This window comes from Panthera onca, chromosome B2, assembly GCF_046562875.1.
Source record: "Panthera onca isolate mPanOnc1 chromosome B2, mPanOnc1 haplotype 2, whole genome shotgun sequence".
NCBI lineage: Eukaryota > Metazoa > Chordata > Mammalia > Carnivora > Felidae > Panthera > Panthera onca.
In genome coordinates, this window is record NC_138343.1 from 20,073,327 (window position 1) to 20,145,415 (window position 72,089).

Genomic DNA, 72,089 nt, shown 5'->3' on the forward strand with positions numbered 1-72,089 from the left:
TCCACGTCCCTCCAGAAGGGAGAATTGGAACGTCTTCCGAAACTCCCGGCCCGTGGTCCTCCTGTGCGTCCACTTAGACCTTGTCGGGCACTACCAGAATTCCAGAAATGAGCTCACACAGAAAAGACAGAACAAACAGACAGACACTAACCGTGGCCAGTCAGGCTCTCCAGGTCAGGGGTCCCTCGGGGGTCTTGGGGATCCCGGATGAGCCCCCAAATGTTATGCCCAGAATTCATCATCCCCAAAGACCACTAGGGAGCCGAGTCCGATGCAAAAGCAAAAGAGCCTTTATTCGAGCTAGCTCGAGCTCAATCCCCTACCTGCACCGACAAAGCGGTGAGATACCAGGGAGAGAGAGCGAGTTTCAAAAGCACAAAGGTTTTATAGGAGTCTAGGGGCAGTTGGTGAGGTAATGGCTATGGCCTCAGCCGATTGGCTGGGGAAGGGTCGGAGTCCTGTTACGCAGGTTGCTGGGCGTGTTTTGATCAGGAAGTTTGAACGGGTGAGCGGGAGGTTACTCAAGGGGAGGAGGTGCGGTCTGAGGTTTCTGCGATTTTCCCGGAAAAGGGGTCATGTCAGGGACATAGTCACTCAAGGTGGAGGACACAGAACAAGATGGAGTCAGCCAGCGTAGGCCCGCCCTTTCAATCATAACCTGAGCCAAAGTCCAACACTCAACTGATTTGAGCCACCCAGGCACCCCAGAGCTAGACATTTTAACTAAATGGTTCACTATATTTTCTAATGTCTTTTGTTTCTGGAAGTAATAAATACACTAGCTGTAGTTTTTATTCCTATATTTAATTAATCATTTAAACATTGTATAAAGGAAAACAATATTCTTTAGTTTAGGCTCTCAATGGGTGAATAATGCAGTAGATCCCTACACTAGAATATTATTCAGCAATAAAAAGAAATGAGCTATCAATCCATGAAAAGACATGGAGGAAACTTAAATTAAACATGTTATTCAGTGAAAGAAGACAATCTGAAAAGGCCACATACTAGTATGATTCTAATTATATGACATTCTGGAAAAAGCCAAAGTTTAGTGAGGGAGGTAAAGAGGAATGATTAAGTGGCACACAGGGAATTGTTCAGGCAATGACACTCTTCTGTATGATATTGTAATGGTGGATACATGACGTGTCATTACACATGGGTCCCAAGTCCATGGACACCAAGAGCAAATCCTAATGCAAACTATGGACATTACTTAATGATAATGTATCAATATTGCCTCATCAACAGTAATAAATATATCACTCTATACAGGAGGTTAATAATAAGGGAAACTGTGGGAGAGGTATATAGGAACTCATTGTATGTATGCAAAAAATACAAAGTATATAATGTATAGCACACATATTATACACTATATATAATATATATTATATATCATATATCATATATTATATATTATATATTATATATTATATATATTATATATTATAATAATATTATATAAATAATATAAATACTAAATATTATTATATAAAATATTATATAATTATTATATTATATATTATTATAAGGATATATTCTATATATTGAATAACAAAAGATTGTAATAATTTAGTGTAAATTCTATGGCATTAAGTATTAAGGTATCTAAAGACAGAGAAGGGAACAGACAGAGACAATGAGGTATACAAAAGCAGACCCCAAATGTGAAAAATTGTACAACTTGGAAGAAAATTGATAAAAAGGACACAGTGTCAGCCGGTGAAGCAAAACAAATGAAGATTTAGAAGGAGAGAGGCGCCTGGGTGGTTCAGTCAGTTGAGTATCTGACTTTGGTTCAGGTCATGATCTCACAGTTTGTGGGTTCAAGCCCTACATCAGATTCTGTGCTGACAGCTCAGAGCCTGGAGCCTGCTTCGGATTCTGTGTGTCCTTCTCTCTCTGCTCCGCCCCCCCACCGCTTGCAATCTGTCTCTCAAAAATGAATAAACATTAAAAAACTTCATGGGGGGGGCACCTGGGCAGCTCAGTTGGTTAAGCAACTGACTGTTGGTTGATGCTCAGGTCATGATCTCACAGTTTGTGAGTTTGAGCTCCATATCGGGCTCTGCACTGACAGCTCAGAGCCTGCTTGGGATTCTTTCTCTCTCCGTTTCTCTCTGCCCCTCCCCTGCGTGCTCTCTCTCTCTCTTTCTCAAAATAAATTTTAAAAAATTTTAATAAAATTTAAAAAATTTTAAAAAGGAGAAACACTATTAGGGGTGCACTCCTACTGATAGTAAACATTGTAAACATTCATGGAGGATGGTGAAGAAATTGGCTTTGACTGAGCTTGTGATTTATTGATGTATTCAACAAATATTTATTTGAGCACCACTGTGATAGGATGCTACAGAATTTCCAGATGTATTAGACATCAACTCTGCTCTCAAGAAGCTTGCTGCAAAGTGAGAATTACAGGATTTTATAACCTAAAACTAGATCAGGAAACTAGTCTGCCCTGTTTTCCTACTCACTGTATGGGCACTAAGATTGGCATATACAGCCAAGTGCTTTTAATGGGGAAAATTATGTCCACATGGACTGTCCCTTTCAGCACAGAAATGGTTCTGTTTGGGTCTGAAATGTTTCTTACATTTTTCTATCATTTTTAACACAAAGGACATCCCCGTCCTTTTTCTATTATACTTATCTGTTAGTATGTAAGAAATCTGTAACCATTACCTCTGCCCACAATTGTGAGCTGTTGTTGGCATTGTTGATCTGTCGGTATGGCTCCTTCTACAGGGACATGCGTGACCCAAAAGGAGCAGTCTTAGCCATGGAGCAGCCCCAAGGGCTTGGCACTCTCAGGAGCACTGCTCTGGAAGGCAGCATGTCAGGGCTGGGAACTCCCGTGTATAATACAGTGATCCCTTGTATAAAATCATCCCAGAAAAAGGCCATTCCAGTCCCTGTTGTGCATTGCATGAGACAACCCATTTCATTTTGGAATGAGAAATGATGCATTCTATCTCTTAGTTCTAGGACTGCCTTCCAGAGCCACGTAAGCCTAATTCCTCTTTCTGTAACAGACTTTTAATGATCTGAGGACGATAACTGAGTGCCCATTTATTTCAATGAGTCTGCTTTATGTCACAGTTTCTACACCTTCGTCCACATCATAGTCCCTCTCTTCTTCATCAAAATTTTTGTTGAAGCCCAAAGTTTAAGCTTCTAAAATGCCCTCAGACGCTTGTCCCCTCCCTTCTTCCTCCCACAATCAGTTTGAAAAGAAAAGTTGGTGATGGGCCTGGGTGGCTCAGTCAGTTAAGCATCCAACTTCAGCTCAGGTCGTGATCTCACAGTTCATGGGTTTGAGCCCCGCGTCGGGCTCTGTGCTGACAGCTCAGAGCCTGGAGCCTGCGTCGGATTCTGTGTCTTTCTCTCTCTGCCCCTCCCCCACTCACACTCTGTCTCTCTCTCTCTAAAAAATAAACAGTAAAAAAATAATAAATAAATTAATAAAAGAACACTTGGTCATACGGAACATGTCATGATTAAGTACATGATGACTGGATAGACCTAAAATTACAGGTAATGTAAATATGCATGAATAAAACATAAGTGTAAGAACAACAGATATAAAAAAATAAATATACACAAATAGACAAAAAAAAAAAACAAGTTATATGTTTTATATATCCTGTGCCCCCATTTTGGTTGCACCTAGGGAACCTCTAAGATATCACGGGTGAAAAAAGCCAGGTGCATAAAATATATATGATACTGCCATCTTAAGTTTCATAAAGGAAAAATTATGCATGTGTGTATACTTATTCTGTATAATATAGCTGGAAGCATATTAAGATACTGGTGGCCTTGGTTGCCTTAGGAGAGGGAACTAAGTGAACGAGACCCATGGCGTGTGATCAACTTTTCACTACATTATGCTTTTGCAACTTTTGAATTGTTAACTCTATGGATATATTATACAGACATAAATAACATTAAAACTTAAAGAAGGCAATAAGTAAAGAAATATTTAAATAAAGAATCCCAAAGCGGCACGCCTGGGTGGCTCAGTTGGTTAAGCACCCAACTTCTGTTCAGACGCTTCTGCTTCATGATCTCACGATTCGGGAGTTCGAGCCCCATATCGGGATCTGTGCTGACAGCCTGGAGCCTGCTTCGGATTCTGTGTCTCCCTCTCTCTCTGCCCCTCCTCTGCTCATGTTCTGTCTCTCTTTCAAAAATAAATAAACATTAAAAAACATTTTAAGAATCCCATGAATGTCGGAATAAAACATGCCTGGGGCATTTTCCCTGACAAATAGTCTGAAGCCTTGCCTAGTAATGAACCACAAGGGAAAATGAAATAATCCCAGAGTTTAGTTCAATCCCCAAATTGCTGACTCTTTTCCAAGATTCCCTACATATACATGGAAACATAGGAGTAAAGTAATCCTTTTGCTTGATACTCAAAATCACATTTCTATATTAAATATCATTACCTTTACATTTTTGTGTCTTTGTATATTTCAATCACCCAGAATTACATTGTGCAGGTATGTCCTGGTTGGAGGTTTCAAGAAAATTTAAAACTGTGGCATTGCTGCCCATTTCAGCAATGTCAGTAACTAATGTGTTCAATAATCTAATGAGATTAACAATGAGATATACATGTTTAAAGGCATGGCAAAATAATCTTCAGATTGTACTGTCTCATAAACCAGCTATAAAATAATTTCTTCCATTGTTGAGGTTCAGAATGTGACTGAATGACTATGAAATATTCCAATTGCTCTTAGGAAGTCATAAACCAATGAATAATGCACTTCAGATGTCCATGGCCAACCCAGCCAATCCAGAAGTTTGTAATCTGAAATAATTCAATAATAGGTTTGGGAAGCATTCACTCAACTACATGTATTACAGACCAATCATATAAAGAATCGTGCCAGCTACATATCAAGTTATACACGGAAGCATTAGAAGTCATTAACATTAAACATACTCTATCCAAACTTCCTCATATACAAATCTGTTAATTTAGCACATATTCATTGAATGCCACTATAAGGCAAGCACTGTAATAGGCAGAGACGAAAAATACACGTTAAATAATACACGCTATGGTCACTGCCTTCTAAAAGCTCACAACTCAGTAAGGAATGGGGGGCGGGAGGAAGAGAGAGAGACAGAGAGAGAGAAGGAGAGAGAGAGAGACAAGCACAAAAACTGCAAAACACTATGATTTCTGCTCTACTAGAAACCAACAGATGTGATTCATAAGAATTGCAGTGGCCCAAGACAGGGAAATGTTCATCTACTTGGCAAAGAGAGGAAGGGTGAGAGATCTTTAGAGGATCTACTTCTCGCTGTTACAGAGCATGGGAATGGCAGAGCCTTCAATCAAATTCAAATCTCTGGAGGGGAGCCTGGGTGGCTCCGCTGGTTAAGCATCTGACTCGATTTCAGCTCAGGTCATGATCTCATGGTTTCATGAATTTGAGCCCCACGTCAGGCTCTGCCTGACAGTGCAGAGTCTGTTTGGAGCCCTCCCTCTCTCCCTCTCTTTCTCTATCTCTCTCTCTCTAAATAAATAAATAAGTCACTTTTTAAAAAAAATTATCCCTGTATTTCCAATAGTATTCATTTTCCACACTGTCCCTAACAGGATGACCAAAGATCACCAATACTTACAGCTGTAGCACACACACACAGGAGTGAGATTTAATACATTAAATACATTAAATACATTAAAGCCATGTTTTCAAGCTGTGTCTTGCTAAAAATTACCTGCTTCACAGAATTAAAAAAGATCTTTTGAACAACTCAAACCTTTTACCAAAAGCGTTTATGACTTACACACGTGCATTGTGTGATATAATGCACATGCAGTTTCACATAAAAGTTAACAGATACGCATAGCTAGCATTAAGTGTTATTTCAAACCACAAGTCCAATTCAGCTTATTTATAATCACTTTGGTGCTGAAAGCTTATTAACTAACCAGCTGTCAGGCAGGGTTGCTACAAAACTCTTATCCCAGCAGGACGTGTAGATTGGAAACAAGGACGAATCTTTTCATTATTGCTGTGTCTCTTATTTAATGGAATGTGTTTCAGAGGGATTATCTGGTTTAATGGAGCTAATTCAATATAAAACTGAGTTGGCTACTTGGAATGTCCAAATAGCCTGTTCTTGTCAAATGTGTGCAAAGCAGTGAAAACCTCTGTTACGTTTGACAAGAGGTGAAGTATAATAATAACACTGTATTCATGTGTCGGAGGCATTAGTAATAATAATGGATGAGGGTCAGTGAATATTGTCACCCATGGTAATGAGAAGGTGAAGCTTGTACACGGCTGTTGGTCTTCTCAAAGCTCCCATCAAGAATGGCCTTTAAAGACAAATACCATATGATTTCTCTTCTATGTGGAATTCGAGAAACAAAACAGATGACTATAGAGGAAGGAAAAAAAGAGAGAGTGAGGGAGGCAAATCGTAAGAGACTCTTAACTACAGAGAACAAACTGAGGGTTGATGGAGGGAGGTGGGTGACTAGACGGGTGATGGGCATTAAGAGGGGCACTTGTTGGGATGAGCACTGGGTGTTGTATACAAGAGATAAATCACTAATTTCTACTCCCCAAACCAATGTTACCACATATCTTAACTAATTAGAATTTAAATAAAACCTTGGGGGGGGGGGGGAAGAATGGCTTTTAAGAACATTGAAGTATTATTTGTTAAAGTGATGTCCGTGCATCTTCCCAGAATCAGGTATTCGTTACAGAGGTTCTATTCAGCAGCGTACCCTTGGAAATGGGCTTGTGTGTAATGTTTAAGCACATCATGGCGCTAACAAGGTTCATTTCATTCCCCAGTTCCTCAGCCTTTTATGCTGTCACACATGCGGATGAAACTTCTTCTGTCATCTCATGAGCCTGATTTTATTCCATCATCTTTAGGAAACTTAAGGCAAACATCAGAACAACAGTAAGGAAGAACACCACATTCTACATCACAGTGTGCTAAAGTACAATAAGCCAAAATGCAACAATTTTTCTCCAAGCTGTGTTGGCCCCCAGGCTTTTTTATTTGGTGGACCCAATAGACTATGGTCACAAGAAGCTGTTTAAGTAAATTTCTCTTTTCATATTCGTTCAATTGCAGATAATACTACAAGTCTAAATGAATGAAAGTTGGCCATTTTATTTCTAAAAGAATTTATATTGCTAAGACCCAAATCACATTAAAATAATCATACACAGTGTAAGCAGACAAACAGAAATATACACATAGAATACATATGAAATGAAAATTTAGTTCATGAATAATTATTGTGATGAAATCAAACTCAAAGCCACTGAATCACACATAACTTAGTTGTGATGAAAATTAATTGCGGGAGCCTGAGTGTCTCAGTTGGTTAAGCATCCAACTTTGACTCAGGTCATGATCTTGAGGTTCGTGAGTTCAAGCCCCACATTGGTCTCTGTACTGACAGCTCCAAGCCTGGAGCCTGCTTCAGATTCTGTGTCTCCCTCTCTCTCTGCCCCTCCCCCACTCACACTCTGTCTCACTCAAAAATAAACATTAAAAATTAAAAAAAAAAGAATAACAAGAAATCGTATGAATATCTTAAGCAGATACCTATGTAGACCATGATGTTTTCAATACAAAATGAAAATAAGGGGACTCAGTCATTATTAACACACGTGACATAAAAAAGGGACTAATATTTTTCTAAGGTTATAAATTTATCATTTTTTTGGACTGCTTTTCTGGTCATTGATTATGAAATTTCATTTAAGCTTTTAATCCAAAAGAAGTAATTATTTCTTTAAATCTTATGTACAATATCTTAATATACTAAGGAAAATAGTCATGTCACATACGTCTCCAGACTTCATTTAATTATATTTATTTAACTGTAGAAACCTCTTCTCCAGAGTACAGAGAAAATAAAAGTAAGTAAAAATGTATCTCTCTGTCATGAATTGGTCCAATTAATACTAGTCATAAACAGAAATAGTATAGAATAGAAAAAGTTCCCCCTAGCTCTATGATTCTTTGTTTCTTTGAACTGCAAAAATGCAGTGTATTTAGAAAGTACTTTTTATGTCAATTATACATGGGTATTATTTCATATATTATAATATTAAATATATCTGTATATTATACTATTAGTTTCTTGGCAGACCTTCGGAATGCATTTTGCATGCTGATTTAAGATTTTTACTTATTTCTAAGTATTAAAGGTAACAAATTGCCTCAAACCACAATTACAATTAGCCAAATATTAGCGTGACTTCCACAAATCAGGCTAGAATAATAAAATCTTTCAACTTATTTATTACAGAAGTCAGTAGAAAAAAAATCTAAAATAACAAACCATAATAGAATTTATAGACAAATCAAGGCTTTGATACGAACTATAAACTTTTACTTATTCAATTGTATCAGTGAATCAAAACATCATTTCCATAAAGCATCTAGGGAAAAAATTGTTGATAAATATTTCCTTTTAATAGTTCTCCCCTTGATATGGGTACAAGACTAATTTGTCCGGCACTAGATTTTGCCAAGTAGCAACTGTTTTAACCCTGCTGGAATACTGTCTCCTAAAACAGCAACATAGGAGGCTCCTGAGTTACACAATGTACAGTTGCACATATCCAAAATTCAAAGTTCTTTATATCTCATGAGAACCATTTCTACTGAATTCATTTGAAAATAGAAAGCAATCGCTTTAAGCCAGGAATTTAAGTTTACCTTGTTTGAAAATAATGTATCTCTAGTTGTTGAATGGTCACGATCTGTGTCCAGAAAACATAGATGCAATAAAAACAAAACTCCACAAGAATAACACCTATCTTTGGTGTGTGGAATTACAAATTAGATACTTCATTTGTTTTTTTATTTAAAAATGTTTTTTATGCTTATTTATTTTTGAGACAGAGAGAAACAGAGCATGAGTGGGGGAGGGGCAGAAAGAGAGGCAGACACAGAATCCGAAGAAGGCTCCAGGCTCTGAGCTGTCAGCACAGAGCCCCACACGGGGCTCGAACTCATGAACCACAAGATCATGACCTGAGCCAAAGTCGGACACTTAACCGAATGAGCCACCCAGGCACCCCTAGATACTTCATTTGTAACTAATTCCTTCCAATGAGGTATCTATGTTGTTCCCATAGCCCCTTCTTAGCCAGATCATCCTCTCTTCTCTCTCCTTCCTCCCTTCAGCTCCTGAATTTTCTCTAGCACTTTAAACTCCGTTTCCCCTCCAAATATACCATCAGAATTAATTAAAATGCTCTAAAACTACTCTAATACAGTAGCCAACAGTCATGTGCTACCTGAAATGCAGCTAGTCTGAACTGAGATGTGCTGGAAGTATAAAATTGACACTCAGCTTTCAAGACTTTATGTAGAAAATATAATGTCCACCTAATCAGACCCCCTCCACCTCCTCCTAAGGGAAGGTGACCTTCTCTGAAAAGATCCTTTCTTTTGTTTTGCTAATAATTTCCTGGCCTGACCCTTCTTCCTATAAAAACCTTCTATTTTGTACAACTCCTCCAGGAGTTCCCTTCCAGGTGCTGCATGGGATGCTGCACAATTCATGAATGGCTTAATAAAGCCAATTAGATATTCAAATTTGAAAATTCAAATTCAAATTTGAATTTCTGCTGAGTTGAATTTTGTTTAACAATATTGATTACATGTTGAAATGACACTCTCTTGTCTATATTGGGTTAAAGGAAACATTATTAAAATTAATTTCACTTTTTCCATTTTACCTTTTTAGTGTAACTAGCAGGAAATTTAAAATTGCATATGTAGGGGTGCCCGGGTGGCTCAGTCCATTAAATGTCCAACTTCGGGTCAGGTCATGATCTCATGGTCAGTGAGTTCAAGCCCTGCATTGGGCTCTGTTGACAGCTCAGAGCCTGGAGCCTTCTTCGGATTCTGTGTCTCCCTCTCTCTCTGCCCCTCCCCCACTCACACTCTGTCTCTCTGTCTCTCTCTCTCTCTCAAAAATACATAAACATTAAAAAAAATAATAAATAAATAAATAAATAAATAATAAAATGCATATGTAGTGTACGTTGTATTTCTAGTGGCACTGCTCTAAGAAGTAAAAGAAACTGAATATTAAAAAGATCAACCCTCTAGGGGTGTCAGGGTAGCTTAGTTGGTTGAGCCCCTTCTGACTCTTGATGTCGGCTCAGTTCTTGATCTCAGGGTTGTGAGCGGAAGCCCCACACTGGCCCCCCACACTGGGTGTGACGCATACTTAAAAAAAAAAAAAACAAAACAAAAAACAGACCAACCCACCATAGAAAGCATTTTAGGAATAATCTTGTAAGGGGCTTATCAAATTACTTATTACAAAAAAAAAAAAACAACAACAACAACAACAACAACAACAACAACTTTGTCCATAAAGGGATTCGCAAACTAGGGGCTGAACAAGTAAAATATTTCTCCATCCCATTACACGTGCAAATACTTCATGTACTTCATGTACAAATTACTAATGCTGAGAAAGAAAGGGTATGGGGGCCAATGTCCACAAGTGGCCCAGCTCTGCAAACCTCTGTGCATTTGGGAAAGAGCAGAGCAAACCTTGTAGCCCTGGAAGTCAACCATCCTCCAGGGGAATCGAATGCATAACCAGAGCCTTATTAACATAGCCTACAGTTCCCATCACACCCTATAGCTAATTTTCTTATCATTAATACTAATCACACTGTAATTACTTGTGCAAGTAACTATCTCCAGCACAAGACTATGAGCTTTGTGAGAGCAAGAATCCACATCTGTCTTCCTCATGGACATGTCCACAATGCCCAGCAGCATGTATAATTGAATCAAGCAGTTTTTCTGTTCAGTGCACTGGAAGCCACATATCTACCAATGAGTGGCCTAGCTTGAAAATGCTATCAAAGCTTCTCTTTATGGCAGAGATAGAAAAGAGGCAACTGATAATACAGAAATGATGATATAGTGCAGGCAGCTAGCTAGGTATGTGCAGAGAACTGGTTTCTCTGACCATGAAAAAGACAGAAATCACCAACTACCTCCTCACTGAAGTCAGGGAAAACCTGGGGGAGCTCACATGAGCTCTTCCCTATAATCGCTGCCCTAAAGTAACCAATAACTTCATTGTAATACATTTGCAATGAGGTTTTGACCCTCCCTGCAGGGGATGACTGCTGTGACAATTCCAACAAGGACCATGAAGGGGCCAAAATCTCACCCTCCCAACTAGTAGGAGAGATCTCTTAGATGACTGGAGGCAACCTCAGTCAGAGACTGCCCTAATTTGTACCCATAACCCATACGTGTATAAAAAATAAGACAACCCTGGGCCTGCCCAATCGCCCACTTTGAGAGTGCACTTTCACTCTGGCCACTATTAAAGGATTGCTTGCTTGTGAGTTTGGCTCTGAATTCTTTCTTGGCCAAACTCAGGAACCAAGTCCAGAGAACAGGACTCACCAGTAACTCACCAGCCAACTCTTGATTTTGGCTCAGGACATGATCTCAGGGTCATGGGATCAAGCATCGAGCTCCATATTGAGCATGGAGTCTGCTTGGGATCCTCTCTCTCTCTCCCACTGCCCTTCTCCCCCAGTCACTCTCTCTCTCTCTAAATAAAAAAGTTAATAATAATAATAATAAAGCTAACATTTACTGAGGGCTTACCAGATGATACCCATTGTGCTAACCATTTGGCAACATTTAATCCTTTTTCACTTAACACTACAACTAACCAGATGAGTACTATTATCATCATTTTACACACTGGAAGACTGGAATTTAGAAGATTTAAGTAATTTGCCCAAAGATACCCAACAAGCAAGTACTAGTAAAAGGATATAAATTTAGTCTGATTCTAGAACTTAAGTCTTAACACTATGCAAGATGATTCCCCAGGACATTTGAGAATCTGAGAAGCAAAACGCCTCCCAAAATTGTCCTGAGGGATAGAATGCAGGAGTATCTATCCATAGGTGTCCATCCCCCAATGGAGGGTCATTGCTCTGTCAGGCCTCTGCCGCATCAGAAAAACAGAAAGCAAAAAACACAACGTAAGCTTGAGGCCAGACACTGGCAGCAATAAGTGATCAGGTGAGATTGAGAAGACAGATGCATCTCTACAGAATATCTAATTCCCAAGGCTTAGTAGAATCAGCGAGAGAACCCGCTGCAGCAACTTATGCTGAGGCCATAGTTGACAGCCATCTTCTTCTTCTTCCAACTTTCATTCTAGATATATTTCACCCTTGGCCAGCACCACAGCTGACTGCTTACCTAGTGGGGTGACTGAGACATTTGAGCCCTTAGTTGCTTTGCCCTCATGAGGCTATTATTGCTGTAGTTGCCTTCACCAATTTGACTGGGCATGGAAACACCAAGAAACACCTCAATGAATCCCCTAGCTTTGTAGACATAGATTCTCCTTGTCCTCACTAAATAGAGTAGCATTTGTAATGAACAGGTCTGAGAAGAATCCAGGTCTCTTCTCCACCTGTTCGCCCCACTAGTATGAGGTACCCAACTAATCAAGCTGTAGTTATAACTTCAGTTTCAGTGGCTCCTATTATGGTCTCTGGTAGGAGAGTTCTTCCGTGGAGATTAGAACCTCTAGTAGAAGAACAGGAAGCAGAAATTCTGCAGTTAAGTCACTGGGAGTCAGTGTGAGAAAGGCCAATATTATTTCCACTTCTTGGTTCCCAGACTCATATATTCTAGCTCTTTGGGGGCACAAGATTGTATCTATCAGCTGTTTTTGTTTTGTGCATGTAAGTATCCGGGATGATGGCCTTCCAATTCGATCAGGATGCCTGAGTGGGACATATGATGGACCATGCCAATGTCCTATTAGGCCAGCTGCCTCCAGGGGATGCAATATACAGTAGGACCCATAGAACCCATGGTTGTGTACCCATTGTGACACCTCTTTACCATAAAGTCGGTCCCTTACTCAAAGGCAATGTGTGAGAAAATCAGGTATCTTGTAAGTCCATCAGATTGTAGTGCTGTCAGAGGCATTGGGAACAGGACCAATCCATAACAAGGAAGGTGTCAATTCTTAAAGGATAAATCCCTTCACTCTCCAGGAAAGATGGGCTTTTCTGTAATCAATCAAGTGGCTGGCTGCTCTTCTTTCAGGATTTACTATCAATCTTTGCTGCTGACACACTGAACATTCCAAGAGCTATACAAGCTTTAGTAAGCAGGAGCTTTTGCTGTGGAGCCAGACATGCCATCATCATGGCTCCTCTGTTCATGAGTGTATCAGGCAAGCACTGAATCAGCTGAGGACAAAGGCTAACTAACACACATTGGACTTGCTTGCTGAGTGCCTCCTCTGTGATAAAGATTCTATATGGGGCATAAAAATAATATATAAAGGTTCATGAACTTTGTGCAGACACCCTTAGATCTATCCACATGCCTCCTCCAAAGCTCCTTGTCTCCAATCTGCTGATTTTGTACCTTCTTCACCCCTGACCAGAAATAGACACTAATTAGGAGGGAGAGGCCATTTCTCCCTCCATACTAAGTAGACAATCAAGTGTTCACGGCTCCATCCAATGGGGGCATTTCACCCAAATGTCTTCTTAGGGCCATCCCTGAGTAGGGCCGCAGAAAAACAATAATACATTTTCAGCTCAAACCAAGCTATTTAGCCAACCAATGTGTGTATAAGGTCAGTGTTGTTGCTGTTGCTATTGTTGTCTCTTTCATTACTTCATCTTCAGAAGCCTGTCCTAAGGCCATAGATGTGAACTGACTGAGAGGCACTGGGGCAATAGAGGTAGGTGATATCTAACTTACTTTGCCCTCTGGACCTCCTCAGGCCTGATCCTTAATGTACCATTTTCCTCTTACAGCAGATTGCTGTTCTACTTGCCTAACCTTATGACTCAGTGAGTCTGAATTTGACGACAGCTAGCTCATGATGGGCACCAGCGCTTTCATAGCCACTTGATATCCAGCAGTTAAAACCCAGTCTCTACCAGCCCCCAGGAGTATTGCAGGAGCTTATCAAAATCAAGCAGTTTTCTGTAGTCTACACCTTGGATCTTCTATTGTTTTCCAGAGGTTCCAGTTAACATTGTTATCTACAATAGATGCCTCCAGCCCCAATGAATCTACTGGGTCACACAGCTCAAGTGCAGAAAAGTTTATACTTCAGTACTGCCTGGATCCGCTACAGAGCAGATCTGGGCCACATTCAGAGCTGAAGGTTTTTTGAGTTATCTAATGAATGGATTGAAGCAGCATTCCTAAATGTGGTATATGTGGCCTCCCAAATCAAGGAGTCATCGGTGCAATTTTTCTCTCTCTCTCTCCCTCTCTCTTTCTCTCTTTCTCTCTTCAATAGGGACTGCAAAGTGCAATACATTTTCCTTCACTTGAAAGGATGTAGCCAGTGCTTCTGTGCCCCACGACATGACATTCCATCAGCAAATCTCTGACTTAAGCCACAGCTTTGTTGAACATGTTTGTGGGAGCTCAGATCCACTTTTCACTTGCAATGTTTCAGCTCATGCAGACTCTGTGAGTCTCTCTGCTTCCTGCCCCAGGGTCTCCCTTGAAACTATCGGTGTCTTTTAGACAGGGCTCGTGTATGTTCTGAAATCCAAACTCCGGTCCTTAACACTTTGCATTCCTGAGAGAACTGAGCGCTGTTGTCTGGAGCAACCACCTCTATATGAACCCCAGTACTGCCTCTCCTCATTCTCCCTCTTCCTCTCCTTCTTGTTTGCCCTCTGCTTCCTGAGATGGCTTTCCAAAGAAATTACCTGCACACAAGTTCTTGTCTCAGGTCTTATTTCAGGTGAAACCAAACTAAGAGAGGATGCCACCAGCTCCTAAATCATCAGATGCCCCCTGGTCAGGCAGATTCTAAATCCTCATAGGTTTTATCTCCCACTCTGTGGCACTCTCCCTAGAATATCTTCCTAGAATATCCAGCACTTGCCTCCTGTTATCTCTGTCCAATGAGCATGATGTCAATGATATAGAGGACGTCGTGACAGTCAATGTTCCTGCAGGACTCCATATTGACAGAAAGCAGAAAAGTTATCCTATCCCTGGAAAAAGACAGTGAATATGTACTTAAGTCTTTTTCACAAAGGAGTGAAGTGCTTTTGTTCTGTTTTATGGATGGGACATTTGCCAGCTCAATAACCATATAACAAGTATGAAAGGCTATTGTAGCTATTTTAATAAAAATATCACATCTGGCACAAGAGCAGCTGTTATTGGAGCTATCGCTTGGTTAAGTTTCCAAAATCTACCAAAATACACCATGCTACTACTAATTTTTTCAAATACCAAAAAGATGAATTGAATGGGTTATGACAGAGATCATCATCTCTACATTTTTTAAGTGTTTACTGATGCAATTTCTACAATCCCTCTCGGGTGCAATAAGCTTCCGGTTTTTTATTCTGGTCCAGGGAGGCGAAATGATTTCAGGAGCTTTACCTTGGCCCTTCCTAGCATAAGAACTCTTACGACAGGTCAGAGGGGGATCTATCAGTTGCTAAGCATGTCAGTACCAATTATACCTGGGGGAATCCGTAGACGCAGTGGACACACTATGACGCAGATTTAGTCCCTGTGTAATTCACTTTCCACAGTGTGCTTCTCCTTGGGCAAATGGCTTTTGGTCCCTTGGGGAATGTGTTGGGAACATTTATTGTAGGTAATTTGTAGTGGCATTGCAGGGTTCTTCCTCAAGGGACCTGGCTTCCCCCTCACTTGATGGGTCTGAATGTGAGGTTACTCGTATTAAGGCAGTTAATGTCAGCCTTTTGCTCACTACTTCTTCTGTTTGTTTTTATGGCTACTCAAGGTGAACAATATGCTTAAATACACATCTGCCTTACCGTTAGAAAGACTTTGACTGTGAGCCCGCAGACCAAGGCAACCTGATGCCACTCTGGTTTTGCTACTAGTGTTAGTAATTGCATCCACCTTCTGTTGGCTAAATGCTACCACAGGGCTTTTGCTCTTCTGGAATCCTCTCACCCCTGTCATCCTCTACTGATTATTCGGGATCCTTGTTCCATGGAAGCATCTCCTACTTCAGCCTGGGCTTATAGAGGACCCTAAACTTCTCAAAGGATATTCATTATTGCTTTATTGAAGGCAGTGCCCACCTAGCCTTCCCAGGCAATATAGTCACATGTCGGGTTCTTTGCCCTCCCATTAAAAATTCACTCCAAAAATACCACCTCCCTGATTTCTTCCTCAATATTCTGTCAAGACCATTTTGCCAACCCTGTTTCATTTACTGGGGGCTTCCACTGCATTTAAGCTTCAGTGAACAATCTCAGCAGGGCATGGGGACTGCTTCTAGGCGACCTTGCCCAGCTATTAAATTGAATCATGGAGACTACTAATATGTCATTAAATCCTCCCTTATCCAGCCTGATATTTTGTCCCCTTCCACTACCCCACAAAGTCCAAAACCTGCAATAACCACTCCCAGAGTCTAGCCTGTGTCCTCTAGATTGTTGCCGGTTCTTATCGGCTAGATCTAGTGATTCTTTGGGTGACAAAACCATTTCCTGCCAAAGAAGGGACTGCACTTCCCCACTAAGGCTGTAATAAGAGCCCACCCTAATTTTTAGTCTGGAGGCAATGAGGAGAGATTGGAGCAGATCTTGAGGATAAGCATGACCCTGTCAAGCACCTGTCTCTGATGAGGTCTTTTCATGGTCTTCAGGTGGGGGTGGGAGTGATTCTCCCTAAACAAGGGTGTGTGTGTTGGGGGTGGGGGTGGGGGGTAAGGGTTGCTTCTACTAGCCCAAAGGGATTAAGGGAGTTTCAAGGTTTAAGGTTCCCAAGATCACCGACATAATTTTCCCCTTCTTAGTCTCAGGATCCTTTTCCTCCCCTGACCCTAACATTAGAGACCCGTCAAAGATACACATTGGATTACCAAGCAGCTCTGCCACCCTTAGAATTAAATCTTGAACATGATTTTAGCACCCTGTCCTGTGGCTGCAAGAGATGAGGGTCTCCTTAAATGCTGATACATCTCCCAGTGAGCCCTGAGCTGAGAGCTGGCTGACCATGAAAGTTAAAAAAAAAAAAAAAAAAAAAAAAAAAGCCAGCGAATTCTGCCATCTTCTAAGCATCCTTATCTCTTCCCACTCAAATGCTAGAGCTACCATGCATACCAGTGTTTTATCTTCACCTTCTGTCCACCACATCTAAGAAGAGCCTTAGTGATGGTGATACCCCAGCACACCCGGACGTATCGGTGTCGCCATCTGACTAGTGAGTCACCTGAGGGGCTGCATTTGAGACTTTCTTCCTACACTAACTTTCTTAGCTTGGTTTCCCTAAAAAGGATAACCTAAGACAGCTGTGTGTGTGTGCCCAGGCCATCTGGAAGATGATCCCAGTGAGAAGCAGTGCAGGAATGAAAGGAAGGTATAGGAAATGGTCTAAGAACGCAGTTTGAAAGTTGCTGCTCTGGGCAACCAGGATGCAGTTTCCCCAGGACCTCTTGAGAAGCACACAGAATGGCCCTCCAGAACTGCCTCACTAAAGGGTAAGAGCAGGAGGCTTTACCCATCGGGGACTGTCACCCATTGGTTGAAGGCCAACCCAGGAGTGAGTTGTTGTCATGGGAGTTAGCAAACTTTTAGAGGAGACTCCGGGAAAACAGCAAAGAATGATAGAGAAAGGAAGCCATCAGGGAAAAGTGACAAGTTTGCATGAAACCGACCACGCAACCAAGTCCAAAATTGGAGGTGATGCTCAGAACATGAGTCAGGACACCACAGGCTTTTGACACAATAGGACTATGAATTTCTTAGGAGTCGACAGTTCATTGCTGCACATCTTCAGTTTCCCACGGTGGTCATCACTAGGGCATCACAGTGATGTAATGGAGTCAGTATTTGTTAAAAACCGACTCAGTAACAAGTACTACTCAGTCTGTCATTCACCTCACATCTGACAGGTAAAAATATTGCACTGGCTGTATTTCTTTGCTAGGGCTGTCATAACAAAATACCAGAGACTGGGTGGCTTAAGCCACAGAAATTTATTTCCTCAGAGTTCTGGAGGCTAGAAGTTTGGGATCGAGGTATTAGTAGGGTTGGTGTCTTCTGAGGCTCCTCTCCTCTCTCTGGCTGTCTTCACATGACCCTCCCTCTGTACATGTCTGTCCCCAGATCCCCCTCCCCTTTTTTTTTTTGACAACTGCTACATTTCACCTTTTCTCGTCTTTTCTGGTTTCTGTTAAATGATTGCTGTTCTTCCTTTAAATGTTTAGTGATTCCCTGGACAGTCATCCAGGTAGATAATGTGCAAACCCCAGCTTGTCCAAGAAAAACAGCTATGAGTCCTCCATAGCCTCCATAGCCTCCTGGATGCAGACATTTCCTGATTCCCAATTCCCTGGTTTGTTTTTCTGGTTTGGGTTGGTCTGGTTTGGGTTTTGAGGATGTCCAGACATTAAATTCCATGTCATTTTCAGTATTTTCTTTTTCATAGCTTAAAACAAATTCCAACTATGCTCTAAATGTATTTTCCAGTCCGCCTGGAATTGATAATAGCTAACGGATACAATCTAGGAAGGATGGAATTTGCTAGTAAAGAGGGAAATGATACATGAGCCCTGGGTGAGGCAAGGCTGAATTTTCACACACCAGCTATTAGCTGCTTTCCTGTCTTAGTTTTGCTCGTGGAGATCAGCATATTAGCATTACTGTAAATCCGATTACTGCCTGTTTAATGTCTCTGTTTATTTTGGTTGATTCTGCTTGGACTGCCTTCCCTCCCCTTTCCCCCATTTCAAAGCCATTGGAATCCTCATCATCTAGGTTCTGCCCTTTAGAAGAAGCTTTCATAAGCCATGCCAGCCAATACTTTACTTTTTCTGGATTTCCATACTCCTGTCCTAACCCTCACTTGGCATTGCATCTTGGTGATTCACTCAGCAACTATTTACTGAGTGCAGACTGTACCAAGCACTCTGTTCTAGATGATGGCAATACAGCTGTGACTGAGACAAAATCTCTGCTCTCATAATACATGGGGGAGGCGCAAACAGCAAGCTGCTGAATGGAAACTGGAAGTAGAGAAATAAAGGGGAAGTAGAAAGTCCTGTCAGAAAGGCTATGGTAATTGTCCAGGCAGAAGTAGAGGGTAACTTATGATGTCTCTTGTACAATAAGTTGTTCTATGCTGACATTTACCTTTTCTTTTGTGTCCACAACTCCTTCAGGGCAAGGAACCCACACTTGTAATTTATGGATTATGTATGCAAACTCTGCATATGCCCATTTAATAGGTGCTCAATAAAGAACTGTTGTTCAAATGCCTTTAAGTCCACATTATTCAGGTAACAGTATGGCATCGTTAATGGCTTTGTCATTTACTGTCTCAGTGGGAAATTAAAATTCTCTAAGTCCTAATTTCAACATTTATAAAATGCTGATAACACTGACCTTGTACCAGGTTGGTAAGGATTAAATAAAAATGCCTAGCCACACTCACCTCGCTTATACTAGGAGATATCTGCCAGTCTTTGATATAAACCCTCACACCCAATACAAAATACAAATGTTGCCCTTTCTGTATAATGCCTGTGAAATTGTCAAAGCTGTGTGAAACTGACTTGATTTTAACATATACATTAATCCAATCCATCCCTTTATGGGTATCCAAATCATGCACTCAAAAAATGTTCTGGCTTCCTTACAGTAATCTTTGCCTTCCGGGCCACCTTAGTGTTACCTAAAGCTATCGCAGCTATCCCATCTTGGGGTTCATGTCATTACATCTCAGCGACCGTAGATGTAACCCTAAATGCAGGATAAATTAGTGTTGATGGCTGGCAGAGCTATGGGATGTATGTACATTCTGAGCAGTAAGTGACATTGTGTTAACAATGCTGTCAACTTTCGTGTCACGTTGGAAGGCCTGGGGTTGCTGTAGCTACAAGGTGAATTATAACGTCAGAAGCAACCCAAGTGCGACTTCAGTCCGCTGTCACCAGAAAGCAGGTGCAAGTCAGGCAAGAACATAATAGAGACAGGTAGGGTGACTATGCCATCTCATCTGGATCAAGAGGAGGGAAGAGGGAACCCCAGTGTTTCTAATTCCGGGTTCAACATTCTCCACTAGTCTTCCTTCCCAAATATCAGCAAAGGGTCATGGCAGTGGAAGTGGCCCCAGCGTGGTGGCCCACGGGGGGAGGGACCCGGGAGTACGAGGCCGAAGCAACCCGGAGGCTGCAGAGGCTCAGAGACCAGCAACAAGCGAGGACCGATCAAAGGATAAGAACACTCTACCCGATCGGCGCTCCCCACTCGTAAGCAAATTTTAGTGCGCGCAGGAACGCACTCCCGGCACCGCGGTGCCCACCTTGGCTGCGCTCTATCCAGGTTCCTGAGAAGAGAGAGCATGCGCGAAAGGTAACCGCGCCCTCGCCGCGGGAGACCCCAGGCCGGCGAGGGGGCGGGGCCGCACAGCTGCGCACGCGCGCGGGGACACGTAGGCGGAAGTGGCGCGCGGGCGCAGGCGAGGCGAACACCTTGCGAGGAGGCGGCGGCCGCTGTGGAAAGTGCAGGGGTAGGCGGAGAGGAGAAGGAGGTGATGGCGACCTGGGGAGGGGGAGACCGCTCCGTCTGGCAGGCGCCACCCGGGCTGGGGTCACCTTTTCAGGTGGCTTAACGGCTCTGGAGTGGACGTGTACCCCCGCTCTTCGCCGTGTTCGGGACCCAGACCCTCCCCTCCCCAGAGAACCTGGACACAGCTTATCTTCTTCATCTATAACGAGCGTGCGGCGAGGGGATTGAGGGCAGGACGGAGGGCGGGGATGACTTCCTTTTTTAAAGAACGGAAACCTGGCACGGTTTCTAGGGAGGAGTGTATGTCCCTCCTTGTCCCCTTTGCGCCCTGCGGCAGGCTAGAACCCCCTCAGGCCCTGGTCTGTGGACTCAGGCGTGAGGCCACTTCCAGGAGGGCCTTTTAGACTAGTAGGGGCCTCTGGAGAACTGGCAGTCGCCTGGGTTCCCAAGACTGCTTTTGAGTGAAGAGCTACTTCCGGGTTCTGCGTTAGATAAAGTACTTAGGGTCTTCTGCTGTCCATCTGCTTTGCGGTGCAAGGTGATCGTTCCTGCCAGGTTATTAAATTTATGTCATAATCTTCCACTAAAAGTTATGCAGATTCTCCAGTCTTTGCAGCTTAGTTTTCTCCCCCGCCTTTTTATTTTTTTTTTAAAGAAATACTGAAAGGAGGTGGAATGCTTTGGTGTGCTGACAGTGGGGTTTTTTAGTGTCGGGCATATGCATTTCTTCTAAGGTAGGGTCTCACATGTCGATGTCGAGGGTAGATTTTTGGATTCACGTTTTCCTAAGTGAATTGGGATAGTTTGGGCCTTGGAAGAGAGAGATACGGCAGCATTTGAAAATAATTTGGATGAGTGTTATTTGTACTTAATTTCTTTATATTAAATCCAAAGCTTAGATTTATCCCTTGGAAAAAAATTGAGTAACTGTCAAAAATGAGTACCCTGTTTGATCTTCGTGTAGTGAAGCGTGTACAAAGAAATGAGCCCCCCTTTTTTTGTTGTTTTGTAACCATAACCCATAGGTGAACAATTAATAGAGTCCATCTAATGTAGATACAATGGCAAGATTATTTTATTTGTAACAACGAGTATGACAAAATACAGAGTAAAGTATGTTCAGGTTATTTACACTGTAATGTAATTTCCTCATATTCTACCCTTTAGTAGTGGGAGACTTTTCTTCTAAAGACTGGAAAAGAACTAGATTAAGAAATGAACTGAAAGATTTTTAACTTAAGTGGGTCATTGCAAACCAATGTTATTACCAGTTATTTATAATTTTTAGATGTCAGTATATACTGAAAATGCTGACTTTTCCCATTTTAGCAGTTGCTTTGTACCAACAAGTAAAGTTAAATATATGTGTTGACTTTAAGAACAGGAGAGGCCTCAGGCAGTGATTCACACCTGTGGGGTTTTTTGTTCTTAGTTTAAGGCTTACTGTGAATGTCTAAAGCAGAGCAAAATGTTGATCATTTAATTTGAAAACAGGTTTAATTCTATGCTTGATTTTATTTTTCCTGCATCGAAAGGACATTGGCCTAGGTTCTGTGGATATTGATTAATATCCATCATTAATGTCTGAGACGGAAGGTGTGTGGCACACATCAGGATCACAGTTATTGGGTATCAGAGTTTACAGTGTCTTCCTTCATCAGTCATGTGACCTGACCAGTGATGTTCTGATTAATAAAACTGCATTCTAAATGCAAAGCTTGCAAGGCAGATTTTCTGGAACTGGTACCTCAAGTAAGCAAAAGAAATGAATTTATTTCCATGTTCATTTCAGATGCTTTGTGGGAAATTTCAGTGGAGATGTCAATATTTTGGCACAGATGTCCAAGAAGTGACAGTGCTGAAGGGATTTAACTCTACATGTCTGGCACAGATCTGCGGCTCCTAAGATTGCCAATAGGTGTGTTGAAAGTGGCAAATTGTTGGAAAGGAGCAGAATTCTGTTGATTAAATTGGTGCTTACTAGAGTGCAATAGACTCCTTCATTTCATATTTTACACTTTTGTTATGTGTTGAAACATAATGAAGATGATATCTTCTCTTCCCCTAAAGATTTCAGAAGCTTCTAAGAGAAGCAACCATAAAAGCAAAAAGTTATGCTGTTATGATTTAGGTATTTGTAAAAAATTTTATAAAATGCTATGGGAGTCCAGAGAATCACCCACCTTGTAATGTATAGGGCCTTAATCAGAGGTATAGTATAGTGGGTATTCATGTTGAGCAATGTGAAAGAGGGATCAGAAAGGGAAGAAGAGATTGTAAACAGTAATCTAGTGATGCCTAGTAATCTAGGCAAGAGAAAACAGCTGCTAATGGTAGGTTCAGAAACAGATTTTAAATACATTTACAGGTGTAGAGTCAACAGGAACCTTGGCAAAATGTAACTTCGAGGAAAAGGAAAGAATCTAAGATAATTTACAGATTTTCTGCTCAATACCATAAGTGAGATTGGGATATAGGAAGGGCAGGTTTGTTTGGAGGTGAACATAGTTCAACTTTGGACTTTTATTTATTTATTTAAGTTTATCTATTTTGAGAGCAAGAGAGCATGGGGGAGGGGCAGAGAGAGAGAATTGCAACCAGGCTACGCACTGAGAGCATGGAGTCCAGTGCGAGGCTCGAACTCATGAACCCCTGAGATCATGACCTGAGCCAAAATCAAGAGTCGGAGGCTTCACCGACTTAGCCACCCAGGCACTCCCAGCTTTGAACATTTTTGAAATGAGGTGCCAGTGGAACTCATGAGTAGAAATGCTTTCAAAGAAGCATTTGGAAGCAGAGATCTGGATTTCAGAAGAGAAGTCCGGGTTGGAAGTCCCGATTCGTATTTCCAGCTGCACATCAGAGGAGTGAGTCTCCCAGCAGCCGACCATATCGCACTAGCAGTGGTTCTAAAAAGTTGGATAATAGTTAACATTGGTGGTCTTACTATATGCCAGATGTTTTTACATTTATTTCATTTAGTACTAAAAAAAATTCTATGATAGGCACATTTTTTTACCACCCCCCCCCTCCCTTTTAAAGATGTACAACCTGAAGTTCAAAAAGGTTAAAAGAATTTGCTTAAGGTTCTTCAGCTAATCAGTTAGCAAAGCTGGGTCGTGCACTCAGATCTGTCAAAATCCAAAGCATAGGGAAAGCACCATGCTGTACTGCTTTCTCGTAAGGGTAGCTATAATTTTTTTGAGTCACTGCAATATGCCAGGCATTTTGCTAAATTACAAACATCTCAGCAGAATATGGTTGGGGACAAATTTTTGATACTAACAAAAGCAGGAAAGAGGTCTTCTAGAAGTTTTATTTGTTCTCTCGTGTAAATATATAATCAATATTTGCACATCCTACTCAACCTGTTTTCCATAAGATTTTTAGTTTTGCTCACAAAGTTTGCCACCACCACAGTACATTTGAAAAATCATACTCAGGTAGACAGAGTGATTGCAAGCTGGGGTTTCAGGACTTCCAGACGAAGGGCCAATTTATTTGGTTCCTTTATTAGGGTGCAGAGTATGCCGGATCCCAAGAACGGAGAGATAAGTAAGATTTGAGTCTTGCCTTTTCAGTTCTGTTCTCTCCCAGTTGGGGAATTAGAGAGGGTATCACAAAGGAAGGAACGCTAAAGCTTATTTCAAACCCTGACCTAGAGAAAGAAGACATCAGGCTGAAAGAACATCATTAACATAAGGTAGAGGTGTTTGAAAGTCCATGGTCTATTTCTGGAATGAAATAGTAGTCCATTGTGGGCAGTTTGGGGCTTGATTGAAAGATGTGGAGGGAGGAGAAGCTTAAGGGGGATCAGATTTATTTGAAAGGTACTCTGTATCCGTGCCTACACATGTGGAAAGTAGTTACTCAGGTTTTTGTTTCTTCTACATTCAAGATCATTTGAAGCATGATTTATAAAGAAAGTCAGATCTCAAGGGTGTCCTGCAAGATGTCTTAAAAAGTCTTAACTCAGAGATGGCAGTGATTGAAACATAGTGTGGGAAGGAAGAACATATATAAAGAAGAAGAAACAGGTAAAGGAAAAGAAATACAGTAAAACTTTCTAAAATTATGCTTTTTCTCTTTAGTAATTTGGCGGGTGCACTGTAAAACAAATGTTCTTTGATGCCTGAGTATGGTTAGTTACAAGCTGTATTCAGAACCTGGATCCATATTTAAATTACTAAAGATGGCCTGCTTAATCTCTGTGATCAGCAAAGGAGAAGTGATCACAAAGTGACTAAGTCTTGCCATTTTAAGCCATCAAGACAGTTTTGTCAAAATTATCCTTATCCATCCTCTTTACTCAGCTAGTCTAAATTTTAGTCCCCATTGGGGTTGTGAAAGACAGTCTTTTCTAGGATAATTTTTTCATCATAAATGTGTTTAGCTGTCCTAACTCTGCTCTCTCCTCACCCTGTACTTGGAATTCATTTTTCAGTTTATATAAATCCAAAGAGAAACTGACAGTCATCTACAGAGTCCTCATGACTTTTTTTCACAGACTAACAAAAAATGATGTTTTCCAGCTTTTTATAATCCCAAAGACTTCTTTATTTCTTTTTTTTTTTAAACAGCTGTATTGAGGTATAATTTTTATACAAAAAAAAACTACACATGTTTAACATAACACAATTTGATGAGTTGGGACATATGCATATACCTATGATACCATCACCTAATAATCAAGGTAATACATATATCTGTCATCTCTACAAGTTTCCATGTGTTTGCCTGTGTGTGTGTGTGTGTGTGTGTGTGTGTGTGTGTGTGTGTGTGTGGTTAAAAATGTATAACATGGTATCTACCCTCTTAAGAAATTTTTAAGTGCACACCACCATGTTGTTAACTATAGACACTATGTCCTATAGTGAGTCTCTAGAACTTACTCATCTTGTATAACTGAAACTTGAAATCCCATTGAACAACTCCCCAAAGACTTTTTAAATTAAAATGATTTCCAAAGGAAGGAAACACCTTTTAACCTAAGAAATGCTGTTGCTAAAGCATATCATCCTTTCTATAGTCTCTGACAAATCTAGCTTTTTTAAAAGTAACTTATAGTTGTTTGAGTTTATTTTAAAACATCCTTAGCAAATATATTTTAAATTGTATTAATATTTAAGGGAGCATCAGTTTTTTTTGTGCAATTAAAGATCAACTTTGTTTTTTAATTTTTTTTTTTTTTAACGTTTATTTACTTTTGAGACAGAGAGAGACAGAGCATGAACGGGGGAGGGGCAGAGAGAGAGGGAGACACAGAATCCGAAGCAGGCTTCAGGCTCTGAGCCATCAGCCCAGAGCCCGACGCGGGGCTCCAACTCGCGGACCGCGAGATCGTGACCTGAGCTGAAGTCGGACGCCTAACCGACTGAGCCACCCAGGCGCCCCAAGATCAACTTTAATGTTGAAGATGTTACTCATAGACTGTCATGGACTTTAAAAATTATATCCTTAATACATATAAAAACAATAAAAGCATATTTACTTCTTTGATAAGTAAACACAAAGATAAAAAAATAAACACTAAGTTAGCTTTTGACGTTTGCTGTGGGAATGAGAATGGCATTATGTTTAGCGATATTGGTCTTTACCAGGCAAACATAAATTGGAGAGTAGACATTGTTTTTGGTTGCTTAGAAGTTTGAATAGAGGAATTACTATATTAATATCTAGAGAAAATGAGATTCGCCTGTATAATTTTTAAAGTGTGATGTGAACTATTACTTGGAGCATAGTATCTTATCCAAAGGTTTTGCTTTAATTGCTAATTTCCTTCTTTAGGACTTGGCTCAGCAAGCAAAAGAAACACTGAACAAAGGAGAGGAAACCAACAAAGATAAATTTGGAAGCACTGAATGCAGCAAAACAAGAACAATGGATCTCAAGTTCAACAGTTCCAGGAAATATATTTCTATAACTGTCCCTCCCAAAACACAGACAATGTCACCACACATCAAGTCAATAGATGACGTTGTAGTGCTTGGCATAAATCTCAGCAGATTTAACAAACTTACTCAGTTTTTCATATGTGTTGCTGGAGTTTTTGTATTTTACCTAATTTATGGATATTTACAGGTAAAAATATTTATTTACAAGATGCTAATTATTTATAACAGTTGAGGTCAATAAGAGCATTACTAATAGTTTTACCCAAGGTAGTTTTCTCCATAGGATACCAGTTTATTCACATTTTTGAGTTTTTTAAATACGGAAAAAGACTTTCTAAAAGTTAGTGTGCTCCTTTTTTCGGGGATCAAAATTTCACAGTTGAACATTTCAGATGGGAGAGGAACAGAGACCATCTTAAAAAATTAAAATTATGAACACAATTTGAACTATTTATTGTGTTTAACAAAATGGGGGTAATATGCACCCATGTGTTTGTAAAGAGTGATTCAAGTATTCGCTGATATTTTGGAACATAATTCTCCAATAAAATTGAATAATAACACAAAAGTCATATTCTAGCCCATGGTTGATTCTTGGAGCTCATTAGAGTGATCTTAAAAATTATTGTATTCTTTTCGATTATCATATATAGATGAAATATAAAAGGAAGTATAAATAAGATGGTAGAATTGATTATTCCTTACCTTGTAAAAATGCTATGAGGAGTATTAGCGTGAAATAAAAACATGAATTAAAAATCTTAGTATTTATAATAACTAATTTCCCCACTAGAAGATGATACAAAAATTCAGATATCACAATGAAGAACAATGAAAAATAGTAAATTTTATCAAAGAAAGGTTGCAATTTCTTGTTAAAAAATATTTTATTTCTTCTTCAAAATACCATTGTTACCAAATAGTTTGGGAGCAGAGTTAGTCATTAGAAAGGAAAATGAATTAGAAGTTTGCTGTACAAATTTATATTAATCTTTTTCTGTTTGATTAATGAGCAGAGACTTTATAATCTATGCAAAAATTCTTTTAAAATTAGATAAACATCACTTTCACTTTGTGAAAACTGATGTTGCTAGCATATTAAAATAGTTTAGGGGCGCCTGCGTGGCTCAGTTGGTTAAGTGTCCGATTCTTGATCTCTGCTCAGGTCATGATCTCACAGCTTATGAGATTGAGCCCCGTGTCAGGCTCTGCACTGATAGTGCAGATTCTGCTTGGGATTCTCTCTCTCCCTCGCTCTCTCTGACCCTCCCTGGCTCGTGCTCTCTCTTGCTCTCTGACTCTCAAAAATAAATGCAAAAAGAAAAGCTTTAAAATAGTGTAGAGAAAATGGTGGGGTTTTGTAATGGAAGTTATATATATATATATATAATATATCTGAATGCTAGCATACTTAATAAAGCTATTTTCATGTTTTTTAGTTCGTGTGCCAGAAAATTCCTAAATACCTTGCAGACGTACTTGAACATGAAGTAAATTTGGGGAATTACACAGTATCTAGTTCAGAGTTTATGAGGGAGGGTGATTTATTGGATTAAGCCAAATAACTATTGGAATACCTCTTAATGACTTGTTAATAATGGCTTATTAACAATTAATATAAATGTTACTTCATGACACAACATTGTGTTTAGATAAGTAACCATTTACAAGGAGAAATTTCATAAAATCCGTGGCCCAGATATTCTAAAAAATAGCATTGGTTTGAACTGATTAAATTCCTATAGAAAAAACAGGTCTGAGATAATAAACTAATGAAATATATTTATTGTATCATAAAGGAGTTCTTGACCCAGGGAACTTTCTCAATGTTTGGGGGCAGTTTTTAATTTTGGCAATCTTTTTTTTTTTTTTTTTTTTTTTTTTTAAAGAACAAAGCATAGGATAATGTTGCTTTATAGCCAGCCTTCCTCCCTTTGTTTTTCTCACTCAGTTCTTTGGAAAGGCCTCCTGGACTTCTCTAATTTTACCTTTGAGGTGCCTTGTGATTTGGATGGTGTTTTGATTTTTGGTGGGTTTTTTTGTTTTGTTTTGTTCTGTTTGTTTTTTTGGTGGTGGTGGTGGTGAGGCTTGGTTTCTTTTAAAATGTTGTGTTTATAGGGGCGCCTGGGTGGCTCAGTTGGTTGAACGTCCAACTGCAGCTCAGGTCATGATCTCACGGTTTGTGAGTGCGAGCCCCATGTCGGGCTCTGTGCTGACAGCTCAGAGCCTGGAGCCTGTTTTGGATTCTGTCTCCTTCTCTCTCTGCCCCTCCCCACTTGTGCTGTGTCTCTCTGTCTCTCAAAAATAAATAAATGTAAAAAAAAAAATTTTAATGTTGTGTTTATAGGAATTTATTGTGAAGAAATTGGTTTGCCCAAGAACTTAACAGTATTCATGTATCTCTTGACAGGAATTAATATTTTCAATGGAGGGTTTTAAGTCCTTTGGCTGGTACCTAACTTTAGTACAGTTTGCATTTTACTCCATATTTGGCCTAATAGAACTTCAGCTTATTCAGGACAAAAGGAGAAGGTATGTAGCTTGTTTTTATTTTTTTGACAGTTAAATTCATTAGTAGTAGTTAAATTTTTTGTTTTGTGTTTTGGGAATATGGGGTATATTATACATGCAATATACATATTTCCTATTAATAAAACATATCTAATACCCAAGAATTTTTATCAGTATAATCAACTTACTAAAAAATACTAAATATATTTCCTTTGTACCCTGAAAAAAAGTGGTCTCTCTTACAGTGTAATGTTATCAGAAAAATGTAGTTTAGGCTCAACTTACAGTAAATGTATCTTCTTGAAACAGGAGAAAGTATCAAGTGTACATAAGTGTTTTTATAAATTTCACTGAAGTGGGTGTGATTACTGAAAGACTTACAGTGCTACTAAGATCAAAGTGATGAAATGAACTATCAATGCCACTTTTATAGTGGTCTTTGAAATGTACAGTTAATGTTTGGTGGGATATGCTCTGCTTAATATTGTTGTATTTGTAATGTCCAGGACCTGAGACTGCATGTTTAGACATCAGAGAAATTTCATAACATGTGTTTTCATCAAAACCACAGGAGCTTGTTTAACAGTATATTTTAAATTGACCATCTAGATTTGAGAAATATCTCAAAATATTTTTAATGGTATACTGAACAATGTGCAATAAAAACCTGATTATATACAAGAGGAGGTTAGGAAATTGAATGTAACTTCTGTGTGGTTATCCTGTCATATCAGACTTTAATATGTGAACATTTCATGTATGTATCGGGCAGTTTAAATGCAGTAAAGGAGCTATAATACTGACATTCGATCTTCATTGATACAAATGTTCAGTCTTTCAGTAAAAATAGGATATTTTCACAGCTGCTATTTTTCTTACAAACATATTTTTGATATTTGTAAGAAGATAACTATAAAATTTTAAATATTTAAGTCTATACCACTGGTATTTCTTCATAGTTCTAATTCGTAGTTCTCAACCTCTTTACTGCCAATAAATTTTTAGAGCAGTCATAGTAAAATGTTTGAATCTGAGGATAGCATTTGTATTATTTTCATGCTCTAAAACTGCCATTCTCAGTCACAGGTGATAGAATAAAAAGTAATTAAATATATCTGTCAAGACTAATATGTAGGAAAACCTGATGATTCATTACCAATTGCAAACTGCTGGACGTCTGTTTTCAAAGTAAAAGAATCTAACACTGTCTTTCTTAAATGGAAAGTGATACCAAGATACGCCTCCCTGTCATCTACCCAAATGAGATGGGGAGTGTGCCTCCGGCCATGTTTATCCCTGCCTTTAAACCACATGACTGTAACATGTTTAAAGATAAAATCATTTGTGTTTGATTTAAACATAAATGAAGGAGTGTAGGAAAAGAATTTACAGATGAAGATAATTATGAGTTGAAACCTTTTCATTTCCATGGCACGTTAAAAACATTTTTAGAAAAAGTCTTTAAAGGTATGTTACAATGAAAATATGCTCAGTCACATATTTCTGAATTTATTTAAATGCCACTGTTCTCTAAATCTTGAGTTAGCCAGATTTTTTGCTTAGTTTTTTTTTCCCCCCTTCTTCCTATGTTTATATGAATACCTTGTACTTGAAAGAGAAAAGGATATGGAGTCAGAAAACATGTATTTGAGTCTTGGCATGGCCTCTAATTAGCTGTCCTAAGACCTCAAGGGAGTTTCTTAAGTTCTCTGACCTTTGAGGACCACTCCCTATTGTGTGGTAAAGCATATTGTAAGTTGCAATACCCTGAACCCTCTACTCATTATTTTTCACCAAAGATTACCTTGTAACTTTGTTATTACTTTATGTGAGTTTTTAAGGAAGATCTGTCAAATTGGTTTTGAAGGGACTATTTAAAGTCACAATTTCCCCACCATGTCTAAAGAAGTAAGAAATTGAGATACTAAATAAAACAGACCCAGTGAGCACCCCAGAGGCAGGATGATGAATCTAATAACCTCCTGGTTTCACCAGTGAGCGAACACCCCTGGAGGAGGCTGGGGCCTTCATGAGTCTCTATGGCAAGTTGCTCTCAAGAGTTGCGACCTTCTGAATATAGGTCTCCTGAGTTTCAGGCTGGTTTTCTTTCGACCTGTGTTACGGTACTTTTTAATCAACATTCCTTAATTTTTCTGACTTGAGGTTTTTTTTAATTTTCTGGCCACTATTTGCAATTTATCTCTGAGGAAATTTGACCACTGTGACTTCTGTCATTACCTGGAAGAGTAGTGCTGTCCTTTCCTGATGATGCCTCACTGAGGACTAGACCCCACAGACAGCATGTAAATCAGTGTTTGTGTTCTACACTGATGCATATGGGCATGCCACGTTATTTCCACACAGACTTTAAATGTTGACTACTCTATTAGCGGTTGAGTAGGAAAGGCCTGAAAATTGAAATGTAAATGGGAAGGATACATTTCAATTGAATTTTCCAGTAAATTATTTTGCCTTATATCTAGCCAAATAAAAACTATGGAGGAATTTTGTTGCCTTGATTTAATCCCAAAATGGAAGCTACATCTAAGTATGCAGCATAATCTAATTATGTGTATAGTACTTCACGTGTTAGTCACACCAGTGTACAGGGTTATTTTAGACCCTTAAATATCCAGTCAAAGTGCACAATAATAGTGCAAAATTCTGAAGATGTCATATTAAAATCCCGTTTAGGAAATTCAGATAGGACCCCAGGTAGTGATTTGGGATCGTGAGGAGGGGAATCAGATACCTCATCTTGAAGCTAATTGTTGTAACATTTTATGGAATACAGAATTAGAGTTCACCCATATGATATTGTGGTAATAAAAATCACGTGCAGCGTTTTAAACTGCCATGTACTTTTTCTGCAGGTACTCTGCTCAGGTTATTTTAGCAGAAGGGCTAGACGTATTTTTCCTAATGCTAGATGGGAACATTAGGAAACAACAATTTAGAAGTTGAAAATTAGTTAAGGTTCCTTTTACCATTATGGAGGTCAATATTTTTTAAAACTCTTTTTTCCAAATTTAGTCAAGATGGTTTTTATACGTAGGTAGAACTGCTGTTAAAAAACTTCTTACCAACGTTTCAGACCATCCAGAAGAATCTGTAGAACTCTGTGGTACACCGTGTTTCACACAGCTGAAAGTTCTCACTTGTGATCAATTAAATAAGGGTAAATTGTTGCTTTTACCAACATTCTTTTGTATGAATACAGCGTGATAACCTTTAAAATAGTGATATTTCACCAGTATTTGTAGAAATATTCATCAGAAATTAGACATTTACACATTGTAAACACATTATCTTATAATAGTGTGAATTGGGTCCCAAAATGAAGATTTTAAAAATTGTCTTTTACAGAATACCAGGAAAAACCTACATGATAATAGCTTTTCTAACTGTGGGTACTATGGGGTTATCAAATACTTCCTTGGGCTACCTGAATTACCCCACCCAAGTCATCTTCAAGTGCTGCAAATTGATTCCTGTTATGCTAGGAGGAGTTTTTATTCAAGGTATAGTAATGATATGTTTTCATACTGTTTGAAACTAATAGGATCTGTTATGGCATCTAGCATTAGGAAAAACCTGAAACTCCAATTAATATTTTTTAATGAACATTCGAAATATCAGAACAATTCTGAGTGACATTGTATCAAAATAAGGTATTATAAAAACACTGATACTTCTGCAATATCCCCTAGTCTTTGCCGTCAGTAATTTGGACTGGGGAAAAATAAAAATAGTACTTTTTTAAATTATTTTTTCTTTTAGTCGGGAATCCATCACATTTCCAGAAATTCTGCATTCATCTATTGAAGACGTAGCTCAGAAATACCTAGAAAACTCCTCTTTTCAATTCTTTCATTCTTCTGCTCTGCAGGGCTCCTCTCTCTACCTCCATCATACACACGGACAGTTCTCACACTGAAGTAAAGGTTAACCTGAGCAGAACTGCTTTTTTACCAACTCTGCTGGCTCACTGACTTCCTAGAGCCCCAACTAAGTTACAGGAAATAGGAGCGAAAGAGGAAGCAATGATAGCAAGTGGAACACATTTTTGTTGTTTCTGTAACAGTCATGCAGAATATTCATGTTTTGACAATCAAGGGTCTCTATTTCACTAAAGTTCTTATACAGCCTGACTTCATTTTTTACATTAGAGGCCTTCCCACAAAAGCCCTTTGAGACGAAAGTATGGATGTCAACTACTTCATGTATAATTTCAGGGTAACTGTTGATGCAGGAAAGAGTACTGATACCCTTCCCTATTAAAAACCACATGCATGTGTAATACGTCCTTAACAATCCTTACCAAAAAGTTACACTACATGATTTTATTATTTAGATGTGGATCTACTAAAATAGGTTCATTCGCACCAATTCTGATTATGGTAGTTGCAAACTTAAACAGTTATGCAGCCTGAAAAATTGCTCTGGTTACTTTGTAAACGTATGGGCTGTAAGAAAATTCAGAATCTTCTAACATACACGAAGTAAAAAAGGCACTCATGTCCATGCACTTTAAATGTTCATATTTACTCACCGTAACAGATAAGGTAGGATCTCATATCTAACTCCTAAGGACATGTTGCTGCTCATTGGTAATTTAATTTTCCGAAGCCCTTCTGTGACTGTCTAAGGCACTGATCTAAGCATTCTTCGTATGTTTTTGACTTTGGATATAAAAAGCAGATCCTGCTATACTTGGTTAGACACATAGATCTAAAACTGTGTCAAGTGGGCATGTGCATAATGAGGTTGGCTTACATTTATTTTACACAGGGAAGCGTTACAACATTGCAGATGTGTCTGCTGCCATATGTATGAGCCTTGGCCTGATATGGTTCACCCTAGCTGACAGCACGGTTGCACCAAATTTCAACCTGACCGGTAAGGAAATTGTTTGTGCTGCTCAGATTTTACAGGCATTTGGGTTTAGAGTAAGAACTTTTATAATTTCATGAGAATTTTAAACGATAGTGTGACATCTATGATTTTCGTATCTGACATAAAGCTTTCGGACTTTCTGTATAAGATGTAGTAAAAATATTACAACCCTGCAAATGTAACAGTTCTTTTTAGTGCTCTGGAATCTTGACATGACAAAAGGCTGTGCAGCCAGTCAAAACCTTCTGTGATCCAGTACATGATAGATGAGTTTCTTATGGGCTGAATCAGAAGTATACACATTAGTTATAGGAGAATCACAGTAGTAACTTTTTATTCTTTTTTAAAAAAAATTTAAATTGCACATTTACTTGTCATTATTTTAGCTAAAGAGGAAAAGTTATGCTATATGTTAACATAGAACTGTGCACTCTAAATATGCCTATAACCTTACAGTGCTTGAAGTTTCCACCATGAACAGTTTCCTCCTTGTGTGTCCCGTGGAATTTTGCAAATAAAATTTAGATTTTTCAAAGGCAAAATAGGTATTCTGTATATTTAGAACTAAATAAGAATAAAAAATGTGTTATAATATTGTTTTTATTCTAACGACAAGAGAAATTATTATATTATTATATACACAGTATTGTCATTCTAATACTGTTGAGTTTTATTCATAAGCTTAGTATCATCCCATCTCCTAGCCTGACAAAAGTAGTATTTAAAATACTTACGTGTTCAGGGCAGGTCTCGGTGGCCAGAGGAGGAGTAGGTGCAGGTAAAGGTGGCAGCAGCCAAGGCCACAGACTGCATCATGGAGGTCACCTGGGGCCAGGCAGAAAGCATCAGGAAGCCCAGTGCTGACATGGAAAGATCACTACTTTGATTCCAGTGCTCACTTTGGCATTTCGAAAGAGATGCTGAAAGATGAGGCACTCACCCTCATGTACCAAAACTCCATGTTTCATAGCCGACACCTCTTTGTGGACAACATGGTACTGGACGTGGGCTCCGGCCAAGGGATCCTCTGTATGTTTGCTGCCAAGGCTGGAGCCCGCAAGGTCATTGGTCATTGGTCATTGGGATCCAGTGCTCCAGTATCTCTGATTATGTGGTGCAGATTGTCAAAACCAACAGTTTAGACCGTGTGGTGACCATCACCAAGGGGAAGGTGGAGAAAGTAGAGGTTCCAGTGAAGAAGGTAGACATCATCATCAGTGAGTAGATGGACTGCCGCCCCTTCTACAAGTCGATGCTCAATATGGTGTTCCAGACAAGTGGCTGACACCTAGTGGCCTCATCTTCCCAGACTGAGCCATGCTGTATGTGACAACCATTGAAGACCGGCTGTACTAAGACTATGAAGATCCACTGGTGGGAGAACATATATGGCTTTGACATATCTTGTGTCAAAGACATGGCCATCAGAGAGCCCCTGGTGGATGTGGTGGACCCCAAGCAGCTGGTCACCAATGCCCGCCTCATGAAGGAGGTGGACATCTACACTGTCAAGGTGGAAGACCTAACCTTCACCTCCCCCTTCTGCCTGCAAGTGAAGCGGGCCCGGGTGGCCTACTTCAACATCAGGTTTACTTGCTGCCCCAAGAGGACAGGCTTTTCCACCAGCCCTGAGTCCCTGCACACGCGCTGGGAGCAGACAGTATTCTACATGGAGGACCACCTGACAGTGAAAACAGGCGGAGAGATCTTTGGCACCATTGACATTCAGCCCAGTGCCAATAATAATCAAGATCTGGACTTCACCATTGACCTGGACTTCAAGGGCCAGCTGTGTGAGCTGTCCTGCTCTACTGACTACCAGATATGCTGAAGCAGTACCTGGCTTCTCCCACAGGCCCAGGGGCAACAGTGTTCTTAGGCAGTTCTTCTCTTCCCTCCCTCAGAAGGGCTTTTTTTAGGGCCCGGGCTGAGGGGCGGGGCACATCATGGCTATGTTTTTCATAATTTATGCTTTTATATGGTTGCATTTATTGCCAGTAGATCCTCAATGGGGGGGAGGAGAGTAAAAATAAAATAAAATACTTACGTGTTCATAGGAACTCTGAAGAAAGGGGAAAAATTTATTCATGAGAAAAAGGTACTACATAATGAAGAAAATGATTTACATCAGCTTTGCTATTCCTAAGAATCAAAATTTTTCTTCATGGCTGTTAGTCGGCCTTCTTTATTTACTAACCTGGTTAACCAGGCTAAGTTAATGGATTTAAATGTAACCAGCACAGCCTCTTGGAGTAACCCTTCAACAACCAAAAGATTCTGATGGAACCTCTTACAACATCTGTTTCAACTTTGCTCAGAGTACAGGTGATCATTACTTCACTGAGTTTTCCTCTGAGAAAGAAGCTTATAGTTACAGATGTGTCTGACATGGTGTAGATTTTTCAAGAACGCTTCGTGTCAGCAACTCTCAAAGGAAAATTATGTATGGAAACTGAGGTAATTGACTCTTTTACTTATTGAAAAAGCAGTTTTAGAGAAGGCACAATTTGCAGTCAGAATCACAGCTTCAAATTCTGTTCAGATCACCTAAAATTATAACCCTGGCTAAAGTGCCAGACCCCTTTGTACTCTCCCCTTAAAACTGAGATCACGATGATAGCTTGCCTCACACAGAGGTGGTGGGAGGGTTGACTGAGGTGATGGAACAGTGGGTATGAATGAAAGCGCATGCGCGTGCTGAGGGTGAAAGTGACAGTAAAGATGGGCTGAAGTGGTGTCAGTGGTGTCTGTGGTCCCGCAACCTCTCAAGGTGACATGACCACTGACCTTTTCCAACTCCCATGGAAATATTTTGTAAGAAAATTAGAACATGGTCATACTTCATTATTAAGAATAACTGATGAGCACTTATCATGGTCTCTGATCTGTAATAATATATTATCTAAAGGAGATTAGATTAACTTTAGTTATTTAAGATAGACATAAATAAAACTTTGAATGTGTAAAGTGAATATATCAGAATTTACTTATGCAGATAAATGTCTGCCTTTAAATATTCCCCTTAGAATGTAGTTCAAGCATTTTCATGCTGTGTTGCCTTTGTTCAGAGCATTTTTAGAATGTCTTTGAATAGCCTGCCGGGAGCGAGGATGTTGTATTCAAGTCTTCAACAATAGCCCATCTTTGTTTCAAGGACAGGTTTCATATTTGAAATAAGTAAAAGAGCATTCAGGATCAAGTTTGGTGAATAAAAATGTATGATTAGGTAATAAATACCACAAAGTTAGATGATGAAAAGGCAAACTGAAGAATAAGTATGAAAACTTGAAAATTCTCAAGTGCACACACATGCACATATATTTTTCTGCTCCGTGTAATTGCTTCTGCATTGTTTAAAAAAATGAAAAGGGGGAAACTCCCGTAGGTCCCAGCAGACTCACAGACGTGACCAAGGCTGCTTTTTGTTCTTTCTGTAAAGCACATGGCTGGTGACCGGTGTCCTAAACACTTCAGGTAACCAACCGCCTGCTTCTTAGGTAGATGTGCCTATTCGCATTGGTGTGTTGATTTCCAGATTTGTACATGCCAGTTGTACTGTTACAACTAGGTAATAATATTGCTTGCATTGTGCAGAAATGAAAGACACCTGGGTGGCTCAATCGTTGAGCGTCCGATTTCAGCCTAGGTCATGATCTCACAGTTCACGAGTTCGAGCCCCACATCAGGCTCACTGCTGTTGATGCAAAGCCCATTTCAGATCCTCTGTCCCCCTCTCTCTGTCCCTCCCCAACTTGTGCTCTCTCAAAAGTAAATATATTTTTTTAAATTGTTTAAAAATGAGTTTGAAGAGAGAATTGTTTCTGTTAATTGAAACAATATGGTTGACTAGTCAACAGAATCAGTGTTGAATTAGGTGTGGAGGAAACAACTGTAAAAATAGCGGGATATCATAAAAGCGTGAAGGGATTCTACCCCCTGACTGTGTCCGAAGTTCCTGTGTTTTCCTGTATGCTTTTTAACGAAAACAACTGGGAAATCATTAACGGTGTGTGTGTTATGAGTATGGTTTTCGTTAGGACACATATTCAAAGAAAAGACCTTGGCAACTATGTGTATGTTTATGTGTTTTAAATGTTTTAATAATGTAGGTAATTTCTTTTATGATTTCCATCCTCATCTGATTTTTTCAATTAACTAACTACCAGTCCCTTTAACCTAAACAGAACTATTATTTTATATAATAATGAAACACAGCAAGGTGACAACTTTAATGTAGTTTATTAGTGTCCATTACCTTTTTTTTTGACGTTATCATCTATGCGCCCAATTATAGCTGGTTGTGGATGAAAATAATCCATTTTTACTGAGCAAATGTGATTTAAGATCTGCTTTGGTTTTTCAGCCAAGTTAAATCTCTGGTAAACCTTGAGTGTCATTCACATGTTTAAATAAGGAGGTTGTATTTTTTTGCACTTTCTTGAAGGTGTGATCCTTATTTCCCTGGCACTGTGTGCGGATGCCATCATTGGGAACGTTCAAGAGAAAGCCATGAAATTGCACAATGCTTCCAACTCAGAAATGGTAAGTGCTCTGGTGTTTTTTCTCCACGACGGACAGGCTCAGAAATGGTGACATGCTTCATTTTGCGAACCACTTCTGGTGTTGAAGACTGGCACGGCATTTTCCAACTGGTTTGTCATCATTATTTTCACAAAAGTAATCCATGCAAACATTACAGGAAATGAAAAAGTAAAAATACCATTACCACTATGGAGCTTATTGTATAATATTTGATGAATATTTTCCCTATTTCTAGAGTTTTTTACATATTAAAAAATCCTTTGTTACATCACTTTTCTCCTCTCTTTGTATTTGGTATTATCTTCCATTTAGAAGCTTGTGATTTTTATATGGTTGATCTTTTCCTTCATGGTTCTGGAAACATATTATCATTGAAAAGGGCTTTCCCATCTCTTAAGATTTAAGAATTTTACCTAGGTTGCCTATCCATTTTATGATTTCCTTTTTAATTAAAGCTTCGATCTAGCCAAAAATTTAAAAGATTTTTCTTCCATATGGCTATCCACTTGCCCCAGTTTCATTTATTGAAAGATCCACTTTTCAGCCTAAGTGCCTTCTTTATCATATCATAGTCTAATGTAGGATTCAGAATTATATTCTTTTGATTTCTTTCTGCACCCAAACCATGTGATGACAGCAGCTTTGTCATACATTTACCATCTGCTAGGACTAGCCAGCAATGTTCCTTTTGTTTTTCAGAATATTACTGCCATGGTTATTCTTGGGTGTTCATATCCCCAAATAAACTAGAAATCGCATTGCTATTGTGATTGGTATAGCACTGAATTATAACTTAATTTAGGGAGAATGACATCTATACACTTGATTCTTTCAGTCCAAGAATAAGGTATGACTTTCCTTTTATTCAAGTGTTTTTTTTTCCAATGTCCCTTAGATTTTAAGTTTTTTTGTTTTTTTTTTTTTTTTCATATAAATCCGTATTTCTTATTGAAGTTATTGTTAGGGGTTTCATCTTTTTGCTGTTGTTACTGCTAATAATGTTCTTTCTTTCCCTATACCTTCTACCTGGTTGGTATTTATATATAGGAAAGTTACCATATGTATGTTTACATTAATTTTATAACCAACCTCTTGCTAGACAGAATGTACTACATTAAGAGTATATAGGAATGGTCTTTCCTGTTACTTTGTCAGCAGAGTGAGCATCTTAAAGGAGTCTTTAATCTCGGTCAGAAGTTTTCTTGATGATCGTCACCACTCTTCCTGGGTAAGGTCAAGATCAGAGAATTAAGGAAGTGTAAATAGTTAGAAATACAATGGTTAAGAGCTTAGGCTCTGGGCTAAGATCACCTCAGATTATATCCCAACTTGGCGAGCTCTCTTATTTGGGGAAAATGACTTACTGTCTCTAAGTTTTAATTTCCTCATCTGCAGGTTGAGGCGTAAGTGGAATTATTCATAGAGAGCGTGGTTGACACGGTACCTGCAGCATCACAGGTCTGTAAATTTGATGACGATGCTGCTGCTGACTGTTCTGAGAGTATACTAAACCGGGATAGAAAGATTGGTAGGAAAACTGGGAAACGAAGCAATAGATATGGCAGATACTGCTTATTTTCCTTATATTTTAATTTCTTTGCAAATTTAACGTTTGGGTGTTTTCATGTTTAATAAGTAGCTTTAAAGTTATTTTGTTTTATTTATATGTGTTTTTAGAACCCCAACAATAAAATGTGGTTTGAGTTCAGTAATTAAGCCAGGCAAAAAAATGAATATTATGTGACCGTATATATGAAAGGATCAGTACTGCTGTGTTACCTTATACGTAAAAAAAGCTGTAAACTTCGAAACAGGATCCGTCATCGTCTCCAGAAAGTTAGGCCGTATTGAAATAATGATGTTACTTAAAAAATGGTTTGTTCTTCACATTTAATTAATTAAGTCATATATTAAAAATCCTTCATTTTCTGCCTTTGGTTTGATAGCATTTTTTTCCACTATATTTTTATCTACTATAGGTTTTATATTCGTATTCCATCGGTTTTGTGTACATTTTACTGGGATTGACATGCACTAGCGGATTAGGCCCTGCAGTAACATTTTGTTCAAAGGTAAACACTAATCATATTTTTAAAAATAAACATCTCCCATTAAATAGTTTCCTCTGTATTTCTTGTTCAAAAAGATTATTTTTATGTAATTTGATAACTCCTTTAATATAATGTATGCAGATCAGAAATTATTTCAGAAATGAAATGATTTATATTTAAATTTATTTTATCCTTGCTCTACCCTATAAGTTAATTTTTAAGCGATGCATAATGTGTAAAAGTTGGGATTTTTAATTTCATCATTGTTTTTCCATTAAATCAGAACTAAATAAGAATCTTTGCTTGACTGCATTGTTGAATGGCTTATTACTACTCAGGAGGTTGATTAAAATCTGTAGTTTTATTTCATTTGTAATACCTCAGGGTATTGTTTTGCATTTTCCTAACAGGCTTTTTTTATATGTTGCAGAATCCAATTCAGACCTACGGTTATGCTTTCCTTTTTTCCCTCACTGGGTATTTTGGAATCTCCTTTGTTCTGGCTTTGATTAAAATTTTCGGTGCACTTCTTGCTGTAACAGGTATGAATGATATACTTGCTTAGATTATGAAATAAACATTTAAATTTTCTCTGACTCTCATTTTCAAAAGATACGGGCAGCATCTACTCTGCGTTAAAAAGAAAATTGTTGCATTTCATCAATTTATTTTTTGGCTTATGGTATTTCTTTAAAATTCTAAAGAAAATGATGTTTCCTCATAATATTTTATTTATTTGAAGGTTTAATTTTAAAATCAAATATGTATATGTATCTAAATAGTAACTTTTAAATGCATTAAAAGAATTTTTTATTAAAAAGTGTGATGGACTATGGGGCGCCTGGGTGGCTCAGTCAGTTAAGTGTCCAACTTCAGCTCAGGTCATGATCTCGCAGTTTGTGATTTCAAGCCCCACATCAGGCTCTGAGCTGTCAGCACAGAGCCTGGAGCCTGCTTCAGATTCTATGTCTCCCTCTCTCTGCCTCTCTCTCTCTCTCTCTCTCTTTCAAAAATAAAGTAAACATTAAAAAAAATTTTTTTTAAAGTGTGATAGGCCAAATACCTTCATATAAAAATGCTGCTTTTATATACACTTTTAATTTGTAACAAAAATTCTAGTTTTGATGCACGGAAAATATGGCAGCTATATTTCAAACAAAACTTTGGACCTTCATTCGTACCCTTTCTGGGGCATTAGCCAGATTAGCTTCTCTTGTCACTAATAATTATTATGCACCTGCTTTGTGCAGGAACTCTGCTTGCACTTTAGAGGAATGGAAGTTATATTTGTTATGCTTTGGAGGAGTCAGGAAAACAGATGAGAGGCTACAGGTGAGGCCCAATGAAAAAGATAGATGACTCCATGTGCTAACCTCGTACCATTTGCCAAGTGAATGGTCCAGATGACAAATGCACTCAGCATCTCCCATATGGAGAGAGCGCTGAAAGGAGCCCAGGTTTGGATGCAGTGTGACTGGTTTGGGATGTCAGAGAAGGTAGAGCGTCGTCCCAGCTCAGATGCTTAATGGCATGTGGCCTGGATAGTAATTCTTTCCTCTTCTCTGGCCTTCATTTCTCTCTTGGAAAGAGACTGGGTTGGACTCGAACATTTCTATCAGAGATTTGTAAGGTTTGCATCATAATGCATACACACATTAGCCATTTATAGCTGAGTTTAACATTTCATACTTTTAAGGGAATACTTAGTTTAATACTACAGAATAAATAAAGCAAATGGATTTAAATCCTAAACTTTCTCTTTATTTGCCCACATATGACTCCCCTGCTAAAGTTGTATTGCTAATGGTAAACAGAGGGCATAATTATAGGTGAGGCCATATGTATAATCTGTCAAGTTATCTCATACTACCAAGAAAGATTAACAAATTCATCTACTTAGCTCGGGTTCCAGTTTCGCTTAAAGATGATAACTCTTCAAAAGGGAATTGATATCAATTGATACGTATTATCTAAACCCTGTAGTTGGTATAAAAAAATATGAGATGCAGTCCTTTTCTTAAAGGTGCAGACAGGTTTATTTCTCTTCCGTGTAAAAGAAATGCGCTGGCAATAATAATAGCCAGCATGTATATAACCTTCATTATGTACCCAGAGCCATTTCACATACATTATTCATTTTCATCTCGCAATAATCCTGTAATAAAGTAGGCACTGTTATTGTTCCATTTTACAAGGGGTAAACAGAGGCACTGGTCATGTGTGTGGCTTGCTAGACAGAAGTGGCTTGCCCAGTGGTCAACCAGCTGGTAAGTTGCAGCATCAGTATTCCAACGGAGGCAGTCTGGCTCCTGACCTATGCTCTTAACCCATATGTGATCCTGCCTCCTGAACTGCTGTGGTGGCTCCACGTTCATCAGGAAGCCGGACTCCTGTCTTCTCTGCTGGCTTGTCCTCATCCTCATTTCAGGCAGTGGGGTGGAGAGAAGATGAAGAGCACACCTTTGTCTTCAGAAAATCTTCCTAGAAATCACACACCCCTAGAAACAGCACTTCTCACTTTTCACCGGCCAAAACCTAATCACATGACCACACCTGACTGTAGGAAAGGAAGGTATGCCCAGGTAAAAATAGAGCATAAAAAATAACACAGAAGGAAAAATAGATCTGGGGAGTCAGGCTCTGACACATTTCCAAAACTTTCTTCATTTGGAGTTCATTTATTCATGCATTGGACATTGAGTGCCCGGGACTGTAGTCTGGGGATACAAGGATGAGTAAGACAAGGAACTAAGTAAGACACACAGTCCAGAGAGAGGATAGCAAGTAATAATGCAGGCGGGGAACAGGGCTACCATGGAGATATTTGCCGAGTCCTACCTCTACCTGGCTGGGACAGGGAGGAGGGCTTCATGCCTAACAGCAGGCTTAAGATAATACTTGAAAGACCGGTAAAGGTTAATACAGCCATGTCAAGATTATTCATGGTCTTACCCAGACATGACCAGTAGTATTAGGATATTAGCTTACTTTATCCTTTAGCTTACTACTTTCATTTGTTTATTTATTTTTAATATAATTTATTGTCAAAGTGGCTAACATAACAGTGTGTTCAGTGTGCTCTTGGTTTGGGGGGTAGATTCCCATGGTTCACCGCTTACATACAACGCCCAGTGGTCATCCCAACAAGTGCCCTGCTCAATGCCCATCACCCATCTTCCCCTCTATCCCACCCCCCATCAAACCTCAGTGTGTTCTCTGCATTTAAGAGTCTTTTATGGTTTGCCTCCCTCCCTCTCTAACTATTTTTTTCTCCTTCCCTTTCCCCATGGTCTTCTGTTAAGCTTCTCAAGTTCCACGTATGAGTGAAAGCAGATAGCACTCCTAGGAATTTAGCTTACCACTTTTAAAGAATAATACCTGTTCTACCTAATCATACCTTCCTCGTGAAAGCCTTTCTTTCCTGCCAGACTAAGCATCTCTAAGGGATTGACATGCCTCCCTAGTGTCGTGGCCTTTATCAAGTACTCATTACAGTTGTACTTTAACATTTAACTGTATGATTTAATGTCTCTACCCTCTACCAGACTGTTAACTCCATAACCCCAGCAGCAGCTTTCTGTTTGTTTTTTGGTTTCTGTTGTTTTCTTAGCGTGTCATGTAGATCTCGGCACATAGCAGGCTTAGTTAATATTTGTTGAAATGATTTCCAAAATATTCTAAAAGATAGATATTAGTGGGCACATTCTAAAGCAACCTTTTTTTCTCCCTACAGTGACAACCGGAAGAAAAGCAATGACTATCGTACTTTCATTTATGTTCTTCTCCAAACCATTCACATTTCAGTAAGTAGTTTGTAATTCAACAAACTGCAAGGTACTTGCAGGTACCTGGTTTCACATTTCATATTTCCTTAATTTCTTTATAAAGAATCAGTTTTATCTGGAGCCATACTTTATTGACGTCTCTTCTGCTACTTCAGAAATGCATGTAATTATTTTGAAGAAATCATGTTGTACACTTGAACTGCCTAACTGGAGTTCCAGTGCTAGCATGACCCTGTTTCCAGTATAAGTGAACGTGAGTGATGTCTTGAGATGAAGGGATTCTGCCTTGCCCTAGTACAAGAGTATAAATTATATGTGTGTAACACATAAATTATATACGTTATATATATACGTGGTTTTTAAAGTTACTAAGTTTAGGGGAGCCTGGGTGGCTTAGTCAGTTAAGTGCCCAACTTTGGTTCAGGTTATGGTCTCATGGTTCATGGGTTCGAGCCCTGCCTCGGGCTCTGTGCTGACAGCTCAAAACCTGGAGCCTGCTTCGGATTCTGTGTCTCCCTCTCTCTCTGCCCCTCCCCTGCTCACGCTGTCCCTCTCTGTCTCTCAAAAATAAACATTAAAACAAAAAAATAAATAAAGTTGTTTATTGTTCCCCTTTCCCACAAAAGATTTGAGGTAGAGATCTATTCTGTAAGTTTATTTAGTTTATGGCTTCTTATAAAGCATTTACTGTTTTCTTTACTGTCTGGTATACATTTAAAATTAGTATCCTTTCAATTTATGCTGCTTAGTAATTGAGAAGATTCAAACCTAGAAATTATCAATGTATAAGTTTAAAGTTAACCACAGATAAATTTCAGTTGGTGTATTTGTTTTCTGTATTTAGTTTCTCTTTGTGCATGTGCTAGGTATACATTATAGCAACCCATGTAATTCCCCTACTTTCTCAGGATGTGCCCCTTTTTACCTCTGTATGTCCCACCCAACTGGGATAACTGGGTAGATTGTTGAATTCCCAAGATGGCCACTGGCAGATTTACACATTCAGTGCTTAGACTCTTAAGACTATGGGTTAGGACATGGACTTGAATTTGCTATTATCCTCAAAATTCAAATGAACTATATTTAATATTTTGTAAAATATCTTCTCTGTACCTATACTTAACATAAATAATATGGAATTCTATCTAATCTGGTCTAAAAATACTATTTTTTTTTATTTTAGTGTCATGGTGGCCCTCCAATAACAAAATGTTTATTTTATTGCAGAATTATTGTTAACTCATCACCAGGTTCTGTGGTTAACAGTAAATCGTTACCTTGATATTAATATTTTTTCCTTCCTTCTTTTCTTAGGTATGTCTGGTCTGGTTTGTTAGTTGTCCTTGGTATATTTCTCAATGTTTACAGCAAAAATATGGATAAACTAAGACTACCAGCACTATATGATCTGATAAACAAAATAGTGGAAATGAGAAAGTCAAGGACGTTGGCACAAACTGTATAGTGAGTGATTTATCCTGTTTAAAACAGAACTCTAAGGGAGTAATCATCAAGTAATTAACTTTCCAAAGGGATTATAAAAACCAAAGGATCTGAAGGCATGCTACCCATTTGTGATGGGTCACCTACGAAGTCAGCCTTTTCTTCGGGATACTTGTTTAACCGTTTGACTTCTGAAGCAATCAAGAGAGCCACATCTGGCACGCCTTAGAATCAAATGTCAGTGTGAAGGACTGACATTTCTTAGCAACCTGTTGAGAATTTCACTGGAAATGGACCGTGTTGCAAAACTAATTGGATATCATTATGACATATCAAAGAAATTGATATAATAATATCAATTAATAGATTGTTTTGTTTTCATTCCATTTTGGTGGTGTTATTTAAATGATTCTCTGTTATAAGAGTGAACTGATGATTTAAAGTCTAGAAAGAATAACTTCATTATAAATAAAAATTATTCTGTGATTTTTTTAAATAAATGTGTTATTAGAATTTTGTTATGAAGAGGGAAGTGAAGGTTGGAGTAAGTCTTTACAGAAACTTTAAAACTTAGGCTTTTCTCCGATAATTTAGTAGGAGTATTTGTTAGAGGAAACGTGCTTTAAGTTTTCTGTGAAATATAGACAGCATAATAAAAGGAGCCATCCTGCAACCTGTAAGTATGTGTCGCAGAAAAAATTGCTACTATTCATCAAAGAAGTGCTAAAAGATATAATGATTTGGATTTTTTAATTGAAGGGAAAATAATGCATGCCTTAAGTTATAATAAAATAATAAAATCATAGTTTTTCTCATAAAAGTGAAATTTAATTTGGCAGCTTAAAGATTAAATAGGGTAAACGTAAGAAACACAAGTAGATTTTACCAAATTTGTACAGTATCTTTTTGCACAGTTTTGAGTATAAACTCGTAAAGATTTTGGCTCTTATTTTGTAGCAGTTGAGTTTTGGAATTGCTTCCACTGTATTAAAATCCAATTAATCTTCATTTTCAGCATAAGTAATGCTAGTTAAAACAGCTTAGTTTCTGTGTTATTGGTAATATCACTTATATTTTGTGAGTATAATATACTTGGAATATTAATCTTGTTCTGAAAATTCCATTGTATTCTGATGGTAATTTTAACCTGTTATGTGCATATGTGGGTGTAACAGAGCCCGTGATAATTTAAGGGTCTAGCCATAAGGAATTCTGACTGAAAATCAGTTACATGTTAAAATACTGTGAGGGTATTTTTCCCCAAATGGTAATCATTTTTTAAGTTTTCGTATTTTAAAATGAAAGGAATGTTAATTTATATTTCATTATGCCTTCTTAAACTCTTAAGATGGTAAGGAAATTTGTGCCATTAAAAAAAATCAGTTTTCCCGAGTTCTTGATAAAAGATTATAATTTTAACTTTTCAAGGCATCCTTTTATGTACACGCTTTTCTAATTTTTTTTGTCTTTGCCTGTTAAGAATTCCTCACCCCACCCCCCAATTTTAAACAGTTGAGCACTGTTTAAAAATTGGTTTGCCAGCCTAACCCTTTTACTCCCATTTCCTTTTTTTACCTGCTATCAGATGGAAGCAAACTTCATCTCACTTATTTGTGTCCCTGGAGTACCCTTAGTGAATAGTTTGAAATACAGAATACTTTTCTATGGTGAAGGAAATCAATATTTGAATGTATACTTTGTGTCAGGTTTTCTAATAGCATTCGTAAATATTATGTGATCCCAACAACCCACGTATAAGTAATATAATTAATAAAGGAATTAAAAATAATAATTACTAAAATCACTAAAATTTAAGTGCTTATTAGGTGCCAGGCACTATTTTTTTTTTTTTTTAATTTTTTTTTTTTTCAACATTTATTTATTTTTGGGACAGAGAGAGACAGAGCATGAACAGGGGAGGGGCAGAGAGAGAGGGAGACACAGAATTGGAAACAGGCTCCAGGCTCTGAGCCATCAGCCCAGAGCCTGACGCGGGGCTCGAACTCACGGACTGCGAGATCGTGACCTGGCTGAAGTCGGATGCCCAACCGACTGCGCCACCCAGGCGCCCCTGCCAGGCACTATTTTAAGTGAAATACTCAACAGTTTATTTAATCCTCACAACAGCTCTATGAGGGCAAGTATTATCCTCATTTTACAGATGAGGAAGCTGTGACCAGAGAGATTTGGTGACATTTCTCACCTAGAAAGAACCAAAGCTAGAAAGAACCAGAGCTATCTGTCAAGCAGCCAAGTCCCACAGTAAGGCTCTTAGCCATGTTGCCTCTCTAAGTAGATGTGATGGTTTATGTTCATGTTTTGCAAATACAGAGGTTGAGGACCAGGGTAAGTACTCACTAGCTCACAGTTAATTGGATTTCAAGCCCCTTTCCATCATACCCCAAAGCATATTTTCTGTACCCCACTATGAGCATTTAGGTAATAAGTAACGTAATGATGAAATTTTTTTTTTTTTTTTTTTTTTTTTTTGAAGGAGAGCATGAGCACGAGCAGGGGAGGGGCAGAGAGAGAGGGAGAGAGAGAGATTCTCAAGCACACTCAGCACGGGGCCTGATGCGGGGCTCAAACTCACAAGCCATGAGATCATGACCTGAGCTGAGATCAAGAGTCGGACGCTTAACCGACTGAGCCACCCAGGAGCCCCAATGATAGAATATTTTTTAGTAAAGAATTTGTGAGACATACTTTAATGAATAGGCAAAGATGATTTGATTGGACCGTTAGTTTGGTGCAGATAGATGTATTTGTTTTAAGCAGTATGTAAATATAGATTGTTTCCTCAGCTGTATTCAAATTAGGTGCCTATCACATAGTTAGCACTCAGTAAATACCTGTGTTATCCAAGACTAGTCCTCAAAGAATACCATGAGGCCAAAAACTATATTGGATAATATATGTTCTGAATTCTTCCAGCAATGTCCCTCTTTTTAGCATAATAGTCAGTGCAGCAACAAAATAATAGCAGAAGAATCTGGCCAACTCATGTGGATCACTCTATTCGATCTTACGTACAGGTAAGCCAGCCTAGCCAGAATCCTTAGTAAGGCCAACTTATATGATGAAGTTGGCTGGCCTTTCCTTGGTTCCTGGTAGGGAGTTTCCAGTCTTTGGGATTTCCCAAGTGATGGGCATGTCTTTGATATTCATGGTAGGTCCCTAAATAGTTCCAGAGTAGGGGCTGACCATGTTAGAATGACTAACCATGTAACTGTCTATGGAGTTGGGGTTTTGAGCCACATCATACCAGCCCGACCTCCAAGGATGGCAGAGGATTTGGGACTTCAGTTCAGGTGTATAGCCAATGATTCAGTCAATCATGGCCATGCGGTGAGGCTCAATAAACACTATCCCTGAAAGCTTGGGAGAGTTTCTCAGATTGGAGATGCACGTGGATGTACCAGGAGGGAGACAGGAGGATGTGCCAGAGGACTTGGAAGCTTAGTGTCTGTCACCCTCCCAGACCTTGCCCCAAGGATTTCTTCTTTGGTCTGGTCCTGATTTGTAACTTTGTAACAAAACAAACATAGGAAGTATAGCACTTCCTTGAGTTCTGCGAGTTGTTCTGGCACATTCTTGAACCTGAGGGGATAGTGGGAACTGCCGAGTTTGTACCCAGTGGGTAACAAGTGCGAGTGGCCTTAGGATCCTAGGGCTTGCAGCTGGTGTCTGAACTGAGGGAAGTCTTGTGGAGACTGCCTGTGAAATGACCTAATCTGGGTTGTTACAATTCCATTGTGGGCTTTATTGCTGAACAAATGCTTGTAAATAACTATTAGCATTCTCTGCACTATTCTCAAAGCCTCTTGAGTTTTCTCAAGTGATTTTCATCTTCAGCCCACTTTACATCCTAGATTCCTCCTTGATCAAAGAGCATAGAGTTCTAGTAAAATTTGACCAATATTTGGGCCAACAAATAATAGGGCTTAACATAATGAAAATATTTTTGCATTCCAATATCACGTTTGTCCTTTAAGCTACAGTTTTCCAATTACCAAGTTATGCCCAGAATGCTCAAAACCTTTGTATGCTTTCTTCCTAATTAAGCACATGACCTTTTTTTTCCCATTGTGTGTTTGAGCAAAAACATTTTCTCCTGTTTTTACTTACTCTGCTTTTTACGTGTCCCTATTGAATGTCCTCGTTCTTGCCCATGGGGCCAACCATCTTAACCTTTTTAACAGATTGTGTAGCATCACTGACTTGACTACTCTTATTTTTACTTTAACATACTTTCCTCTTCCATTCTCACTGGCTAGATATGAGCCAGGCATTATACTAGATGCTGAGGATGAGGAAAATAATCAAATAAACCCTAACTCTTAAGGAGCACCTATTCTATAGAGAAGATTTGCTGTGATCGCTACGTAAAAATACATAAACTTCCTGTCACAGAGTAGCTTATTAGCCTTAAGTTTTCAAAGAACGCCCCAAGGTGGTAGTGCTTCTAAAAGTTATATGTGCACGTAAGTCACCAGAGGATCTTCTTTTAAAAGATTTTAATTTAATAGGGTTGTTTTGGGGCTGAGACTTTGCTCTAACAAGATGCTGATGCTTTGGTCTTTGGACCACACTTGAGTATCAAAGCCTTAGAATACCAGATCTGTGTCCTGCTCTTGGCGTCCAGACATCTTAAGCTATTTGAATAGCTTCCACCTCATTCCCTTCCATTTGCTTTTCAAACTTCCCATTCTGTGGGACCTACCTCACACTATGTAACATCTCTAGGTCTCTTTGTTCAAACTGAACAAAAATCTTACCATGTTGCAGAGTTGCTAGCGTAAGTAAAAAGAGTTCTTTAATCAGTGTAGGTGTATGAAAGATTTAATATTCATTACTTTCTCCATAAATGTGGCTTTTTTTTTTAAATCTTCACGAAACTAAGATAAACCCATAATTTCCTACCAGTCATGGTCTGTTGTTTTAATTTCATGGCATGTAGTTAGAATCCCTTTTACGCTATTTTGTAGTGACATTATGAAGAAAATGTTCACTTCAGTGATTTACTCCGGCTTCAGAATGAACTGTATTATAAGGGGTTCAGGAAGTAGGACTTAACACTTAAGGGATTCTTCTGAGACTTTAATCACAAAAATGTGTTTTATTAAATATCTTAATCCTATGATACCCCCAAATGTCTAAAACATTTCCATTTTCATCAGTTTCACACAATTGATACGATTTAAATAGGTGAAATAGGTAAAGTGTGGATAATTATCACAATAGATAATGATAGAAATGAGACTTTGGAGTCTGATTATTAGAGATTTCCTTACAGTACTCACCTTCCATGTTTTCTCCTAATGCCAGTCACAATGAAAGGACTAAAAAGCGTATTTCTGACTCGACAGAAAATGAACATGTGGGAATTCATTTTTTTATATGTTGTGAAAAATTGTCCGTTAATATATATCCTATTTTTAATTGTGTAGGATTTGTACGTGTGTGTATACCCAGAGATGACTCATAAAGGTGGGTGATTATCTTTTCTCTAGTTTCTAACTACATATTAATTGACATAATGTTAATCTGCAATATATGTGCTAATCTCAGGACTGTTTTGGTATTTGGGTACCTCTCATGAAATGAAAAGTTGATTGAAATGTCTGCCCTTACGAAGGTTTGATCTAATAGGATGGGGTGGGGCTGGGGGTAATTTCCTGTAAAATACCTACAAACACATCCACAGCCAGTTCAAGCCTATCTTTAAACCACTAGGGATTATTGGAGGATCTAGGAGAGGCTCGCACCAGAGGAGTACGGTGCCCCTGGGGACACAGGTTGGCTCATGGAGCTAGTGCACAGTTAACGGGACTAGTTCAAATGTGCCTACATTAGCTGACAGTCAAACACTGAATAAAGAAGCTCCTTATTTTTTTTTTTTTCTTTAAGGTTTATTTATTTTTGAGAGAGAGAGAGCCCGCGCGCACCAAGTGGGGGAAGGGTGAAGAGAGAAGGGCAAAAAGATCTTCAGAAGATCTGAAGCAGGCTCTGCACAGACAGCAGAGAACCTAATGTAGGGCTCGAACTCACGAGCTGTGAGATCAGGACCTGAGCCGAAGTCAGGCACTTAACCAACTGAGCCAGCCAGGTGCCTGGAGGAACTCATTCTTTAAGATCCCAGCTACTCGGATTCTCAAACTTAATCTTACTAAACATATATTTAATTATTCATTCAATTCTCGGCAGTCATTCTCATAAAACTGAGCCATGGGTAGTTTTGTTTTTGATTTTGTTTTTGTTTTTTCTCTTAATTCTCAGGGCTTATCTATTTACAAAATTTCTAAGAAGACCTGATAGTTTTTTGTTTTTGTTTTGTTTTTATTTTTGTTTTTGTTTTTGTTTTCTTTTCTCTCCCTCAAGGACTCCTAAGAGATGCCAATTCTACTTTTGCCTCACATATCCCTGAGCTGTTCTTTCATGGTTTCCAACTCTTTACTGTATTCTTTCTTGCCGCTTCTAAGAGAGTTTCTCAGTCTGATCTTTCTGCTTGTTCTTCATCCATTCAACCTACTATTTATCCCATTCAGTGTAGTGTCATTTTTTATATCCCAGTTATTACATATTCATACCTAATATGTTCACTTGGATTCTTCTAATGATTTCTTGGTTCTGCTTTATGTTAACAATATTTTCCCTTATTATAGTTACCATGGTTATTTTAATTTCCTGGATTCTCCATCCTAATCATTCTGTTTCTGATGATAGATGTTTTTTAAGTTGGTGGTCTTTTACTAATTATACACCTTTGTGTAGGCATTGGCCATTCAGCCCAGCCTTCTCGCTGCCTGCTATAACACATTCCCCCACATACCTGGCTCCCACACACACCAGGCCCCTCCCACACTGTGCTCTCTGGCACCGTGCTCCTCCTCCATACACCGTCCCCTAGGCACATTGCACTCCTTTCTCCACGCTGCAAGGCTTAAGACTGTCTTGGCCTCCCCAGGACATCTCACTTTTCTGTTTTTCTAGAATCCATATGTCTGTCTCCCTATCTGCCTTTCTCTCTCTTCAATAATTTCTCTGGGGTGGTTTTAGAAGAAGCCAGCAGCCTGTGCTAGTTCACCATTTGATAGGAGCTGAAATTAATTAAAAAGGAAGCTCTCTCAATTCTGTCTCTCAGTGATTCACACTAATGATTCTCTGATTTGCCATTCCAACCCCTATAAGTAATAGTTTGCTGGCTGCTATTTTGATTCAGTGTATTTTACAAATACTGGTTCATTTAAATTGGTAAAAATTCAAATTTAAGCAGTAAGATTTATAATATTCAACCATTTGAAAGATTTCACATCTTTTGAAAGGAAAATTAAGTAATGGAAACATAAAATAGAATTCAGTCATTACAATAAACTTAAATTTTATATTATAGTTAATTAGATGAGATTTTTTTAAATTAATTTATTTGGGGGGCAGGGTGGCAGAGAGAGAGGGAGAAAGAGTATCCCAAGCAGGCTCTGCACTGTCAGTGCAGAGCCCAACACGGGGCTCAAACTCACCAACTGCAAGATTATGACTTGAGCCAAAATCAAGAGTCAGAAGCTTAACTGACTGAGCCACCCAGGTGCCTGAAGATTATTTTAATACATCTGCATAATTACTTGAGATTGAAAAACTTCACTACACTTAAAGCTTTAATTTTGAGATGATACTTATTCATATACCTTATAAAATTCTCCAATTGTGCTGTTGTCTAATGCACAGCGAAGTAATCATCACTTGTACAAAATTCTGGGAACAGAAAAGGCAAAAATGATTTCTGTTGTGCAGACATGGAAATGGGCCTTGGCAAGACAAATGTGGCTAAAGTTCACATGTAGTAAAGAGGCAAAATGAAACCACACCCAGTGTCTTTCACTCTGTATCCTAATACCTTTCTGATAACCCACGATTCCTGAACCTCCACTCTTTCTAGCCACCACAACACCACATTCAGATTGGCATCCTCTCCATTGTTCCTGTGGTCTGTCAAAGGACTTAATGCTGCCTTCTTTCTCTGTCCCACTTACACTGAGCAAGACTTTTTCCAAGGAAGGGATTTTATGGACAATTCTGCTTGTATATTACCTATTAACACATCTCAGGAGACTGGCCACTTCAGCCAGGTTTTAAGAGAGATACCCAGACAGTGGTGAAAGAAGGGATTTTTCTGCCTTGTGTCCCTGAGCAGGTAAATCCACATATGCATCAGTGAGATTTTACAGGTAGGCACTTAGGGTAGGCTACCAGCAGGTAATGGAACCCAACCGGAGGAGAAGTTTTAGGGACAAGTGGAGGTGGGGAATAGAATTAAAGGATGAGTCAAGGGAGCCTGGGTGGCTCAGTCAGTTGAGCATCCAACTCTTAGTTTCAGCCCAGGTCATGATCTTGTGATCATGAGATTCTCTCTCTTTTTCCCCCACCCTCAAAAAAAAAAAAGAAAAGAAAAGAGAAAGAAAGAAAGAGAAAAAGGGAGAAAGAAAGAAGAAAAGAAAGAAGAAAGAGGAAAGGAAGGAAGAAAAAGAAAAGAGAGGAAAGGAGAGAGAGGAAGGAAGGAAGGAAGGAAGGAAGGAAGGAAGGAAGGAAGGAAGAAAAGACTAGTCAGAATGTGAGTTTCAGCAGAAATGCTGAGCACAGAGCTAAAGTGTGGTCAAGGTTGAGAAGACATCACTGGAACAGAACACATGGCGGAAGCTTAATCACAAGGGAAAAAATAGGAAGTGTAGGTGCCAGGGTCAGAGGAAAATGAAATGGGATCTGGCTTGCTAAGCTGTGAACTCCAAGGTCTATTTGCCTCCCCCAGTAAGAGATCCAGAAGGGACTAAATGTAAAGATTAAAGGTCATCCACCATGGGAATTTCAAAAATATGGCCTGTAAGAGCAAGATCAGAAGTTATGCTTGATGATTTTGTGTGACTCTTCTAGGTTAGGTCAAGACAATGTTACCACCATAAGAAAGGGGGAGAATCTAGAATTAGGGCTCAACTCCTGAATTAGTGTCAGTAATGTGATGAGAGTTAACATAAATTGCTTGATTTTACTGTATTTTATTTGCTGCTTTGAAAAAGGGATGATTAAAAACACGTTCACCACAGAAGTGAGATTTCTTTCTTACAATAGTTTTGTTAATAAGTGGTATATAATTTGAAATTATAATATTCAAAATTCAAATTACATGATCTGAGCTTTTCTAAGCATACAGCTTCAATAGTATTATGATTTGGCGATTATCTTCCAAATAGACATGAATATTCAAATGAGGTGGCTATAATGTCAGAAGGCTTCATTATAACTGCATGAACACAGACTTTTCCTGGAGAGCAGAGATGGTCATATTCTATTCATGTTCTATTTTAAAGTGACATTGACTCAAATTAATAGTGCCATCTGAACTAACTGACTTTTCCGAAAGGTTAATAAATAACAATCCATAGACCCACATGGCCCCTCCACTGAGAAGTATGAATTATCAGCAATTGTGATAAGCGATGAGAAAATAGTAAGCTTTTCTTTTTTGTTTTTTGATGAGATCCATTGACCCAAATGTCACATTGCTTCATCCATTCAACAAATGTGTACTGAGCAATTTGAAAGGCTCTCAGAATATATATTAGGATATATATAAATGCCATAGCTCCTTCACTCAATTATCCTACAGGAGAGAGGCAGGCATAGAGTTATGGTATAATCATTTCTATAATGTGATAATAATTTCTATGATGTGAATACATATAAGTGTTCAGAAAGACTTTCGAAGAGGAAGTATTTAAGAGAATCCATATAAGAAATTATGAGGACATAAATAAGTACTTGGAAATTGGTGCTGGAGAGAATGGAACCAATATGAGAGATATGTAGGAGGTGATTAATACAGGGGGTGGAAGGAACAGAAGAATTCCAGGGTAACTTTTGAGGTTCCCTCTACAAAATAACTGGCCAGTCAGTATAAAGGTCATGAGAAACAAAGATTTAGAAATTACCACAGGCTGAAGGAAACCCAGGAGACAGGATACCATCATGGTATCCTGGATTGGATGCCTGAACAGAAAAAAATACAACAGTGGACAAACTGATGAAATCTGAATAAACTCTGTAGTTTAGTCAATTGTATCATACTAGTGTTAATTTCTGAGTTTGATAAGTGTTTTGTTTGATAAATATGTTAATACTGGAAGAAGCTGGATGAAGTGCATATGGGAGCTCTCTATAACTCTTCATTAAATCTGAAATTAATTCAAAATAAAACTTTAAAAATAGAAGGTTGTTACTCATCAAAAGATACCACTAAGAAAATAAAAATATAAACTGTGGAGTGGGACAGTGAATTGACCACACACATAACCAAAAAAGAACTTGTACATAGGATATGAAGAGAGTCCCTTTAATGAACAAGAAAAAGGATAACCACACAAAAGCTGGGAAGAGACTTCAGGCATTTTACAAAAGAACATAGCCAAATGGCCATCAACATATGAAAAGGTGTTCAACCTCAGGGAAATATAAATTTAACCTCGATTGGAAATCTACAAATTTACCAGGAAGGATAAAATTAAAGAAGACAACTACTGCATATAGACAACCATGTGGAGAAAGAGGGCTTCTCATGCACTGCTGGTAGAAATATAAATTTATGCAACCATTTCAGAAAGCAACTTGTCATTATATCTACAAAATTTGAATGTATGCTTCCCCAGTGACCCAGAAATTCTACTCAAATGCACATACAACAGAAATGTAAGCACATGTGTATCCAAAGACACAAGAATATTCTGAGCAACATCATTTGTAAAAGCAGAAACTGAAAGCCACTCAGATACAGCAGCCACCTACAATAGAATGGGAAACAAGACAAAAACAAAAACAAAACATGGTATATACATATAAATGTAATGAAAATGGATGATAAGAATAAATTTCATATTAATGTTGGATCAAAAAACATAGTACAAAAGAAGAGAAATGTCTGATTCCATTTATACAAAATTCCAAAAAAAAGACAAAGCAAAACTGGAATGTTTAAGGATGCATGTTTTGGTGGTAAAATTATCTAGGAAAGCAAAGAAGTGATATGGACTTTGTGGGGCACCTGGGTGGCTCAGTCGGTTGAGTGTCTGACTTGACTCTTGATTTGGGCTCAGGTCATGATCCCAAGGTTGTAGGATCAAGACCTGTGTCCACTCTGAGCATGGAGCCTGCTTGAGATTCTCTCTCTCTCTTTCTTCCCCTCTCTCCCATCCCATACTCTCTTTCATAATAATAGAAAAGAAAAGAAAAGAAAAGAAAAAAGAAAATACTACTACATTTTGGGGGTACAGAAGGCAGGAGGAATGGCAGGAGGAGGTTCATAAGGTGCTTGGCAATTTTTTATTGTCCTGTGTGGTAATTTCACTACTGTGCCATTTCAGATAAAGCATCGAGCTGTATATTTTTTGGTACAGTTTTCTGTACGAGTATTACATTGCACAATTAAACAGTTCTCTAAAAGAGGAAAGGTGGGGGGGGGAGAACAGAGAATATATTCTTTAGAATATAAGATGACTCAACAGTTCTCTAAAAAATGGGAATCTTAGGGGTGCCTGGGTGGCTCAGTTAAGCAACTGACTTTGGCTCAGGTCATGATCTCACGGTTCGTGGGTTTGAGCCCCACGTTGGGCTCTGTGCTGACAGCTCAGAGCCTGGAGCCTGCTTCAGATTCTGTGTCTCCCTCTCTCTTCTCCTCCTCCAATTGTGCTCTGTCTCTCTCTCTCTCTCTCTCTCTCTCTCTCTCTCAAAAATAAATAAAATGTAAAAAAAAAAAAAAAAAATTTTTAAATGGGGAATCTTAGACCAACCATGATTATTTCTATGTCTTAAGTCTCGTTTTCCTCTTTCAGTGAAAAGATCTATCCCTTCATTTTGGACTGAATCAGACATTTTTAATAAAACATAAAATTTTCTTTTCACAGTGCCTTCTCCTTCCTTATCAGAGTATCTTTAGCAAGCTAAAGGTCCTCCTGGAAAGAGTTGTTGTTCCTTAACGACAGCAGCTGATTAAATGGATGTATGCCTACCTTTAAATATGTGTTTATTTTTTAAACCTCCCTTCAAAGTCAGTATATTTGACTGGAAGGGATATATTCAGTCATTAAGATACTTTTTCATCACATATCGCATTAAGTGTTTTCCATTTAGAAGATAGATCTAAAACACTAGTCTTATCATTCTTCTGTTTGCAATTTAAGTATAAAATCCCGCCAGTGTTGCATTCATTAGAATAAAACAGTCTTGGAAATTAAGCACTAATTTCCCCCTCAAATGGCCATTTCTGGGTTTTTTTTCTTTCTAATTACCACTGTAATGAAGTGGCCAGTATTGTGGTAGGAAGTGATTTCAAAGGCAGCAATTTCTTATTATGAATCATATACTTTATTTCTTCCCTAATGTGAGTCAACCCCAGTTATAGAAAATGCACATGCAAACTCCCATCTCTGCTGAGACTAAAATCGTTTTGGAATAGCAAATCATACTTTCAGCTCAAAGAGTTAGGCTTTCAAACATTCCACTAAAGCAAAGAGGAAGAAGAAAGCCATTATATTTTCGCTCTGGGATCATTTCTGATCACTCTAATCTATTGCACTCAGAAGCAGATTTTCAATATCTTAAAACAGTGCTATGCTAATAACACATCTGGTAAGGCTAACTTGTATCAAAATAAATATGAGAAAACGCACCAAAAAAAGAGTGTTAAGTATGCACTCCATTCTTTGGTATTAGCACTATCAAATTTAAATGAGAGTGGCATCTAGAAATAGGTTAAGTGTGTCTATTTGAAAATAAACAGTGCTAAGCTTTGGACTCTCACAACTGAGATTTTTCTGATGGAAAAATACAGAATAATAATGACTGGACACCTGGTTGGCTCAGTTGGTTAACTGTCCAATGTTTGATTTTGACTCAGGTCACGATCCCTGGTTCATGAGATTGAGCCCCGTGTCAGGCTCTGCACCAAGCGTGCAGCCTGGTTGGGATTCTCTCTCTCCCTCTCTCTCTCTCTGCCCCTCCCCCCATCCTGCTTGCTCACTCTTTCTCTCCAAATAAATAAATAAGCATTAAAAAAAATATTATGATGGTAATTGCCTAGATTGTGCACCAGATTATTTTATCATTGCCACATGTTAGAAATTGATAAACTCTTACTGAACTGTCATACATAGCTGCTTGCAATATGGTAATGGATAAGAGAAATCAGTGTCCCTCATGGGCATTTCTGGGTCTACCTGGACCCTCATTTCTTCCCAAGGGTCTTTCTTCTTCCTATAGCTTGAATACATTGATCAACAATGTATTCACTATAGGTTCATGGGAGTAGAAAATGCAACCTGGTCGGTCCTTGAAAACCCTCTACTGCTCACTAAAAAACATTCAACCTGTATTTACTATTTGTGCAAAATAATTTACATTTCACGAAGCTATTCTTTCTTTGTTTTAAGAAAACAGAGGTCTTGGGGTGCCTGGGTGGCTCATTTGGTTGAGCATCTGACTTCGGCTCAGGTCATGATCTCGCAGTCCACGAGTTCAAGCCCCTCATCAGGCTCTGTGCTGACAGCTTGGAGCCTGGAGCCTGCTTCGGATACTGTGTCTCCCTCTCTCTTTGTCCCTCCCCCACTCATGCTCTGTCTCTGTCTCTCTCTCTCTCTCTGTCAACAATAAACATAAAAAGAAAAAGAAAAAGAAAGAAAGACAAAGAAAGAAAGAAAACAGAGGTCTGCCTAAAAAGAAAAGGCAATTTGAGCAATCCATGGCTCAAAAGATAATATTGGAGGACAACTACAGTGGCAGTAAAAAGATAAGTGGTTGAGGAGGAGGAGAGGGAAGGGAAGGATGAAGAGAGGAAGCACAAAGGAAGCTATTCTGTGTGAAACTGTCATGTTGAGTACATGTCATTACACATCTGTCAAAACCCATAGAACTGGACATCACAGAGTGACACTTAATGCAAATTAAATGGACTCTAGTTCATAGGAGTATATCAATATTGGAACATTAATTATAACAAATGTACCTCGCTGTGGAAGGTTGTTAATAATAGGGAAACTATGTGTGGGGAGTTGGGGGTGAGAATGGGGGCATGGGAGGAGGAGTGGGGTGGGTATATGGAATACTTTTTACTACCCACTCATTTATTCTGTAAATCTAAAACTATACTGAAAAATAAAGCTATTATTTAATTTTTTAACATACGAAAGAAGACGGGAATGAAGAAGCAACCAAGGTAGACAAAAAATGGCCGAATCTCTTCCTGGAGATCTGGGAGTAAATCCACAGCTCCCCAAGCTTGCTTCAAGGTGGTGTGAGTTACACATACAATTAAAAGACTTGAAAATATGAATAGATTTAAAAGAATAACAACTGTTTCGAAGTTTTGTAATGCCTGTATTCACCTGGACCATATCAGAAAAATAAAGAGAATGTCATTACATATTCATTAAGGTATTTTTTTCATTAAGGTATTTTAATAAAGTTTAGACATTCTAATTAAAAAAAATTTGCTTGCTCACTGTGAAAAATTGGTGGTGGGGGAGAACATAAAATAAAAAACAATTTTAAATGTTAAAAAAAAAATATATATATATATATACATATAAGTATATATATACATATAAATATATATATATGTATGTATATATATATATATATATATATATATATATATATATGTATATATATATATAAACACTTGCTCAACAGATCCATAATGACAAGGACAGTGAAGGCAAAGAAAGACCTAACAGCCCAGTACTAAGAGGTTGGGTGGAGAAGCAGTGTAAGCGAATAATTGGTTAAACAGCAAAGGGTGCTCAGATAGCTGCAAGTAGTTCACTGCAGCTGAAACTCCGATTTCAATTAGGGTTAAGCTGCAGAGGGAGATGGGGAAGGCTTGAAGTTGGGTGTTGCCCTTTGGGAGTGGGAAGCCATTGTGGGCCTCACAGCAGGAAGCAACATGACTTAGCAGTGTGCCTGGTGGGGGGTGGGACAACCACATACGAGGTGATGTATCAGAATAATGCAGATTAGACCTCATGAAGGGATATACAGAGGAGGGGATGACTTTGAGAGATATAAAGTAGGCAGCACAGTAAGACAGTGGCAGCTTGGGTGGGAGGAGCCAAACACTTGAGACGGCTCCCATGTGCCATCTGTGACATGGGGAGTCTAGCAGGAACAGGGGAGGTTCAGAGCACAGCGTTGGGAAAGCACTGGATTTCTTGCGGGGCATGGTGAGATTTAGTTTTCTGTGGGTCATCTGGGCCTCCTTGTCCAAAAGGAAAGAAATGGGATTTATGCCAGTCAGAATGGTCTGTGCCAAAGATGAAGTCATCAGTCTACAGATGGTAGTGGAAACTGAATGCGTGAGATCACCTAGGAGATGTTACATACAGTGAGAGGGAAAGTTGCCCAAGGACAGAACTCTGAGAAGCACCCACATCTCATGGAACAGCAGAGGGAGATGATCCCACCCAGGGCTCTGCAAAGAACTGGAAAGGAAGGGAGAACCAGTAAGCAAGAGGAAAAAAAAAAAAAAAAAAAAGAAAAATGTTACTCTCTGGTGAAGAATGTTACCAAGTATTTTCCTTCAAGATGTTTTCTCATTGCTAGAATATTTTGAAAAGTCACAAAAGAAAATAAAATTTTGTTCCATGTCTTCTAACTCTGAAATATTAAAAATATAGCTCCGTTGGGATGCACACAGACTGTTATATGTAAGTGATGAATCACTAAGTTCTACTCCTGAAATCATTATGACACTATATGTTAACTAACTTGGATGTCAAAAAGGTTTAAAACTTATTAAAAAATTAAAACATAGCTCAGTTAAATCAATCTAATTATAATGGAATGCCAAGTACGAATTAATTTAAAAAGTGTTGTATTCAACTTAACAGCACTAGTGACCAAGAGAGGAAATACTGCTGGCTTCTCTTCTCGTGGTAGATCATGCCTCCATCATGGCTTATACCCTTACTGGGCTTCGAAGAGAAAAAAATAAGACAGTATCGATGTGCACCAGCCTTCAAGTAGGTAGACCTGAGTTTAAATAAAATTCCCGTCACTTATCAGCTTGGGCAAATCATTTCACCTATTCGAGGTCCAACAGAGGGGGCAGCAAGTTCTGGAAACTTAATGCTTGGAGTATCTTTTTTTAGAGTTCAATTCACATTCTTCAACCTTTGGTATTCGTTGCGTACTTTCAAATACTGAAAAAATTTATGGCGTTCTAGAGATTATCTAATATTTTCTTTTAGCATAATTCCTGTTTAAAGGCACACAGGGACCCCTGAGGTCACAGTGGCTCCTTCTCTCTTCCTTGAAGACTCTGGGGCAAATGCCGTGCAGGGGGGCCCACTAGCTGAGAACTACCTAATTGTGCCAATTCTTTGTTAAGTTTATTTATTTATTTTGAGAGTGAGAGAGAGAGCAAAAAAGTGGGGGGGGGGGGGGCAGTGGGCAGAGAGAGAGGGAGAGAAAGAGAATCCCAGGCAGGCTCCACACTATCAACACAAAGCCCAGTGTGGGGCTGTAACTCACAAAGCATGAGATCACGACTTGAGCTGAAGTCAGATGGTTAACCAACTGAACCACCCATGCCCAACCGTGCCCGCTTTAAGTGCAAACATGGGCATGCAACTTAACAATTTAATTCAACCCAAAGATTTTTTTAATGAAGTTTCTCCAAAACCGTCTGTAGATCTGTTGAATTTTTTTTTTCATCCCGCAGGTTATCTGACATATAGTAGAAACCCCCGCAGGTTATCTGATATATAGTAGAAACGTAACAAAGGTCTTTGTCTCCCCCGTCTCTCCCAATGCATTAATGTCTCACTGTTGTATCCTAAGCCTGCACAGTACATTATGGTAGAGCTGAAAGTCCCTCCCGGCAACAAGTAGACAGCTACACAATACCCCGTCCCCTCCCAATTACCACAGCAAGAAAAGACTGGAAGCCCACTTATTACCTTAGTCATTTTGAGTAAAAAGAAAGATAATTTGATTCCTAAAAATGATGGAACTGAAACAAAATACATATCCCTTGATACACTCAGCTGGAATGTTGCTTGTCTTTATTTTGTTTTTTTTTTCCCCCTTGGATTTACTGGTGTATCATTTACCTATAAGAAAATTTGTCCTTTCTTATATACAGTTCTATGAATTCTGGCAAATATTACAGTAATGTAGCATATACTTTAGAAGAGCCAAAAAACTCCCCCACCCCCCAAATTCCCTCCTCTCCTTGTAGTCAACTTATCTTCTCCCACCCACCCCACCTCTTGGCAACCAATGACATGTTTTCTGTCTCTGTAGTTTAATCTTTTCCAGAATATCACTTAAAATGGAATCAAGGTGTCTGTACGACCTTTTGAGTCTGGCTTTTTTACATAACCTAATGCATTTGAAATTCATCCCTATTGTGGACAATGCAAGCTGTCCCTTTGCATCATTGAATAATATTTTATTGCATGAATGTGACACAGATTATCATTTCACTTGTGTTTTTTTTTAATGTTTCATTTATTCCTGAGAGAGAGAGAGAGAGAGAGCATAAGCGGGGGAGGGGAAGAGCGAGAGAGGGACACAAAATCAGAAGTAGGCTCCAGGCTCTAAGTTGTCAGCACAGAGCCCAATGGAGGACTTGAACTCACAAGCCATGAGATCATGACCTGAGCCAAAATCGGACGCTTTACTGACTGGGCCACCCAGGTGCCCGTATCATTTTACTTGTTGATGGACATCTGGGTTATTTCCAGTTTTGGTGAATGTGAATAAAGCCACTACAAACATCTATGTATAGGTTTTTTCATAAACAGAAGTTTTATTTCTCTTGAATTAATGAATACCTAGGAGTAGGATATTTATACTATATGGCAAGTATATGCTTAACTTTATAAGAAGCTTCCAGACTGTTTTTCACAGTGGTATTCCTATTAGTAATGTATGACAGTTACAGCCTCTCTGAATCCTTGCTAACACTTGAATATGGTAAGGTTTTATATTTCAGCCATCCTAATATGTGTATAAATGTATCTCATTGTGATTTCAAACTGCATTTCCCTAACGATTATGACATTGAGTATCTTTTCACGCACTTACTTGTCATTTATATATCTACGTTAGTAAAGTGTTCAAATCTTTTGCCCATTTTTTATTGGCTATATTTTTTATTATTGAGTTTTAGGACTTCTTTCATATTCTGGATACACATTCTTTATCAGATACAAATTTTGAAATATTTTCTCCCAGTGTGTGGCTTGTCCTCGTTTCTCAACAATATTCTTCAAAGGGCAGAAGCTTTTAGTTTTGATGATATTCAATTTAACACCATTTTCTTTTGTAGATCATGCATTTGACCATTTCTAATAAATCTTTGCCTAATCTGAGATCACAAAATATTTTCTTTGTATGCTTTCTTCTAGAAGTTTTATAGTTTCAGGTTTTACATGTAGGTCAGGTTATTCTTTTTGACTTAATGCTTGCTTATAAAATAAGGCATGGCATCAAAGTTTGTGGTTTTGCATGTCGATATTCAATTGTTCCAGCACCATTTATTGGAAAGACATTCCCTTTTCCACTAACCTGCCTTTGCACTTTTGTTCCAAAATCTGTATGCATGTGTCTAATTATGGACTCTATATTTTAGTCCATCAATTTCTGTGTCTGGCTCTGTTTTTTTTCACCAATATTGCACTGTCTTGTTTATTTGAACTTTAAAATAAGTCTTTAGGGTGCCTGGGTGGCTCCGTCGGTTAAGTGTCCAACTTCAGCTCAGGTCATGATCTCACAGTTCATGGGCAATCTAGAAGAAATGGACGAATTCATAGAAACATAAAGTACCAAAACTGAAACAAGAAGAAATAGAAAAATTGAACAGACCCATAACCAGTAAAGAAATCGAATTAGTAATCAAAAATCTCCCAAAAAACAAGAGTCCAGTACTGGATGGCTTTCCAGGGGAATTCTACCAAACATTTAAAGAAGAGTTAACACCTATTCTTTTGAAGCTGTTCCAAAAAATAGAAATAGAAGGAAAACTACCAAACTCATTCTACAAAGCCAGCATTACCTTGATTCCAAAACTAGACAAAGACCCCACTAAAAAAGAGAACTACAGATCAATTTCTCTGATGAACATTGATGCAAAAAAACCTCAACAAGATACTAGCCAACCAGATCCAACAATACATTAAAAGAATTATTCCCCACGACCAAGTGGGATTTATACCTGGGATGCAGGGCTGGTTCAATATCTGCAAAACAATCAATGTGATACATCATATCAATAAAAGAAAGGACAAGAACCACATAATCCTCTCAATGGATGCAGAGAAAGCATTTGACAAAATACAGCTTCCTTTCTTGATAAAAACCCTCAAGAAAGTAGGGATAGAAGGATCATACCTCAAGATCATAAAAGCCGTATATGAAAAACTCACCACAAATATCATCCTCAATGGGGAAAAACCTGAGAGCTTTCCTCCCAAGGTCAGGAACACTACAAGGAGGTCCACTCTCACCACTGTTATTCAACATAGTATTGGAAGTCTTAGCCTCAGCAATCAGAAAACACAAAGGAATAAAAGACATCCAAATTGGCAAGAAGGAAGTCAAACTTTCCCTCTTCACAGATGACATGATACTCTACATGGAAAACACAAAAGATTCCGCCAAAAAACTGCTAGACCTGATCCAACAATTCAGCAAAGTTGCAGGATATAAAATCAATACACAGAAATCGGTTGCATTTCTATACACCATAATGAAGCAACAGCAAGAGAAATCAAGGAATCGATCCCATTTACAATTGCACAAAAAACCACAAAATACCTACGAATAAACCTAACCAAAGAGGTGAAAAATCTATACACTGAAAACTAGAGAAAACCTATGAAAGAAATTGAAGAAGACACACAAAAAAATGGGAAAATATTCCATGCTTACGGATTGGAAGAACAAATATTGTTGAAATGTCAATACTACCCAAAGCAATCTACATATTCAATGCAATCCCTATCAAAATAACACCAGTATTCTTCACAAATCTAGAACCAACAATCCTAAAATTTGTTTGAAACTAGAAAAGACCCTGAATAGCCAAATCTATCGTGAAAAAGAAAAGCAAAGCTGCAGGCATCACAATCCCGGACTTCAAGATGTGTTACAAGGCTGTAATCATCAAGACAGTATGGTACTGGCACAAAAACAGACACTTAGAACAATGGAACAGAACTGAGAACCCAGAAATGGACCCACAAACATATGGCCAACTCATCTTTGACAAAGCAGGAAAGAATATCCAATGGAATAAAAACAGTCTCTTCAGCAAATGGTGTTGGGAAAACTGGACAGTGATATGCAGAAAAATGGACCGCTTTCTTACACCATACACAAAAATAAACTCAAAATGGATGAAAGACCTAAATGTAAGACAGGAAGTCATCAAAATCCTCGAGGAGAAAGCAGGCAAAAACCTCTTTGACCTCGACCGCAGCAACTTCTTATTCAGCAAGTCTCCGGAGGCAAAGGAAACAAAAGCAAAAATGAACTATTGGCAATTCATTAAGATAAAAAGCTTCTGCACAGTGAAGGAAACAATCAGCAAAACCAAAAGGAAACCAATGAAATGGGAATAGATATTTGCAAATGACATATCAGTTAAAGGGTTAGTATCCAAAATTTATAAGGAACTTACCAAACTCAACACCCCGAAATCAAATAATCCAGTGAAGAAATAGGCAAAAGACATGAATCAACACTTTTCCAAAGAAGACGTCCAGATGGCTAACAGACACATGAAAAAAATGCTCAACATCACTCATCATCAGGGAAATACAAATCAAAACCACAATGAGATACCATCTCACACCAGTCAAAATGGCTAAAATTAACAACTCAAGCAAGGACAAGTGTTGGCAAAGATGTGGAGAAAGAGGATCTCTTTTGCACTACTGGTGGGAATGTAAACTGGTGCAGCCACTCTGAAAACAGTATGGAGGTTCCTCAAAAAGTTAAAAATAGAACTACCTACCCTATGACCCAGTAATTGCACTACTAGGTGTTTATCCAAGGGACACAGGTGTGCTGTTCCGAAGGGGCACATGCACCCCAATGTTTATAGAAGCACTATCCATAATAGCCAAAGTATGGAAAGAGTCCAAATGTCCATCGATGGATGAATGGATAAATAAGATGTGATATATATATATATATATATATATATATATATATATATGAAAAATATATAATGCATATATATGTATAATGTATATGTGTATATAATATATATATAATGTATATATATATTATACATATATACATATAATGGGGTATTACTTGGCAATCAAAAAGAATGAAGTCTTGCCATTTGCAACAACATGGTTGAAACTAGAGGGTATTATGCTAAGCAAAATTAATCAGAGAAAGAAAAATATCATATTACTTCACTCATACGTGGAATTTAAGATACAAAACATATGAACATAAGGGAAAGGAAACAAAAATAATATAAAAAAAGGGATGGGGACAAAACATGAGAGACTCTTAAATATAGAGAACAAACTGAGGGTTGCTGGAGGGGTTGTGGGTGGGGTGATGCAATAAATGGATAAGGGGTATTAAGGAAGACACTTGTTGGGATGAGCACTGGAATCTACTCCTTAAATCATTATTGCACTATATGCTAACTAACTTGGATGTAAATTAAAAACTAAAAAAAAATACAATTGATTTTTCTATATTTAGTGGCATTTTATTTCCAGTTACAATTTTTCCCCTGGTCATTTTATATATATATATATATATATATATATATATATACATACATATTTGAGGACAGTGGTCCTCAAAGCTAGATGAGGGTCAAAATCATCTATGAAACTGTACATATACAGATTCCTGGATTTCATCTCCCACAGGTTTTTATTCCACAGTTCTGGGACAGTCCTAGGAATTTATGCTTTAAAATATTTCCGAGGCAATTCTGATCCCAGTGAGGCTTGGGAATTACTCTTATGGGTTTGTGGATATAAACTAATCAATAAACAAATATGATAGCTAGCAGTTCATTTCCTATACCAACACTACTGACTTCCATTCACTAGACATTTTTAGTTGGATTTCTGGTGATGAATTTGCAGTGATAAGTCTTTTCAGAAAACTAGCTGCTCCTTTTTAAACAATGGCATGTATTTGCTGGAAATTGTGCCAAATCACTAACTGGTGCATTAAATTTTAGTCAGTAAATGAAGCATTCAACTCATTAAGTTTCTGTCTGTGGCCATGCTTGGCCAGATTAGCACAATATTGTTGACTGTTTGAGCAAACTATATACAATTTGGTGGGAAGAGAAAACAAGTAAGAGGACACTGGCTGAAAAGGCAATAAAAATTTGGTAAATTCTAGAGTGGTTTGCCAAAATCAAGTGTGGTGAGGAAGGAATTATTGAGTGCAAGTGCTACACAGTCATATTTAATTAGCCTTGTCAAGAGGTTTATCACTAGGACATTGTTGTTTCTCTTAGAAGAAGAACCCAAGAGCAGGGATTGCAAACTGACTGCATCCAAAGGGACTGGAAGAAGTACAAAGAAAACCTTCAGGATCCAGTTGCTCTTCTTCCTTCTCTTCACATCACCATTCTTGCCTCTGTCTTGTTTTGTTCCTGCAGAGCAGCTCTATTGCCTCTTAGTCAAGAATATTCCTAAAGGAGATCACGCTCTTTATATCTACATGACCCAGAAGTCACACCAGTGTCTAACTAACCAAGAAGCTCTCTGGTGAAGTTATGAGATTGACCTAAATTATATTATGTGACCACCTCTTAATATCGACTGATAGAGGTGCTGATAAATGACATTCTGAGAAAAATATTTAGAAATGTATATAATTTTATTAACACTTGCCATATATGGATGCCATATATGGAAACTCTTAAAAAGTATGAAAAACTTATAGTGATACGGTGTGTGTTTCTACTGTGTCGTTCTGTGGTGATGACATGATATATCCAATGCAAGCATAGATATTTTGAATTATCTAATAAACTAAGAACAGTATTTGTCCAATAAAACTCTAATGTTTGTAAAAAAAAAAAAAAAAAGAAAAAATAAATTCCATTCTCAACACATAAAGCTTAAATTTAATCTATCCTTTTAAACATGAGCATTACAAAAACAGAATTGGGGTAATTAAAATGAAATTACTTCTAAATAAATGAGCTAACTACATAACAAGGCCATGGAAATAAGGCCATTTACTTGGATTTTATACTATGGTTTCTTTCCCCTCTTCCTCCCTACTTCTCAGATTACAGTGATTTCCAGATTATACCTCAGAATTCAATCAAGTTGGGCATAAAGATTGGCATTGTGGAGCTACTTACACCTACGAAGAGAAGAAAGGTTTCTATATGTTACATGGCAAGTGTTCTAGAAACATTGGAACCAGAATATGCCTTCTCCAGAAGGAAGTCTTAGGGAAGTCCAAGCCAGATGTTAGGAGTAGAGTAGGGTTTTACTGCTATGTACACTTCATTTAAAATTTTTTTTAATCTTTATTCATTTTTGAGAAGGAGACAGAGTGTGAGCGGGGGAGGAGCAGAGAGAGAGACACAGAATCCGAAGCAGGCTACAGCCCTGAGCCGTCAGCACAGAGCCTGACACGGGGCTCAAACCCACAAATCGTGAGATCATGACCTGAGCTGAAGTCGGACGCTCAACCAATGAGCCACCCATCGCCCCAATGTACACTTCATTTTAAAGAAGAGGAAATTGAGGACTCCAAGGATTATCCCAATTGTCTAAGGTTTTACTCTGAAGGATCGGCACGACTGGGTGGGGAAGAGTAGAGGTAGCTGGGCTCCCTTCTGTGAAGCCATGTTTGTCCACTTAAAAGCTCTGGTGAGAGAAAAATGACAGAAGTAAGCTTTTAAAAACCAAGCTGTTATTCTCCCTGAAGAAACAAGCCTGAATAGGGTTCCTTCCACTCTCACCCTACTGCTGATTCCCACACCTATCTAGCTATATTCCTCTCCTTTATTAAACCTCTCCTCCACCATCTGAGCGTCCCCAGCTAGACTTTGTATCCACTGCTTTATTAGAATTCTCCTTTAATCTCCAAAGAATTATGTCAGTGTTGCTGATATTCTTATAAATTCATCTAGAGTTTCCACATAATACCTGACATAAAGACTTAGATAACTAAAAATATTTATATATAAATACCTAAGAGAGTAGAAGAAACTATCTTAGAGCTTTAATGACTTAATTTGTGGTTTAATTGTTCTCAGAGTTGATACTGATGAGTGTTATGGGCTGAATTTTGCCGCCTATAAAAAAACACTTATGTTGAAGCCTCAACCCCAATATGACTATTTGGGGACAGGACCCATAACACAAGCAACTAAGGTTAAATAAGGCCGTAATGGTGGTGCCCTAATTCTGTAAAACTGGTATCCCTGTAAGAAGAGGAGAAACATCAGAGACCTCTCTCTCTCCACACATGCACAGAGGAAAAGCCATGTGAGTACAAGAAAGAAGGCAGCCGTCTGCAAGCCAAGAAGAGAGGCCTTGCCAGGAAGCAACCATGGCACTTGATCTCTGCCTTCGGCCTCCAGAACTGGAGAAAATAGATGTCTGTTGATTAAGCCACCAGATTGTGTGGTATTTTGTTATGGCAGCCTGAGCAGACTGATACAATGAGTCAAGCTGAGGGCTGTGTTGAGAATCGTAAGATGTTTTCCGAACAACTATGCAAGGAAAAATAGCATAACAAAAAATAACATGAGCGTATCTGAACAACTATGCAAGGAAAAATAGCATAACAAAAAATAACATGAGCGTATCTCCAGAACTTATAATATATATTTTTAAAGGTTTACTTTCATTTTCCAATGTCAGCACTTTTAAACCTTATTGGAAGGTAATATATTTGCTTGTGCTTCTTTCTACCGTGACATTTTTTGCCAGACTTTTTTTTACATGACCCAGAACAATTTGGGAAGGTTTTGCATTTTTTAATTTTATATTTATTTCGGATGTACCATTTACTAACACTTTTCCATTGGATCCCCACTCGTATTATTTTTTCAATAGTTTCTTTGTAGATTTAATCAAATATTGTGACCCATAATCTGCTTTTTCTGAAATCAAATTACATGCTTAAAAAATCCTATTTTTCCATTGTATAAAAATGTTAGGCAGTTTAGATTCATTTTCATTTTAGCTTGATCTCTTAAGTTTCCCTGAAAATAAGCTTTTTTTTGTCTCTTGCATGAGCCTGTTAGGTTAAAGAGATACTACCTGTCTCATTTTTCACCATATCCAGACCCCACTCCTAAGTTGTAGGAGGATCCATACGGACAATACTTATTTACACTCTCCTGGAAGATATAAATCTCCAAATGACAGTACATTCCATTTTCAGTCATAAATCCTGAAGTCATACAGAAAGTTGCCATTAGCTGCGTCATACATCCCTGAGGCATTTGTGTGGGAAAACGTTAAGGGCATTTTACAAGCTGGTAAACTGAATAGCAAGATTATATGAATTTATTTTCAGAGCCAGGCTAAGGGATTACAATGAAATCCCCTACTCTTAGTCCCTCCTGTACATTTCCATTTTCCATTACCTTACAGTTAAAAATCATTCAAATGTGCTTGATTGATTGAGGTCAAGAAAAGAAGACAATGTCCACTGACTTTTTACAGTTCTGATTTGGTGCTAGTCAATCAACTTCTAAAGATTTTTCAGTCTATATATCATGATTAAGATACTAAAACAAAAAGAGTACCAGTTATGATGCTCAGATTCACTTTAGAAACTGTTATTTTATGTAAGGAATTTGAATGCATGAGGAATTGGGACAAAATATTATTTGAGAGAGATCAGCATTAGTTGAGATATTGAGGATATAACATTTATTTTCTACTTGTCATTGTTAAATGATGCTAGCAAAGTCAGAGAGTATGACTGTGATTGCCCGGGTTCACACAATCTGGTTTATTTGGACTGCATATTTTCATGTGCATGAAGCTCATGTCAAATGAGTCTCACAAAAAGAAATGCCAGAATGAGAACATGAACCTCCAGTGACCAGATTATGTTCCAGCTCAAATCCAAACTTCTGTGAAAGACACGCAAAATTCTCTATTACCTTCCCTTTTCACACTCTCCCTTTTCTCAATCTCTCTCTCTCTCTCTCTCTTTCTCTCTCTCTCTCTCTTTCAACTTCACAGAAGCCTGTGCTCCAACCAGGCCTCCTTCCTTCTTGCTCTTTTACGAATATGGTATTTGTTGCCGGCTGCTTCCAGAGTAACATCAGAATTCTTTGCTAGGATTTCTCGGGTTCTCCGCAGCCTGGCC

The 72,089-nt window shown here is 38.5% G+C and overlaps 1 protein-coding gene and 1 pseudogene across 14 annotated transcripts; both read left to right on the forward strand.

The window, feature by feature from the left end:
• The first annotated feature begins 20,016 nt into the window (after positions 1 to 20,016).
• Positions 20,017 to 60,134, forward strand: SLC35B3 (solute carrier family 35 member B3). Of its 14 annotated transcripts, none has more exons than XM_078446661.2 (13): positions 20,498 to 20,580; positions 22,372 to 22,497; positions 24,478 to 24,616; positions 26,367 to 26,660; positions 28,884 to 29,005; positions 32,351 to 32,505; positions 33,776 to 33,883; positions 38,325 to 38,422; positions 40,402 to 40,494; positions 40,904 to 41,015; positions 44,207 to 44,276; positions 51,152 to 51,191; positions 59,927 to 60,134. In XM_078446661.2, exons 4-12 carry the CDS (start codon positions 26,460 to 26,462, stop codon positions 51,180 to 51,182), a joined length of 990 nt encoding a protein of 329 aa, XP_078302787.1. In that variant the 5' UTR covers positions 20,498 to 20,580; positions 22,372 to 22,497; positions 24,478 to 24,616; positions 26,367 to 26,459; the 3' UTR covers positions 51,183 to 51,191; positions 59,927 to 60,134. The 14 variants fall into 14 exon arrangements, with proteins under 14 accessions (XP_060470815.1, XP_060470812.1, XP_078302787.1 ...); XM_078446662.2 differs by having other exon boundaries at positions 59,930 to 60,134; XM_078446657.2 differs by lacking the exons at positions 51,152 to 51,191; positions 59,927 to 60,134 and adding exons at positions 25,160 to 25,272; positions 45,573 to 46,201.
• On the forward strand, positions 34,671 to 35,780 carry LOC145715487 (protein arginine N-methyltransferase 1 pseudogene; annotated as a pseudogene).
• Positions 60,135 to 72,089: the final 11,955 nt, after the last annotated feature.

Bases quoted from the DNA above. Each gene is read 5' to 3' on its own strand.
- SLC35B3 (XM_060614832.3), top strand. From the start codon at position 26,460: ATGGATCTCAAGTTCAACAGTTCCAGGAAATATATTTCTATAACTGTC. The intron at 29,006-32,350 runs GTATGTAGCTTG...TGTCTTTTACAG, and splicing joins ATTCAGGACAAAAGGAGAAG to AATACCAGGAAAAACCTACA. The intron at 41,016-44,206 runs GTATGAATGATA...TTCTCCCTACAG, and splicing joins TGCACTTCTTGCTGTAACAG to TGACAACCGGAAGAAAAGCA.